General features: G+C 40.1%; 1 protein-coding gene across 1 annotated transcript; it reads right to left on the bottom strand.

Annotated features, from left to right (window-relative positions):
- Positions 1-26,527: 26,527 nt before the first annotated feature.
- fgf10a (fibroblast growth factor 10a) lies at positions 26,528-43,078 on the bottom strand. Its single transcript, XM_004538206.4, has 3 exons — positions 42,356-43,078; positions 29,639-29,742; positions 26,528-27,405 (listed from the first exon to the last, which is right to left on the bottom strand). Exons 1-3 carry the CDS (start codon positions 42,789-42,791, stop codon positions 27,205-27,207), a joined length of 741 nt encoding a protein of 246 aa, XP_004538263.4. The 5' UTR covers positions 42,792-43,078; the 3' UTR covers positions 26,528-27,204.
- Between the last annotated feature and the right edge of the window lie 29,011 nt (positions 43,079-72,089).

Here is a 72,089-nt window from a genome sequence, read left to right on the forward strand (position 1 = left end):
TAACCAGGCTAGACTGTGATGTAATACACCGCATGTGGTTAAGAAAGGAGTTTGAAGCTGGCTTTTCATGGTTTTATTCCACCAAATGTAAAGTGAACAGATCATGAAATGCTTGTGGCCAGACATCTGTTGTTGTAAACCCCACCCTGAACTTGTTAAGACCCAGTCCCTGCAGTTGCAGATTTGTATATTCTGTACCTGCTGAAAGCAGGTATCAGAAGACGCATATATTAATGTTCTCATAAAGCGATGGACACACTCAGGTAAGCTGTTCTGTTTCAGTGGTGCTCAGTTGGTACTAAAGTCTAAATGCAGTGTAAGGGGGCCCTTGTTGCAACTGCTGTTTATTAACGTGCGTTTCACGTGTTTTCGTGAGTTGCTGTTTCCTTCATGTCAGCTATGAGCAGTCTGGCCATTCTCCTCTGATCTCAAGGATCAACAACGTCATTTTTAAGCTGAGAGCTGCTGCTTTTCTACAGTTCATATCATTCTCTATAAATCCTAGAGATGGATGTGTAGGAAAATCCCAGTAGATGAACAGTTCCTGAAAAAGAGACAATCCCGTCTAGCCATGCCACATTCAGAATCACTGAAATCACCTTTCTTCCCCAATCGGATGCTTAGTTTGTACTTTGCGTGATCAAGATGAGCTACTATACATTCTTACATGTATTGCTTTAAGGTAAAATATTTTGTAACCCCTATAGACATGGTTACTAGTATTTTTTGTTTTTTTACCTTGTGTATTACTTCTGACACCCCTTGAACACACATTGATTTTCCGTAGTTCAGTGAATGCAACAAAAGCACGCTGCTGCATTAAGCTAGGCAAAACGGAGCAAGACACCCGAGAGCAATTAACAAGCTACACAGTGAGTCTTTCGGTATAAAATAAGTGTTATAAAGTATTTTAACAGTCTCTAACTTAAAGTTATGTACTTTTCAGAGGCCTTTATGTGTTTTACTCTCGACCAAAACCTGGCAGAGCGTGTGTTTGTTCTTGGGAACTCCAGTGAGTTACTAAAAATGATAAGTTAGCAGGAAAACTAGGGCTGAACGATTATGGAAAATAATCTAATTGCGATTTTTTGCCCCAATATTGCGATTGCGATGCGATATGTGATTATTTTTTAAGGTCTTTGTCTTCTGTATTATTAAACAAAGACAAGCAATACATCATATAGTATGGCCAATACTATATTACATTAATTTTAAACTGTTCTTTCCTGGAAGACAGACCTCTGTTATGATGACATGAGGTGATGCATGAATTGATGACTGACATTTTTATTTAACTTCTTCAATCACAACAGTATATTTGAACATACACAATAGTTTATTTTTAGCTTACAAACATCTGAGCATAAAGTGCTGACAAGGAACCCTGGTGTAAACATTAAAATGAAAGTCAGTACAATGTGCAGATTGCAGAAATATACATAAACAAAATCAGTGGCTTTACCACACTCAGTTTTTCGACATCTGTGAACTACTAGACAGTCATTCAATTAAAAAATAATATTAAATAAATAAAACTAATAAATAAAAAATACACACATCTTACTGATCTCTGCAGTCAGTAACATTACACATAAAGTGCAAACATAATAGCAATTGTATAAACACACACACAAACACGCCTTTAAAGTTTAAAGGCGTGAAATTGGACGGTCTAGCCTTCTGATTAGCGTCACCGCTGTCTCGGTGGAGTTTAATAAACTCGGCCGTCTGCTTCTTGCTATCTAAAATATAACCAGACACTGGTGTAAATTCTCGACTGTCTCATACTTCTGTTTAATAAGTTTTCTGTTTGACGTTTAGTCAGCTGTGTGAAAACCAAGGAGGAACCCACCCGGGGGATTAATAAAGTTTTATTTTATCTAATCTAATAACTTTAATCTCAGCCAAACCGATTTACTCACGAACAAACAAAACACTGAAAAAAGCCCAACAATAACATTTTTAGGTTGTCTAAGTGACTTATATATTATGTTTAACCCGAGCAGCGAAACTCCGCGGTGATCTGAAAATGATGTGCCGGGAGTTGTGCCGTTCTCGGCCGCATCAGTAACCCTCGAGCTCCCGGCTAGCTGTCGAGCTGGTGGGTAGCAGACGCCTCTGAATACGTCGAAGCACTTTTGCAAATATGGGATATCTTGATAAACCGAGCAGATATTTGATGTTTACACAACTACTTTCTCGCCTGAAAATATGTTAAAAGTTTATTTTGTGACCCAGAAAGATTAGTATGAGTAATTTTAAAACTTAGTAGCGGCCGCCATTGTTGGAAACTGGAGTTTGGCTGGGCCGCGCTATGAATTCTGGGATATGGTAGTAATTTGGACAGCCTTCGGCGCGTCGCTGTGACGTAATCGGTCTACAAATGCGGCCTCAGGAGGATGCAGCCCATGAATTTGGACATGTCCAGAGTATAATCGCAGCCTTTGCGGTTAGAAAATTGCACTTGATCATGTCGCGATATTATCGCAAATGCGATAAATCGTTCAGCCCTAAGGAAAACCTACGCTAATTTTACATGTGGTAACTACTGCAACAGTGAAAATTCTGTATTGTCTAAAAAAAGATAAAACCAAAACCTAAAACTTGAATTGTGTGTGAAATGGAGTGTCGTATTTTATTTTATTGTCTATTTGATTGGGCATCTTCACAAATGCGCAAAACTAATGCAGGATGCACTTTTCTTTTAGCCATAAATGTTGTTCAGTGCTTTTTCTGCACTTTGTCATTTCAGGTATGGGTTGATTCATGTAAATAAGTTATTTAAAACTAGTTACGTTACAAACATTTCATGATGTGATTACATATGCCTTAAAAAGGGGTATATAAATACAATTGATTGAAATGCTGTAAAGCAGTACAGATTGAATTCATGGAGACAGAACAATGTTAAAACAACAGTATACTTGATTTTGAAAACTTTATGAGATCTCATTTTATTTAGAAAAACTGTTAAGAACTATTCCGCTCATTGCTTTGTACTGTATGTGCAGACTGGTTTTTGTGATCCTGGACCTGATTCTGAAGTGGTTCTGGATAGGGATGGCGAGCCAGACCCTGTGAAAAGCAGTGTGCCAGCTGTTCTGGATGCAGGAGTAGAGCTACAGTCTGAATTACTTCAAATCGCAGGATTTCAGATAAGCAAGAGCAAAAACTGCTTACTCCATACGGAACGTTTCTCCGAGAAACTATTGAACTCCCAATATCCTGCTCATCAGGAGTCAGGTCTAAAGAGACTACTCATTTTATTTTATTTTATTTTGTTGTTATTTTCAAAAGAGCGCTCTTCTCTGTCGATCTTCGGTATAATTTTCTTGTTGTTTACATTAGTTTATTGCACCATTGTAACATTGTAATAAACCTGCCAGCTGTTCAACAGTCAATTCTCTCAAATTTATTTTACTCCTCTCGAATCTAGTCTATAAGCTTAACCTTACTATACTAAGCAGGTGTTACAATTTGGTAAGTGAACAGTAAATTAAATGGTTAAGCAGTTGCTAATAAATATTGAAAAGCATCAATAAAGACATCAGGAGTAGTTCTTTAATTAGATACTTAAAACAATGCATTGTAGCAAGGCAATAAAAGTATGGAAAGATTCTGTAGCCTGAAGCCACACTTAAAAAATGAACATATCATCCTTAGTCAGCTTTTGCCTTTTTCTTCTCTCCCCGAGGTGCCTCATCTTCTACTTTTGAAGTCTTTCCTCAGTTCCTGACTCATATAGAGGGCCAGATTTTTAAAGCCAAGGTAAGATAAACTCTGAATATAGAGTACATCTGGCTGGAAGAGCATGCTAGTAAAACAACAGGAGACAGAAAGGAGGAGAGAGCCAGTAAGATGTCAGGGCAAGGGTAACTGCCAGCAGAGCAGGATGAGCAGCACAGGAAGCTGATTAGAAAAGTATAGAGTATACAAAAGATGACTAGAACATCGGCCTACGTAGAAACGGGGAAATGGAAAGGTAGGTTTTTAAAACTTCCATCACATTTCTTTGAGATTGGATGCCTATTACAGTGGGGCAAAAAAGTATTTAGTCAGCCACCGATTGTGCAAGTTCCCCCACTTAAAATGATGACAGAGGTCAGTAATTTGCACCAGAGGTACACTTCAACTGTGAGAGACAGAATGTGAAAAAAAAAATCCATGAATTCACATGGTAGGATTTGTAAAGAATTTATTCGTAAATTAGGGTGGAAAATAAGTATTTGGTCACCTCAAACAAGGAAAATCTCTGGCTCTCACAGACCTGTAACGTCCTCTGTAAGAAGCTTTTCTGTCCCCCACTCGTTACCTGTATGAATGGCACCTGTTTGAACTCATCATCTGTATAAAAGACACCTGTCCACAGCCTCAAACAGTCAGACTCCAAACTCCGCCATGGCCAAGACCAAAGAGCTTTCGAAGGACACCAGGAAAAGTATTGTAGACCTGCACCAGACTGGGAAGAGTGAATCTACAATAGGCAAGCAGCTTGGTGTGAAAAAATCAACTGTGGGAGCAATCATCAGAAAATGGAAGACATACAAGACCACTGATAATCTCCCTCGATCTGGGGCTCCACGCAAGATCTCATCCCGTGGGGTCAAAATGATCATGAGAACGGTGAGCAAAGATCCCAGAACCACACGGGGGGACCTGGTGAATGACCTGCAGAGAGCTGGGACCAAAGTAACAAAGGTCACCATCAGTAACACACTACAACGGCAGGGAATCAAATCCCGCAGTGCCAGACGTGTTCCGCTGCTGAAGCCAGTGCATGTCCAGGCCCGTCTGAAGTTTGCCAGAGAGCACATGGATGATACAGCAGAGGATTGGGAGAATGTCATGTGGTCAGATGAAACCAAAGTAGAACTTTTTGGTATAAACTCAACTCGTCGTGTTTGGAGGAAGAAGAATACTGAGTTGCATCCCAAGAACACCATACCTACTGTGAAGCATGGGGGTGGAAACATCATGCTATGGGGCTGTTTTTCTGCCAAGGGGACAGGACGACTGATCCGTGTTAAGGACAGAATGAATGGGGCCATGTATCGTGAGATTTTGAGCCAAAACCTCCTTCCATCAGTGAGAACTTTGAAGATGAAACGAGGCTGGGTCTTCCAACATGACAATGATCCAAAACACACCGCCCGGGCAACAAAGGAGTGGCTCCGTAAGAAGCATTTGAAAGTCCTGGAGTGGCCTAGCCAGTCTCCAGACCTCAACCCCATAGAAAATCTGTGGCGGGAGTTGAAAGTCCGTGTTGCTCGGCGACAGCCCCAAAACATCACTGCTCTCGAGAAGATCTGCATGGAGGAATGGGCCAAAATACCAGCTACTGTGTGTGCAAACCTGGTAAAGACCTATAGTAAACATTTGACCTCTGTTATTGCCAACAAAGGTTATGTTACAAAGTATTGAGTTGTATTTTTGTTATTGACCAAATACTTATTTTCCACCCTGATTTACGAATAAATTCTTTACAAATCCTACCATGTGGACTCATGGATTTTTTTTTCACATTCTGTCTCTCACAGTTGAAGTGTACCTCTGGTGCAAATTACTGACCTCTGTCATCATTTTAGGTGGGGGAACTTGCACAATCGGTGGCTGACTAAATACTTTTTTGCCCCACTGTATGTGTCATGTTTTATGTACAATCTTAGTCATGGTGCCATATATGAGCTAAAATGAAACCCAGTAATGGGGATATCTCTCCGTATTCACGGACAGACAGGCATCTGGTACAGCATATGAAACTGAAGCTTCGAACAAGCTGAACAACAATTTCCTCTGCATAAACCTTGCCAGCACATTTTTATTCGTTTATTTATTTAACTTTCCAGCTGTACTTTCAAAACTTCAGTAGCTTCTACCTTGTCCGTTTTTCTCTGTAACGTCATCATTACATACATCTCTGTACTAACTGGGACATTTGAAATCCTTTAATTACCAAATAATAATTCAAATGTGGCTTAGTACTTTGTGCCATGCATAAAATGGCAGATTACTTTCATTATAACCTGACAGTCCCAACACAGGCACCCTTCTTTCCTCACATGTCTGCACTCCTGCGGTTATGCATTGCAATGCATGCAATTCAGCTTAAGTTAAAGTAATGTAAAACATTTTAGCCTGTGCGCAAAGGCTAAAATGTCATAATGAAAGTGCCAGCTGTTTCAAAAATGCCTTTCTTATTATGGAGTCGGCCCATGTGTAGGTTTTCCCGTGCTTTTAGGTGTCCTCCTCCTTCTTTAGCATTTTAGGATAGGTAACACTTGTAGGTGTATGCTGCCTCCAGAGGAATTTTTACCTTAGTTCCTACAGTCTGTACAGTACGAAATAAAATCACGTTTTCATCAAATCTTGATTTCAAAAGTATCATTAGCTCTGTTTTATGTCCCGATTTCAGTTAAGCTGTACAAAAGTTGCAGTGGAATAGTTTATTTAATCTGTTAGCACTTTGGCCATGGGTAATGACAGAATACAATCAAAAACAGATAACAAGAGTGACTCATAACTGTTGAGTTGGGACAGACCTGCTTCCTCAAAGGCACATGGAAGTGGAACCTGCAAGCACCGCTTGTTAAATGTGTTTTTTTGACTATGTGCGAATAACCATTGCATGTGTGTTTTGAATGTTAATTATGTGTGTCATTTTCTTTTAGTTTCTTGTACATATACAAATATTTGATGGGATATTCTGCATTACAGTAAGTGTGTGTGACCAATCCGATGCATGCATCATGCAACAAAAAGCCCAACACTGTAGCGCATGCCATATGGAGGTTGTTATGATGAATGACGTTTTGTGTTGTTTTGTTTATCTAATAATACGAGCGCAGCCATCTTAATTATTAATTATATGTTATTCATGCTGATGTTTAAAGTTCAATTTTGTTGCTTGTTCATTTAGTTTTTATTTATTCTCCCTTTTCTGCCAGAGGATCAAATAAAATCTTAGCGTAAAAGCCACATTTCTGGTACTCCTGCCACTTTGAATAGTTGCAGAAACAAAATGAACAAATCTCCTGGTTCACTTGAACAGGTTTTCCTTTCCAGTAAAGTTTCCAACCTTACTGAGACTTTCTGGTTAAATGTAGTTAAAATTACCAACAACAACTACAACAAAAAAACCTAAATAAAGATTCTGCAATAATGCATAACAATGAGTTTTAAGTATGTTCACGTTTTTGTTGTGGGTTTTTTTAAGAGATAAATTGTTTTTCTATGACATACCAGCTGTGACGTTAAAAACTCTTCTGTTTATCTCAGTTTACTGTAGAGCCTTGCAGATGAAAGTCATTTCATTATAAACAGTTAGGGTGGCTGGATTAGCAGGGATACATCTGACGTCTTGAAGACAAATGGAAGTGGAACCTGAAAGTGCTGCTTGTTAAATGTCTCTGTGACTGTGCGCGAATGTCCGTTGCGTGTGTTTTTGTGTTTTGATTGTTAATTATGTGTGTCGGTATCTGCTTGTAGTTTCTCGTACATTTTCCTGCGTTTGAGGGGATATAACTGTTTGTGATATAACAACTGTGTGTGATGTAAGGTCAGGATGTCATCATCATCAGCGGCTCTCTGATGCGTTTCATGCTAGAAAAGAGCCCAACACTGTACCGCCTGCCATATGGAGGTTGTTATAATCGAAAGCAAAAGAGTCTGCTTGTGAATGCAAGTTGCGCAGACCAGACTCTGCAGAAGTAGAAGAAGCACACACAGACACACACACTGAGATACTAAGGATATTGGACAGTTACCAGAGAGAATCAGAGATAAGGAAATTGAAGAGTCTCTTTCCTCTGTCCCATTCGGGTTGTTTTCTCTCTAAGCAAACAGCCGGCAGCACCGCAGTATTTAGGAGCCCTTTATGAAATAGTCCTGCATCCTTTACGGGACACACAGACAAACACGCACAGGTTTCTGATAAAATCGACTCTGACACATGTGCAACAGAGGTTAACTAATTCCAGCAAAATGACACTTCCCGCCAAATTCAGCAGCTGCATACTCAAAACACTTTAAGCTGCTGGCGGTCCCCAGCGGACGCCACCAGAGTCACAAGCTATCTAGCATCTGGATCTGAAAGTGACCAGAGGGGATAGGCAAGAATGGCAGTCTAAATCACCACTGTTATTGCACCATGAAGTGGCAACAAAAGGTGGGTGGTTAGTCGTCCCATTGCAACTTGAGGTGATAGATAGATAGAGAAAAATGCACACATGCTGTAAATGCACATGCAGGACACAATTTTACAACACATGGGAATGTCTTTTTTGCATGCGTTCCCTCTTGTACCCACACGGAGTCTGGGCACAGTGCTGTGAGTGACATTGTGGTTGCCCCTCCTAGTCTTGTTCTGTCATAACCACCGTTTTGGCCTCAGGAAAAAAGTCTGTGAGCCCGACTGCACCAGACTCAGGCTGCAAAAGCCTGCGGTTCCTATTAGCTGGTCATCATTTTTGACAGACTAATAAAGCCAAGCCTTTCCGGAAGGGTTTTTCTTTTTGTTTTAGGCTTTAGTTTTGAAGTTCCTATTGTCCACAGTTCCTAGACAAATATGGGCAAGAATGTAGCGTGGAAGGGTTTTATTTGTTAAAGCTGTGGGAATAATGATTTGTGAATGAGGGTGCGAGATGAACCGGGACACCCAGAGGGCATTAGCCAGCCTAGAACACAATATAGCTGTCAGTGAACACACCAGCTATGGTGAAGTCACCCGAATTGCCGGCCTTTAAAAAGGTTAAGGTCCGACTGCAGTTAATATAAGAAAAGTGTTGTGACGAGGCAAGAATGTTTAAAAAATGGTATAAAAACTTCACAATAGTCATATCAAAACCAAAAAACCAAAACACTGAACTCATTACTGATATTACACTAAACTGTTACACATGACTTTGGTTAGGATTTCAAAATGTGTGATTAGCAGTGAATGATTGTGTCTCGTATAACCTCAAGGGCTGGAAAGCACCATACTAAATAATTAAATATTATAAATGTTTGTTGGACACTCATCGTTGCACGCCCTGTATGATGGCTGGGATTGGGGACATGGGGCCAGAAGCTGTTTATTGCTTTCATATGGAGCCAACATGTGTTTCACATTTGCCACAGGATTTTTTTTTACTGTGTACACTCACGGTACCATTGAGACATCATCGCAGTACCTCTACTGCACTGCTATCATTTGTCAGGAAAACTAATCATCAGCTGCACTATATTGTTTTCTCCATGTGTTTCTCCAGTATAAATGGATTACAGAGTTTTGTAACAAATGGGTGCAAATCAGCTTTTGATGCGTACAAAGGAAAAGCTGCAGCGAAGCCAAAGTGTAGAGTTCCAATACGATGTGTGTATCACCTACTCAGAGATGGCTGTGGTTCCTCCATGATTCATCGGGCTTCTTTTGATTATCCTTTGCGATTTATAATGCGGACAGTCGGTGGGATCTCTGCAATGCTAGTGATACACTGGCACGGAGCATGTGCAAACTCTGACATCAATGAGACATCTTCTACAGTGTTGAAAGGCTAAGCGCATCGCTGAAAACCTCATCAAGGTTCCTGTGTGCTCTGCACTGGCAAGGCCACATCATTCATATGCGCACATGTGTGCACTCAAACACACCACAATCAAACCATCACAGGGCTCATCTTCTCCATGATGAGCCTTCTGTGAGGCCCAGCAGGAATATTTTTGGTTGGCATTGTTTTATTCTCAAGCTGGAGGGAGATAAATGGATGAAATTATTTTCTCAGGGCCATGTTCCACTTACCCATGTGAGATTAGTGGGTTTACAAGTTAACTCAAGGCTTAACCCTGGCCATTTGGTCTCTTGGTGGTGGTTTGTGCTGTTACAGATCATATAATTATGGTCACTGCATAACTAATCTGATTCCAAGGAAGTCGTGTCAAGACTCTGTTCCTAAGCCTAACTTTGAAGAATTTTTAAAAAGTTCAGCGTCAGATTGGAGCTGTGTCTGCAGTGATGCCGATTCTGTTCTGGTCTGTTGTGATGACGAGCGGAGCTAGCTCGATCTACGTCCCTCCCTGAGGCTCAGAAATAGGGTGAGGAGTCCAGTTTGGGATGGACTCTGAGTGAAGCCTTTACTCCTCCACAATGAAGGTGGCTGGGGAGAGGGAGGTCTCGACTTCTCTGCTTAGGCCTCTGTCGACGCAGCCTGAATAAGCAGAAGAGGATGGCTACACAGAGAGAAAATGTAATAATAATTTTAATATTAATTAAGATCTGAGTCTAATAAATTATAATTTGTCACAAAATCAAGATAAATGTTGGGTAAAGTTGTTCTTCAGTCTAGTTTAAAATGACAACAAACTGCCCTCACAAGTAATTTTACTGTATACACAGTTCATATAGTTCTGTTGATTATTCATGTTTGAGATGCAAAAGAGTAATGCCTTGCTTTCATTACAACCACTCTGTTTTTTCCCGATGGTTGACTTTTTTTGTTCCTGCTAGTTTTTTTTTTTTTATTATTTCTGTTACTTCTTTCTTTTCTAAAAGAGGAAAGTTGGACTGTTTCTTTTGAATTTCAACTTTAAAATTGACAAATAAAAGCTTTCCTCTCATCCTAGTGATTTAGTATAAACTATCTTTTCTGCCATCTGACTTATTGCTGCAGTCAACTGTAGTTCCGTTATTCAGATTGGCTTTTAATTAGATTTGTGCTGTATGTTTGATTTTTAATGTATTTTATGTATTTCTGTTTTTATATTACTGTGAAGCACTTTGTGGTTTTTATCCTGTGAAGAGTGCTATATAAATAAATTGAATTGAATTGAATTGAATAGTTTGAATAGTTTGTATGGAAAACAGCCACTTGTCTGCAAACACTCACTAACTGTTACATAAAGTAAATTTTGTGTCTTAGAGCTGCAACCAGTATGTTTAAAAAGGTGTAATCTGGCCTGAGTGACCAGGGCTTTAAATCTGGGGGGTCAGTTGGCAACTATCTTTAATTTGACATGAATTAACAACTGTTGGGGACATGTCTGTAAGTAAAGTTATCTTTGCTTCTGCCTTTCTCTAATATACTTATGCAATCCTTGCTCTACTCTGCCTCTTCTCACTAAGGACAGCAACACTGTGTTGACATGAGATGAGGACACTTAGATTAGAGAACCCCAAAAGGTTGATTCTCTTAATCTGAACGGAGCATTTTCAGTGGAGAAATTTTTTGTCACTCATCCAAGTAACTTCTTCAGTCTCAGCTGACTGCAGGTTTCCCCAAACTTATAAACAGTACATTTGCACAATGACAGAAACTAGCACCACTGAATGAACAATGGGCTGTAAGGTCAGTTCCTTGATCATTAATATGTTGTCATGACCACGGATCAACAACCACTGATCAAAGTCCAGCAAAATCAACGAAAACCCTTAGTGATCCCAATGTATCAGCAGCATCGGAACAGTTGAGACGCATTTTTTCTAAACACTGACTCTGTGGTTTTTAAACCCCAACACACGCTGTGCCAAAAAATGGTCTACCCCAGGTTTCCCGACACAAACAGAGTAATATAGTGTACGCAGTTAAGTGCCAGGCAGATTGCCTCGATTTATACATCATGATTTATACTCTGACGAAGCAGATGGCACAACACAGAAGAGCTACCTCGTCAGGCCTGGACTCTGCAGTCTACTCACACCTACAGGCCAGTGGACACTCTTTCAGTGATGAGGATGTACACATCGCTGGTTTGAGCGGGAAGTCAAGGAAGCCATTTACGTGAAAAGGGAAAAACCATCTCTGAATTGAGGAGGGGGCCTAAGGGTACATCACCATCTTACAATGCTGTGATTGCAGCCGTTCCCCAACTCTCTCTGAATGGTACTCATGGCCATTGATCAGTGGTTGTTGATCAATGGTCATGACAATTTGGATATTAATCATCAAGGAACTGACCTCACAGCCCATTGTTCCTTCAGTGGGCTGGTTTCAGTCATTATGCAAATGTACTGTTTATAAGATTGGGGAAACCTGCAGTCAGCTGAGACTGAGGAAGCCACTTGGATGAGTGACGAAACGTTTCTCCCACAAAACGGACCGGTACCGGTCCGTGAGTCGTTTGGTACCGGGCCGCGAGAGTTGAGGCTCGGGTGTGAAATGTATGGTGTTCAGGGTTTTTATCGGTTTTCAGCGTTATTTTGTTGTCGTTTTTATCGTTAACTCGGTTTTCCTGGGTCTTTTCACGTGTGTTATGAATAAATCTTATTTTTTTTCGGTACCGGTACTAGTTTTATTTTGTTGTATTTATCTGCGACACCTTAAAGGCCGGTCCGTGAAAATATTGTCAGGCATAAACCGGTCCGTGGCGCAAAAAAGGTTGGAGACCGCTGGATTAAAGAACTTTTTTATCTGTTCATTTTTCTGTAGGCTCAACAATCTGGCTTCACTATGCCATCCAAACACCTGAAACGGGGCATCCAAACATTCATATTAACAGTTCTTACTAATAAAGCATCCAACACTGTCACATCAAACTACTTTTATTCTCACTCTAAATCCAACTGAGGCAAACTATCAAACTTCATCCTGGTTCAAGGGGACACTTGGACCTAACAATATGTATAAATTATCACGCATGACAAGTTTCAAGAGTGTACCGGACTATCTCGGTTTTTTTTTTCCCCAAATGTGTTGATTTTCTTGGCTTGTGTGCCGTGAAATAGTTCAGGAGCCTCCAAGAATGAGCTCAATTGTAGCAACAGCCAAAGTGAGCTTAGCTAAGGGGGGAGTAATTGAGAACAAACTAAAAAAAGAAAGCACTTAACTCCCACTTTCACAGTCACAGAGATTTTCAAGTACATGATGTCATTTTAGCACAGTTTGTGAGGAATAATATATATTGTGGGATTATATTACACAGGTGCCATTAGGTGACCTTATATTCACAATTCAAGCTTTTTGACTAGTGATGTTTGTGGCCAATGGAGGAAAACCAATAACATTAAGACAGAAGCATTTGCTCAGGATGCTGAGTAAAGGGTAGATATTGAACAGAGAAATCTTAAACTCACATGGGAAAAGAAAAAAAATGCCCCAGGTATATTTATAGTCCATCAAAGTACAAAATAATGTTGGAAATATTGGAGTATTGTACAAGTTCAAATTATTCAGATTAAAAGAAATAGATTTATGGAAACTAACTGATGGACCTTTTTGCATTTTACAGTAGGTCTTTGCTCATTTCACCGTCCTGTGCCAGCTTTCTGTTTTTGCTACATGCATGTCTGTCCCTCTCTTCTGTTCTGCAAGTGAAAGCGCGCTCTAAGAGTGGTGCATGTTGTGGTGGGTAGACGTAAGAGACGTGCTGTCGCTTCTGGCTATTTCTGAGTGATCATTTTACATATGGTGATTTTTTTCAACAAGGTTGTGGTTAAATACCTGTAATACCTGGAAATGCCAGACCTCAGAAATGGGATAGCCTTAATTTCTCCTTCTCTTTTGATTAGTCTGATTAGTGCATTTGTTTTCTACAGTCATTGTTTACAACTGGGGGCTTTATGTTATATTAAAACATATAATGGCAAAATGGAAGAGGTTAGGGTTAGGGTTATGGTGGACTTAGTGTAAAATTATTTGTTCACTTAAATGACAATCAGTTTCATTACCAAGTGAGATCTGTTTAGTTGTTATTTAATGACAAATGTAGTAAACAAAATATCAGAATTTGCCTTTCAATGTGATTTTAAGTAAAAGGCCCAACGAGACATCAGCGCAAGTGAGGGAGGCCGTCTTTGGGTGAAAACTTTATTGTAATCTGCTACATTCTTCAAAAGACTGACTGCTCTGGCGAACTCAGCAGCACTATATCATCTATCAACCATGGTGACAGGTGATGCTACAGCCAGAGGTGGGACCAAGTCATTGTTTTGCAAGTCTCAAGTAAGTCTCAAGTCTTTATCCTCAAGTCTCAAGTCAAGTCTCAAGTAATGTCAGGCAAGTCAGAGTCGAGTCTCAAGTCACTGGTGTAAAAGTCCGAGTCAAGTCACAAGTCTGAAATTTTGAATTTCAAGTCCTTTCGAGTCTTTAAAAAAAAAAACAACGAAAAAATAATGTTGCAGTTATATGCTAAATGTAAATATTAGACCATGTAATTTTTAAATCTGTGTTTTTCTCAACACATGACAAAATAGTGAACTTAGAAAATATACACAAATTGTGAAATTGCACCTCTTTAAAATGCAGCTCAATTAAACCTAGCTCCAAGAATAATTTTCACCGACAGTTCTGAGATAAGCTGCATGTTATTCTTGGATGCGCTTGTAGGACCGGCTTTAAAATCGCATGACAAAAATATCATACATAAATAAATGATATATTTTTTTAAAATATCATTTAAAAAAAAAACTGCATCACCAACGTAGCCTGGACAACATTTGCTAGTTAGATGAAGTCAGCTATCTCATCGTAGCATATTTATATGCATATTTATAATCATACGCTTCTTGGAGTGAGCGCATACACTCATGAAGTTTAGTAATTTCAGGTCACTGCAACAAGCCCAGGTACAGTTTACCGACGGATGGGTGCAGGACCTTGAAATGCACCGTGTAGAACGAAAGACCATCGTACGTATCATAAGTTTACCAGTCTCACAAATCGTCGTCATGAATACACATTCGTTAACCGTTTATTAATAGGACCTTTGAGCTCAACGGTAATTAATTAGCAGTGGAAATAATTTCTGGTAGCATTACAGAAATGTAGCAGTGACAATAATATTGTATGCTGTAATCGTACTGGACAATTAGTGATACAAAACAACTGTTTTACCCTGTGAATAAAAGTATGTGTTTTTGTCAGTGTACCATAATAACAGAAGCGAAACGCAATATTGTGTCAGGACAATTCACTATTTATGCACAATAAATAAAGGAGCATAGTGCGACAATTTCTGTTCAGCGCCAGACTTGCTTGTAACCTATATCACCAATTATGTTATGAAAATGACGCATTAACTACTAAAAAACACTGACCTTCGTGTAAATGCTTGGAGCAGACTAACCTGTGAGCTGGAGTGTTCTGGGACGTTATATTTGGTCTTTGAATGGCTGCAATCCAGTCGCCTCTTTGTTACTTCGGAAACATGGCTCGAACAATTTCTCTTCAACGAGGTAATCCGATAACAACCAATCTCTTTACCCGTCGGCTTCCCGTGGCTGTCATGCGACCGGCTATTGCAGTTAATAATACAACAGCTTCTTGACATTTTTGTGTTTCTTTTTATCGCTGTGTAACTGATTTCAATTGAAAGCCTGCGTGCGCTAGTACCGCTTGCCACGAGTTCCCAGAATCCTTTGCGGTTCTACCCGTGAATGACGTCACATTTTCAATCTCTATATAATATGCATGTTAAATTTTATATTTGGGGTAAAATATCAAGTCTTTTCAAGTAAACCGGTTCAAGTCCAATTCAAGTCCCAAGTCATTGGTGTAAAAGTCCAAGTCAAGTCACAAGTCTTAGAACATTTTTTCAAGTCAAGTCTAAAGTCATAAAATTAATGACTCGAGTCTGACTCGAGTCCAAGTCATGTGACTCGAGTCCACACCTCTGGCTACAGCATTACCTGCCAGTGGAATCAGGTCCCTAGTGTCTATTGATGATGTCACAGCTGATAGAAGTAGCAGGATGAACTGTGAAGTGTTCAGGGCCGTACTCTCTGCTCAGATACAATCAAATGCTGCGAAACTGATCAGACAGTGCTTCGTTGTGAAAATGGATAAAGCATACTGCAAGAGCATCGCAAGACTTTCTCAAGGCAAAGAAATGTCTTCAATGATCAAGTCAGTCACCTGTCTCAACTAAATAGAGCATATGTTCTTTTAAAAAAATACAAAAATGAAGACAAGTAGGCTCAACAAAGGCCTGGTACAGCATCTGAAATAAGGAAACATCTGGTGATGTCCATGTTTACTAGAGTTCAGGCATATCAGTCACTGCAAAGGATTTTCATCCAAGTATAAAAAAAACAATTATGTTTACTTACTTTTGAACATTTGAAAATGTTCAGGAGCCTCCAAGAAATATTCATTTCACGCACATCTTGATTGTCTGATTTTAAAATCCATTGTAGTGGTGCACAGAGGCAAAACTACAAAAATGTTGTCTTTGTCCAACGAATTACTGGCCAGTATTATGTTTAATACTGTGGTCCTTGATTCATGTAGTACATGATGAGGAACAGAGACAGCGTTACAAATACAGTGACCTTGTATATGTTTGCCATTATCTCTTCGTGAGTGTCTGGTATTGTGGTGTCAGAATGGATTAAATACATCAGCCAAATACAAACGTCTCTGTTCGAACTCTACTTTGGAGATCTGTGTGGTTAAAAAACAAAGTGAGAGTGATATTGTGATTTTAATCCTTTTGATGACACTTTTCTACATGTGAGTCCACTTGAATCGATAGCAGATGTTAAAAGCATTCTCTATCATAACAGCTTCAGATTCTATGTACCGCAATCTTTTCCCTGCAATCTAAACATGACATTCAACTAAATCCTTTTTAAATTAGCAAATGCTTCGAAGTAGGGAAAAAAAGTTTGGCAGTATTGTTGCTTTTAAATGAAACCAATATGATATTCACATAAAACACTTATGTTTCAGGTGTCGTGTAAGAGTTCCCTAATAGGTCGATGAGTTCTTTCACTGTTTTCTCTGAAGAGCAGTAATAAAAAGGCACAAAACTAAAATCTATATTTGTAATTTCACCCCTTTTTCATTTAATCGTGTCACTTAATAATTTCAACATATTAAAATATCAAAAATCAAAGCCAGCAAAGGCAATGGTTAATGTGGTTTTACCATATACAACCAACCAATAAATTAGTCTTTATTTGATCCCATGTTGGGGCCTAATGCCCTGCATGTTGACTCGGCTGTCAAGCAGCCAGTGATCAAGGACTAATAGAGCCTTTCTGCTGTCATAGCCGCTTCCAGCGACCCTGGGTCTCAGGCTGAATCGCGCCAGTGGAGTTTGAGGAGACAAGGCCAACAAAAACAACAAATATATTTTCATTTGGCTGCAGGCATATTCCTCTGGAGAGCAGGGGATGGGGGAGGGAAGGTGAGGAAAAGGGAGGAGAGGTAAAGCAGAGCAGAGAAAGCAGAAATAAAATGGATTAAGTGAGACTGATCTAGAGGATGAAAGAAGAGGACAGGAGAATAATTAGGGGCCTGTTCTGGCTCTAGCTCTGGAAAATGTTTCATTGGTTTATCAAAGACTTGACTATTAATACAAAATACATGTTTACATTCTTGATTTTATCTTCGTGTAGCAAATGCATTAAGATGAAACGCACTCTGCTTCGCGTGACTCACATATTAGGACTCTTGTGTTAAGATGATTTTTCCTAAATGTTTCTTGCTTCTGCCGACAGGCTTTAGGTTTATTTTTTAATTTTGTTTTTTAAATGTCTGTCTTTCCCTTCGTCTGCCTCTCCTCACGCTTTCCGATTTGATATACAGAGGCCTCACCTCAGTGCAGGCCAAGGCAAATGTTTGAGCCACCTGTTGCAGGAAACTTGAAGCCCTCTGGAGATGTTAAGACGCTGGAGCAGAGGCTGCGATCCAGGTACAGGTCACCTCTGAACCTGTGAGCTGGTGTGAAGAAGCAAGACAGGGGTAAATGAATGATGTGATGATGCAGATGAATCAGATTTACAAATATGATGAAATTACACTAGTTTGTTTCTTCTATAATTTGTTGTTCATGCAGTTAGCTTAAAATTTTGACATAATTGTCAACACAATCAAGTATCAATCAACACAGTCTTCATCAAAAGACTAAAAAAAGTCTACAAATGTAGGCAAGGTGGAGTGTGGTGAAGGGTGACAGAAAGAGCAGTTGCTGCTGAGAGTATCCATAGCAGCACCTTTTTTTAAGTTTGTCTCTTGGTGCTTCTTTTTACTGTTGCCGTCTCCTGTAGGCAACACCCTAAGTGTGGATAAAAACCATACAGATCCCAGTTTCATAGAAAATCAGGAGTTTAAGGAAAACAGTTTTCTTTTAAACATCAAAAAGAAATTTGTAAAATGGTTGTGCCACAATTTTCTCCAGCTAAACAAAAACAAAACTGAGGTAATAGTCTTTGGCGCCAAAGAAAAACGATTACAGGTCACCAGAGAACTTCAATCTATACATCTAAAAACCACAAACCAGGCGAGAAATTTGGGTGTAGTGATGGATGCAGACCTAAACTTAGAAAAACACATTAAGACAATAACAAAGTCAGCTTACTATCACCTCAAGAATATATCAAGGATAAAAGATCTGATGTCTCAACAGGACCTGGAAAAACTAGTCCATGCATTCATCTTTAGTAGGCTTGATTACTGTAACAGCATCTTTACAGGTCTACCTAAAAAATCAGTCAGACAACTACAGCTCATTCAGAACTCTGCTGCTCGAGTCCTCACTAAGACCAAAAAAGTGGACCACATCAGTCCAGCTCTGAGGTCCTTACACTGGCTGCCTGTCCGTCAGAGGATAGACTTTAAAGTTCTGATGCTGGCCTATAAAGCTCTGAATGGTTTAGGACCAAAATACATCAATGACCTCCTGACCCAGTATGAACCATCCAGATCCCTCAGGTCATCTGGATCCGGTCTTTTATCAGTTCCCAGAGTCAGAACCAGACACGGAGAAGCTGCATTCAGCTTTTATGCTCCTTATATCTGGAACAAACTCCCAGAAAGCCTCAGATCAGCTGAAACACTCAGTTTATTTAAATCCAGGTTGAAGACTCACCTGTTCTCAGCTGCATTTGAATAAAGCACCAAATCCACACTTTAAGCTTAAATTTCAAAACTTACATTTAACTACTGATTTTATCTACTGTTCTGATTTTATCTGTTTTGATTTTATATACTGTTGTTTGTTTGTTTGTTTGTTTGTTAATTAGTTAGTTAGTTTATTTGCTTGTTTTAATCAATTTTAAATCATGCTTTTTATTTGTTCTTGTTTCTAATGTCTCTGTAAAGCACTTTGAATCACCTTGTTGTTGAATTGTGCTATACAAATAAACTTGCCTTGCCTTGCCTTGCCTAGAAATTTTTTTTGATGCTTCAGTTTTCCTGTGACTGCCAAACTTTGATAAATATTGCGCTTCTCCAGACTAAAAACATCAATGTGACCAAGATATGTAGTCACTGCCCAGCCGTACTAGACAAAACCAAACTATCCAATGATCGTGATTATAATGAACTTTGATCAACTGGTGTCTACTATGGACACATACTATAAGAGACACTTATCCTTCAATCAGAGTCCTGTGTCTGGCAACTGATGAATTCTGCTTCTTTCTTTTCTACTTTGTTTTGGTCCCTATCAAATACTTAGACATGGCAAAAAATAAGAACAAAGAAAGATGTAATGACTCAGTCACACTACAGTAAAAATGGGACAGCAACCTTTTTGTGACTAGGAAAGACCAGTGGTTGCCAGGTGATTGCATTAAATCTTATTCAGGAATTGACTGTAGGTAGTAACTGGTCACCCGAAAGTTGAGCATGCAACCTCGACCTCTTGGCAACCACTTCAGTTTGCAAGATGATTGTACAGGTAGCCAGGTGGAAGGCAACCTGCCTCCAAATAGTCATGGTCTGACTTGAACTGACTGTACACATGAACCCAACCGTACTCATCTGAGATGCATCTCTTTATGAATGGGGAGTTGATTCAACTGGTTGACAACTTGTTGGGGTTGCATGGTGCCTATGCTGTTTTGCAGTTAAATTGCTGTTCTGTGTCACTTTTTGTGGAAGAATGTTAAATCTCTGACGATGGACTTTATATATATATAGACAACTGTCTCAGTGATTTATTTGTTGCTTAATTTATTGGCTATTTGTTGGATCTGGCCGATAGAATGACCACAGCAAACACAAGAGACCATAAACCGGTTGTTTGTGACGCTGCTGTCAAAGTCAAACAGTCATTTAAAACAACAACCAATGACCAAGGTGCTGTACAATTAAGATAATTACAAGAAATAAAAACATAGGGAGACATGATAAGAGTTAACAAAAAGAATCATAAAATTCGAAGATTTGAGTAAGAAATTAGATAAATAAAAGTAATACAAACTCATTCTGATTAAAAGCCAAGGAATAAAGATGGGTTTTTAAAAGTGTCCAATGTTGGGGAGGTCCTGATGTGAAGGGGCAGTTTGTTCCACAGTTTAGGAGCAGTAACAGCAAAGGCCCGATCTCCTCTGTGCTTTAATCTGGACCTCGGGACAGTCAGGAGCCACTGATCCGCAGACCTCAGTGATCTTGCAGGAGTGTACCAATTTAAAAGATCAGAAAGGTATGAGGGTGCTAACCCATGCAATGCCTTAAAAACAAATAATAAAATCTTAAAATTAATTCTAAAACTAACTGGCAGCCAATGTAATGATGCCAGTAATGGGGATATGTGGTCTCGCTTGTGTGTGCCAATTAGTAACCGTGCTGCAGCATTTTGGACCAACTGTAGATGGCTAACTGATGACAGAGTACTACCAGAGTAAAGACTATTACAGTAGTCGAGGTGAGATGAAATGAAGGCATGGAAAGCTCTCTCAAAGTCTCTAAAACAGAGAAATGGCTGCTGTGACAGTAAAAAGCTAAAGCATGTAGACCAAAGCCAAAGGATTATCGCAGAAGCAGGCTGGAGCTCTGACTCCCTCCTATTATCATCTTCATGCACCAAAGTTGTTTCGAAGACTGCAAGTGGTCGCAGACCTGGCCCCCATTTCAGAGTCAACCCAAGTTTACTGCACACAACTGTAATAATTTTGGTCATGTCATGGTCTCCAACTGCTGTTTTCCCAAGGGTGACTGTAGCACAAAACAGTGTCTGCTATTTGCTGCCAAGCAGCTGGTGCACCGTTTACACTACGTTTCTCAGTTTCTTTTCTCTTGAATAACTGTTTGTCTCAAACTGTATTGGTGCGAGTGAGACTTTAATGCTGGGTAAATTCTCAGTCGAATTAAAAAGAGGCTACGCAGTCTGTAGTGTTTTGGTTTTGATTGTTTTTTGTAATTACACAATAAGTCATCCATTTCACACATTTACGAGTAATTTAATTAATTAATTTGCAAAATATTGCTTTGAATCAGCCTGGATGCTAAGGACTGAGTAGCTGAGCTTCAGAGGACTCAAAGGTCGAAAGAAAGAAATAAAGTCAAACGAGCTGAACATAAGAGGTGGAGAATGACTGGTTTATCTTCTGGGTTCTAGGAACTCCCTTGGACTGCTTCCAATGATTGCCCCTTTGCCCCCCTCTTGGTCCTATTCGTGCCTGCAAATACCCCTTCAAGTCACCCCCCACTACTGCCCTACAGTTCCAAATTTTTTTGCAGCTCCTTCCTCTCACCCACTCACCCCCTCTCCTCTCACCCTTTGGCATCCCGTTCAAACTGCTGCCCTCTCAGCAAACATCTCCCCTCCTCCCCACAACTGGGCTGCTGTAAATGCCCCCAGGACTGAGGTTCTTTCAGTTATTCACCTCTGCTCCAAACCCACGTCTTTCTCCGATTCCGAGCTTGCAACCCCTCTCTTCCTCCCTCTTTCTCTCTCGGTCTCACCAGGATGTAAAATATTCACAGCTGCTGCTGCGGTCAGGTAGCACAGCCACAAGACTCTCTGAGCAAACAGAGGAGCTGTGAACGTGTGAAGCCGATGGTGTACGTTTCATTTGAGGTTCGACACAGGTCCGATAGATCCCGATGTAGTCAAAACAGAAACCGCATACTGAGCCTCGCCACATGCCTCAACAAACCAAGCTCTAACCAAACATACCCAAGTACAACACTGAAAAAATGACACTGCAAACAGCTTTTAGAAACATGTCAGGCGCACTGCAGAAATAGGAGAAACGATACGTGGCTTGGTGCCGCTGAACACAGTAACTGAGATATCACTGAGGTTTATAATCAGTGTGAAACATCTGTCTTGAATAAATGCCTCGCTTTTAAAGTCTAGCCTCGTTATGCATTACGGGCAAAGGCAAGAGCGCATTAAGTCATGTTAGAGTTGCAATAAAAATACATCAAGCTCTCTTCCAAGAGGTCTACACATGTTATATATGCGGACTCGATTCCAGGTTCTCTGAATGAAGAAGTGTACAAATTTGTGTCAGATATCCAAGTTCCAGTCCAGGTTTCCTTGTTCAAATATGGACTTAAATGAGATGTTTTACATCTCTGAAGCTGTCCCACCAAATAATAAAGACATCTTGGCCTGGGAATGCCAGCCCTTGAACTTTATGAGGGAGGGCGAAAGGGGGAAAAGAGGAGGGGTATCGGTGTCTTGAACACATTTCAAAGTAATTGTACTTGATATGTCGTTTAGAGAACACCCAAGTAATCATATAAACAAAAGACTAGATGCCCTGGGAGGATGAAAGGAAATCTGAATCTCCCACTGATGTATCATACTTACTCATTTTTTGACATGAGTGTGAGACGGCGAGGGATTCCTGAGCACAATAAGAGGATCGGGGACCTTTTTAGTGATAAACACAGTGGGATGGACGGACTCCGGTGGATTCCTTCATACTCACAAATTAACTTACACACACACACAAAAACAGATGGCAGAGGGCTGAAAGTGATGGATGCAATGTACAAATTAGAACTGCTGCAGGCCCGGGGACAAGGAGACTGCATGTGTGCATGTGTGTGTGTTTGTTCTATGTTTGATCCTGCACCTCAGCCTTACCGAGGCATGACTTACGTTTAAAAAACTTTCCAAAAAATAAAAAGATGAATTTGAGGGAAAATCGCAGGACCCAGACAGCAACAACACGAGAGAACAAGTTAAAGAAAAAGTGAGGGAAAGCAAAAGAAGCATAAAGAAAACATGAGATCATAGTTAATTAGAATCAGGTGATAAACAATGGAGTGATATTTACGTTATACCATATGCCCCGCTACATGTGTCTTTCTGTCTCGAGGGATACAGTAACAGGTTTCAGACACGTAAGGTCAAGAGGAGGCTTTTCCCAGCTGCTAGACCACACTGATGCACACACACGCCCCTGCTCAGCCGCCCAAGTGTGTCGTCCATTTCTAAAGCCTGTTTTGTCTTTGTTGTTATTACATAAAAGACAGTGTTTATCCTCCAGGAAGCCATGTTTGCCATATGAACTTGTAAGGCAGAAGATTTTGCAGTGAGAAACGAAAACCCCTGAGCCAATCAGGCAGGTTGTCTCCTGGGCTTCACTTCAAAATCCTAATCTCTTACAGATTCCCGATTCACGCCTTGGATTTAAAAGCCCTCCAGTGGCTTACTCTTGTTTGTTACAAACCCTCATTATTTTGGCAGACTCCAGTCAAGTATTGTCTCACTTAGTCATGAAATGCTGCGCTTCTTGATCTCTGAAATATTGACTTCAAAAAGCATCTCATGATGGATTCGTCAGCTGTGAAGCTTTCGACATCAAACTGTTTAATCACTGAAAGCTCCAGCCATGTAAAGTCCACAGAGCACCATGTTTATCTTACTATGATACACCAAAACTCTCTGCCCAGAAACTCCTCCTACACTCACACAGGAAGCTCAGAAACCAACCCTGGCATAAACACTTTATTGCCAAAAGTACTCAATCACCCATCCAAATGATTGAATTCAGGTGTACCAATCACTTCCACAGAACAGGTGTATAAAATAAAGCACCTGGGCATGCTGACTGCTTCTACAGACATTTGTGAAAGACTGGGCCGCTCTAAGGAGCTCGGTGAATTCCAGTGTGACACCTGTGCAACAAGTCCTGTCATAAAGTTTCCTCACTACTAAATATTCCACAGTCAACTGTAAGTGGTGTTATAACAAAGAGTAAGCAGTTGGGAACAACAGCAACTCAGTCACAAAGCAGGGTCAGCACATAGCATGCAGAGGTCACACATTTCTGCAGAGTCAATCTCTAAAGACCTCCAAACTTCATGTGGCCTTCAGATTATCTTAAGAACAGTGCATAGAGAGCTTCATGGAATGGGTTATCATGGCAGAGGTGCTGCATCCAAGCCTAACATCACTAATCGTAATGGAAAGCATTGGATGTAGTGGTGTAAAGCACACCTCCACTGGAGTCTAGCGTGGTGGAGATGTGTTCTCTGGTGTGACAAATCACTTTTCTCTGTCAGGCAATCTGATGGAGGAGTCTGCGTTTGGCCATTGCCAGCAAAACAGTACTTGTCTGACTGCATTGTGCCAAGTGTCAAGTTTGGTGGAGGGGGGATTATGGTGGGGGGTTGGTTTTCAGGAGTTGGACTCGCCTCCTTAGATCCAGTAAAATGAATTCTTAATGCTTTTACATATCAAGATATTTTGGACATAAAAACATGCATGGGCAAGTTTGGTGTGGAAGGACTTGACTGGCCTGCACAGAGTCCTGAGCTCAACCTGATAGAACTACTTTGGGATGAATTAGAGCAGAGACTACGAGCCAGGCGTTCTCGTCCAAAATAGCTTTTGGAAGAATCAAAAGATCCCATAAATGCACTCCTGAACCTTTTGGAACAGCCCGTTCTCACTCCCGAGGCGTAACATGTCGACGTTTTGTCACGTCCCGCGGCGTTCCTGAGGAACGCGAAAGGAGACCTTCGGCGTTCTTATGGTACGCAGCGGGTTATGGCTGGAATCCAGTGCAATGACGCTCCTGCGGTAATAGACATTCCAGCCCTGTATTCCAGCCCTAAACCTAACCTTATTCCTGATCTTAACCAGGACTATAATGATGTTAAATAGCGTGTTTCTAAGCAATTTGAAGAAAAAGAGCGAACATGTGTAGATTCAGTCCAGACGGTTCTCATATTTCCTCTTTTTTCCGAGGTCGTCATTTAGGAACGTGGTGGGTAGCCGAAAACGTAATATGTTGACGATTTGTCGCCTAGCGTAAAATGTTACGCTTTGGGAGTGAGAACGTTGATTGGAAAGAATAGTTGAAATGATGCAATGTTCACATGTGTGAATAAAGACTTTCGCAAAATAACGTAGGTACTGAACACCTGAAAGCCATTATGTTGCCTGGTAATCACCTTGCAACAGCTGAAAATCCCAAGATTTTAGGATTTATGCACCTCAGAAAACATTATAGCATCTATTTAAATTACACAATAATATCTAATTTATATAAAAACTGTTGAATATTAAGATATCTGTGATATGACACCACCATGTGACTGACTGATTAAAATCCAATTATATAGTAGCTAGTATATGAGAAGCTTACTGTCTGATAAATAGCTGTGGAAATGAAAGTGGGATTTGTAGTTAATTAATTCAGCCTACAAAATCACCCTTTTCCCTAGCATATCATTATATAAACATTTTTTTAGGTACATGTTTTTAAAATATGCAGGTAGCCCATAAGGCACGTATGGAAACATAATATAATTAAAAAGTTATTACATCTTCTTGTGTTATATGGGTATAAAATTAATAGAACAATATCAAGCATACCAATTATTTTTTATTAATGAGAGTGGACAGTGAATGGTTTAATAATCCCTTAATTATATATAGAAGTAATTTGATTTTGCTGTATAGAAATATGCAAACAACAGCTACCCAATCTAGTTTTTGGAATTTTCTCAGTGTTATGAAGTATATCAGTTATCCAATAGCATGGGCAGGCCAAATAATACTCTAGCATGGGCGTGCACTGGTTTATAAAATGCATAATTTATTTGAACTCACTGACTTTCATCTATAAAATTTGTTTCAGTCTTGCAAAAGTACATAAAAGTCTCTGTCTGCAAACACAATCATGGGTTCAGAAAACATATTAGGCCCCAGAAGTGTCTTAATTGTATCAGCCATTATCATGTCTAAGAAACCTCCCACCAATGGGCTAAAATCACCTACTTGTACCCTTTATACACCTAGAACATTGTATCATTTTGATAACTATACAATTGAATTTATATTCCCACAACTTCAATTTTACGTTCTTATCTGTATCACAAACTGTATTGTGACGTCATCCTGTTGCCTATCAGCCACTTATTAACTCACTAAAATGACCTAATTGTAATGTTTATGTGCCTAGAATATCTTATAAAAGCATTGTACCATGTGTTTTTACAGCAATAACAATTTATAGAAACAAAACTTGATTATGATTTATGACTCCGTCATGTTGCCTGGCAAAAATCCAACTAAAGACATTTATGTGTTATTTATTGTGTTATATTAGAGCTGAACCTGAGCTTTGCAGACCTAAAAACTTATTATTTACTATTCAAACAGTGCCACTTAAACTTAAACACTCAAAGTGATTAATTATATAGGCTTGCTAACAACATGAACAGACCAAATGATATTGTAGCTTTCATGGTTAGTAATAATGAGCTAATATATATGTTACAGCAATGGGCTGCATCAGTCAAAATTCAATCATATCCTTTACGTTTGCATTTATTTTTATGTTTTGTTGTGTATTTTGCAAAAGAACAAACAATAATCACACGCTGAAAATAAAAATAACCAAAGTCAGTCAGACAGGTTAAAGACAAATATATTCTTTGTATTTATTCAGGTTTAAATGTATAGTATTCAAAGAGAAGCATACATGGTAAAAAAAAAAAAAAGACTTTCTTTTTTGTATTTTTGTAGGGTTTTTTTGTTAAATATTACACAAAATAAATAAATTCAAAGAAGAAACATGATAGTTTTAGACTTGCTGCTGTGTTGGTACTTGACTAAACACAACACAACCTTTTTTCATTTTCCTCCACCCATCTCATCTTTTCTTCTTCTTCTATCAGTCAGCTTTCTGCTAATACTTCCTCTGCCTTCCCCTGTTTTCCTCCATGTTTTCTCTTTTGCCATTTCTTCCCCAGTCACTGACTTCACACGTACACAAATCTAAAAATGTGAGTTACCGTTTCACATTTTGGCACAGAAGTCATTTCTTTTCATAATTTTACCGTGCCAGTGTACTTTATAACTTAAAACAGAAAATAATATGTACATTGTATAGCGATATATCTTATTTCTTTCTTTAAAAATAGAAATGTCTTTATCCAACTGTGATAAAATGTCTGTTTGTTTCCTTTCTTTTCCTCCTCAGTGCATCATACTGTTCAGACTTGAATCTGTCCAATGAAGCCATCACTTCAACTCCAAAAAACGTCCAATAGCCTTTAATCTGCAGAGCTCTCCCTTTGCTGATTTGTCCAGTCATCGCTGTTCTGACAAAATAGGCAGGAAGTGAGTGGCTGGGTTTTTCCTTCGTGTCTTCCTTCCTTTCATTGGCTTTCCCTTGGGGTTCAGTGCAACAAACATGCGCTTGTCCTTGTTGAGCCACTGAGCTGAAGCGTAGGTGTTATACTTGTTTTCCTCGATGCGTTCAATTAGACGGCAGTCTGGGCCGTACTCTCTCTGTGGAGGAGAAGCAAAGAGTTTAAAAGAGCTGAAGAAAAAGATAATAATTTATATTTAAAGTAAATTAGTACAGGTTGCCTTTTTAAGATTTTCTCCATTGATGAAAACCACCTCTAGCAGGTAGCCAGTGACTTGAAACTTCCCACTGTACCACATGTGTAAGTTCTCAGTCATGGTTAGTTTTTACTCAAAAATAGTAACTGTTTTTTTGTTACCTGGAGATAGTTCTTGTGACAACATCCAATAACAAATGGTCAGCCATTGCTTAAGAACAATCCCCAGCGTAATTTTAAAAAGTCAGACGTAAAACTTGAATAGTTGTCAGTGTTGTTTGTGTGTCAGTAGTTTGGATGGCTGTGTGGTGGTGGGATGAGGGCAGAGAAGTTATTGTGACTTCTCGATGGTTCGGGCTTAGTGCCGAGCAAAGAGCATTGTGACACAAAGTTTGTGGCTTACATTACCGCAATGGCCACCCACTGGTAAATGAAGAGAAAATGATCTGAGAGAGCTGCATTTGTCAGTTTACTGGAAGCTGCCCTTGTGCTTAAAGCTAACAGCGCTTAAACAGCCAGTTAAATGGATGCAATTGATATTCGCAAGCAAAAATGTACTTGCTACACACACACACACAAACACACTCTAATAGCCAATATCTCTCCTTCACGCGCTCTCTCTCTCTCCACCACAGCTGTTCAAATTGGTTCCAGAAGTAAAGCTGAGTGTTCCCAGAGCAAAATGAAAATATTTTACGAACGCTATGCAGCTTTTTAAATTACGCTGGTACAAGGTACAATTAAATATCGCGTGAGTGCATGATGTAGGAATATAAGCCTGTTCATGGTCAAATGGTTAAAAAACGTAAGTAGTAAATCGGTAAGCTTTAAGATGAAGACATGTTCAAAGGCTAAGGTTAGAGTTAGGCAAGTAGCAGCTATAGTTAAGGATCGATTGAGTCTCAAAATAATGGTGTTAATAGGCAAAAGAATCGTTATAGTAAGGACAGAAATGAACGTAAAAGTAGTAAAAGTTAAAGGTGATCATAACCTGCGGTGTCACCTATGTGCTTTAATCTGCCAATACAATGAAACAATGAATTCAATTGATTAGCACCAGATAAAGAAGTCACTGTGTAAAACCATCAAGTGTAATCGAATGCCGGCCCTTCGCCGCTCCGCTACTAGGGCTTGTGTTGTGCTGTGGAGAAGACGTCATGGGAATTCAGTTGGAGGCCATGCAACAAAATGCCTCTTTTTATTTTCTGTCTTTTCTACCGTGTGTCATTTCATCTGTTGTGTGGCTCCTCAGAGACATGCTGAAAATCAGGTCTTTCAAAGTAGGGAAAAGAGGGGGGTGGGGGAGGCAGAATCGAATGAAGGAAAGAAGGGTGAGTGAGAGAGGACAGATAAAACGAGGGCTGCTCTACCCAGAGAGACTGAAGCAGAACAGAGAAACTGAAGGATTGTGTTTCCTGTTTCTGAATGGAGTGGAGAGGAGAGGTAGGCAGAGGAGAGTAACTGTGGTTCCTATTTCTGGAACAGTGAGTCGTACAGCCTTGTCCATTGTTTTATAAAGAATTCAAGAAACTTCAAAGCCACAGAACCACCACTTTAGAGGGAAAACGTCCTTTTACCAATTTTTTTTTTCACTATCATCATCAGTCAAATTTAGCAATCGCAAAAGTGCAGAAGTGCGTTTGCAAAGAGTGGAGAAGATTTTGAACTAACAAGCTGCAAATCTCTTAAAGTGGACCTTATTTTCTGTCATAGACTAAGGGTGACCAAAAATTTCAATTAATAAATTTGATGTTTGTGCAAGTAATCTGTTCAACAAGTTTATTATTTAAGCTCTCAAGCTTAAATAGGTTAAAGTGATTGAGTTCTTGAGAAACTGTGGTTAAGAATTTAATCCAAACCAAGATATTAGCTTCATTATTCAAAGAAGAATGTGGAGCTTCTCTGAAAAGAGAGGCACCCACTGGACTACAGAGCTGCATAGGACTCTTTGTACAATACTCAGTTTCAGAGGGTATATTAAAAGGGTCTTCTCACCCATCTCCACCCACCTGCTGTTTAAACCCTCTGTTTGTTAGGAACAATCAATCACCAAGGCCTAGTATAAGATAAATAGGGATGTTTTTGGACTGAGAATAAAGCTATCCTCTTAGACTTAGAGAATAATGCATATTAAATAAAAATGACAGGTCAGAGAGTTAAACAGCGTTAAAACTTACCGCTCCATACAGAACGCCATTCTTCTTGATTGCCAGGTAGTGGTTACTTTTGAGGCCCTTGATGGCCACCACACCCACATCCACTGATTTGATCTCCAAAACACCTGGTGGAGCAGGGACAGGGAGACAAATAGGGAGTCAACTTTTGTGTGGGTCATTTACTCAGATAGAGTTACATTCTTACAACCACATATTTTTCTATTTATAGTCTGGAACAGGACCCTGAACAGGTTCCAGTTTCCTTTGATGATTTATTTACTTTTTATTCTGTCTGTCTCTAAAAGTAAAAGTTTTTCATTACATTACATTTACATGCATATGTATGTCTGACAACTTAAATGACTTTAATGATAAAGTAATTACTTTGGAATATAGCTCAAAGTTTCCCGTCACTCTTCATGCAAGTGTTAATGTTGTAATGGAGAGACTGCATCAAAAAGCAGAAAAATAGGTGTTTGACACGATTACTATCACTTTAAAGTGTGGGGAGATGCATTTTTATCTGCACGCCTCTTAATGCTGCTATAACATATCTATATTTTTGTTAATTTCAGGGTCTCCTGCACTGTTTTTTTTTTATTTCATATTTTCCCACAAGTGAACCCCAGTCTTGTCCCCCTCCCTTTCTTTTTCCTTCACTGTGTGACAGTCAGCCCGGCCTCTTACCCCTGGTTAGCTTGTGGGCTGTATGCTCTGGGACCAAGGTGTTAGCCAGGAAAAAACATTTCTGCGCTCTATGTTTGTTTTTCTGACCAGAGGAGCACAGGCAGGCTGGACGGAGCAAGGCTTTCTGCCTGCCAGACTGGCAAGAGGTCAACGCGTTTGTATCAGTTTTCAAGCCTGAACCAATTACTGATTTAAGCTGTGGTTACCAGCCCTTCCTTCTCTCATCCTAAAGCCAGTTACAGCGGGCCATAAAGTAATCAGGAGATGAGGTGATTAGCTGAGGGGGGTAGTAGGAAGTGGAGGCTGGTTGCAGGAATGCTTTAGACAGAAAAGAGACTTGGATATTCACCTGATCTTTAGTGGTAAATGAACAAAAAATTTAAATGCAAATTTTCACGTGTCCCCAAAATCTGGTTGTGAGACACTTAAAAAATATTCAGTGTATCTCAACTGCCTCGAACAGTAGCTGCCTTTTTACCAGACGACCCTCCACTGCCCTTAACCCTCTTCTCTTGTACTCAGACGGAGATTTGCAACTTCCTGCAGGCTTTTGAGTTTTATGAAGGTCAGGCCTGAGGAGATTAAGGGGATATGTGAGCCTCCAGCTCAGAATGATACAAAATCTATATAAAGAATATGTCTTTCACTGACTACGCTGCGTCGCCTAGTTTGTCTTTGTTGTCACTGGACAAGGATTTGGAGAATGTTTGTGATTTTTTTAATGACTTGTGGCCTCGTGTTAAATGTTGTGGCTGATGCATTTATCCCTCATGTGGTCGATTTCAAGAACTTTGAGAAGAGTTTCGCAGCTCCACGGTGCGTCATGCAGGCTTGCTGTGTGAAGTCCATTACTCACACAGGCATGTGCTGCAACACAGCGCTGATCTATCAGGTTCAAAATGTTCCAGCTGACATTTCTGAGCTGTGATCCATTAAAAAAAAAGGGATCTGTCTGTGCTGCGCTACAGGCTGGTCCACCTGTTCAAACCTTCCTCCTTCCATTTGATGTGGTTTGTCTAAACCAAAAGCACAGGGCTCTTTTATGGCCCCTGCGCCAGTTACCAGAAGTAGCCCGCCTGCCTGTGAGTGAAAAAGCCTGGCTGCAACAAAAGGCTTAAATTGCAGCAACAACAGTTGGCAGTAATGCAGGGAGATGGAGAAAAACAGGACCTGAGCTTGTGTCAGGCTAACGTTAACCTGCTGCCCTTAAAGCTGCATTTTATTATTTTACTCTCTCACTCAACACCTTGTCTTTTTTGGTGTCTTGTTAATGTGTAATTTTTATTTTTTTCTGCTTTTCCCCCCCTCTCTGCTGTTTCCCTCCCTGTGTCCCTTGGATTTCAGCCCAACATCTTTATGAATTATGTTTTAAGTGCAAAGGGGGAGTTTTATGATCTGGCACTGAAAGCAAAAAAAGAAGGGAAAAAAAGCACAAAGTTTACTTAATTTAAAAGGCATGGTCATTTGCTGCTATCAACATTATTTAAAGAACTACCAAAGGCAAACACGTGTGTGTAACAGGGCAACATTTCAACTTTCATAAGAGCGAGCCAAAATGGTCTCTGCTTGTCAAGCTGTAACTGACAGAGCTGGAAGTTCAAATAAACACAGCCCAGCCATCTAACAAGGAAGAAACTGTTCATTAACGACTCCATAATGACCTTAACGATATTTAATTATCAGATTTTTATTTTTTTTAAAGCCAAATCTGAGCTCACGAGAGCAGGTTTCGTGCATTTTAAGACTTAATGATTGCTATTCATAGTAGCGGTTTGGATCGTAACTGACTGAGATTTTTGGTGTAATCGATTGTTATACTTGTTGTTACAATGATCTACGCAGTCTCTCTGACTTACAGGCAAGAGAATTTCTCAACCAGATTTGTATTTAAATTTGGCACCAATTTCAACCGGATTTACAAAGCAAAAGAAAAACCCTAGTGGACCGGCTATAAATCAGCCACCAACCGACTGATGATAAAGGTGCTATGACATAATTAGAACAGGAACGAGCAAAGAATTAATTCAAAGCTTAATTTAGCTTTTGCATTATTTCACATACAGGTCAGCAGTCACACCGAGCTTGTCTGTTTGCCAGTTAAGCGAAAACTGTAATAACGTACTGACGTCACAGGATAAAGTCACTGGATGTATGACGGTGTTTACTTTTTAAGGCAAAATACTTTTGAAATCAACCAATTTAAAAACAACTTCTTTGCAGAGAGACCTATGAAACCTGAACTCTGCTAAATACTTAGTACTTATATGTTAATACTTACTTACTGACTAAGCAGCACAACAGGACTCACTCTTGCATTACAAAGTCAACATTCCAGTGAGCAGTGTAACCAAGTGCAATAAAACTCAGCTGTTTTATTTTATAATTGTACTGAATTATATCATAGTCATGTGTGTTAATTATGCAGGAACCACCAGGACTGCTACAAATTTCATTGTAATTTGTTCAACAGATGTGAAAATAAATGTACTCTAATGTAAAGATTAAGCATCAGCCTGGGATGTACACTCTTCTATGATCATTCTAGCTCATGCAAATCAGCACAGTCACACAAATATTAAAAAGACACACTCTCACACAGGAGCGCGCACATTCGCAGACCTCACACCGACCCCTGTTAGGCCCCTTTCTGGAAACGTGGTCAGTTAGACTCCAGCTGATCCCAAAGGTTAGAGGAGGTTGTGAAAATGTTTCCACTGTTTATCCAGGGGCTTTTTGAAGATTATACTGCAGTTGTTCACATTGTGACCTCGACACGGTGACCAGCTGTGAGCGGGTCTACTGCGTGTCTACAGCTCGGAGAGGTCTTGCTCCTCGTTGTGAAATATCATCACTTGCGGAGCAGTTTGTGTCGTGAACTCCACTCCGCGAGCAGAGTGAAAACGGTTTTTGTTCTTTTATTCTGCGTCCAGTGCTCTGCTATGAACCTCTGACTTCACTATTTTTATTTCAGCAGTGACTGATTTCTCTCACCCTTTTTGAGATAAATGTGACATCCAAGAAACAAAATTCTCATGAAGACAAAAAGGACCCTATTATGTATTTCTCTTAAAAAAATTTTAATAGGAACCTTTCATGCGTTGAGGTCTAAACAGTAAGATCATTTTTCTCTTTGAAACAAGCAGCATAGTGACTGACGACATTTCATATTCACAGTGACATGAGAGTTTATATCCAGGCAACCACCAAAGACTCCAAAGCAAAGAAAATCCAGTGGGAACGCATGCAAAGGAATAGAAGAATTCAACAAGGGGGGAAATGGACCACCAAATCAGATACGAATTGCTCTATCTGGTCACATAAATAGAGAAAATGTCTTTTTAATTTGTCTCGGCCTTTGAGGCCACAGTTTTATCAGGATTAAACAATTTTGTTAGCGTTATTTATTTCTCGGAGTTTGAGCGGACTATTTCCGTTTCTTTATGAAGTCCAAAAGAGAACAAACATCTCTCGGTTGTGCAGATTGCTTGGTGAGAGCTTGTGGAGATGTTGGGCTTGAACAGAAACTGCTGCATGCTGTGTATTTTGGGGAGCACTGAGGTATTTGTTTAGACTGATGTGGCTGACAGCAGTATCTTCTTGTGCTAAGTGGCCACATCAAAGCACGCCTAGCTGATGGATTACATGAAAGAGGGAACAGAGGGCTGTTTCTGATTTCCAATATGGCCAGAATTTTTCTACAAATACAAGTTTTTTTTGTAAATTGATTTCTTTTCATATTGTGTTCTGCACATATTTGATTTGCTGTGTAAAAATCATATTAAATAAATTGTGTTTGGCCTTTGTGAATTACATTTAATGTGTTTTTTCTCAGTTCATTTCATTTTCTTTTTAGCCCGCACTCACCATATCAGCTTACTCTTGCCCGGGCAATGGTTTTATGTCCTTTCCTGACTGATGCACTCACATCAAAATACAGAAATGAGCAAAACTGCACGCTGTTAAACCTTCATCTGATGTCATTGGCCTTGGGGTGATCGCGTGGGAGAAAAAAAATTAGAAAGCCAACAGTCTAGGTGAGAGATAACATGAAATTTGCAATCACTTGCAATCACTCACGCTTAAGAGCAGCCAGGAGGAATTTGCAGTGGTGTTAACTGGGATTTGATTGAGTGGAGAAACACCTGAGAAATTGTGATTCCTTAAACGTGGTTTACTTTGTAACATGATAGAGCGCGCGTGCTGCCAGCTTCTGTCAAAAACCATTCACAAGCCTGACACAGCAGGAGTCGTGTTTTCAGGCAGAGTGCTGTGATGGTCGTCTGCATTTCACACATTTTTCATTTACAGTTCAGCTGTCAGTGCGGTGTTGCCCAACTGTTGTGGCTAGAGTTGTTGCTGAGGGACTCTTAGCTTTTAGAGATCTTCTTATATTACACCACAAGTATTACCCACAATATCATTCAGCTTGTCACATCCTCTCTCTGCTTTGCTCTGTGTTGTGTTTGTTTGCACATGTATTAATTTTGTACGCATTCAACACGCACACACTTAACACACACAGAGTAATGAGCCGGCATTCCTGACGGCTCAGTTCAAACAGCCAGACTGTCCAGATGCCTCTCTGGTCTCAACTCACAGCACTACCTTTGATGACTCCATTAAGAGGCTCAATTTTATGCAGTGTGTGTGCAGCAGGGTTAGGGGTGAGGTGTGCGTGCATGTGTGTTTGGTTGGGGGCTTCTCCTAAAGCACGTGGTGTCTATATGGCAGCAGCCCTGGATGTTATCTGTCACAGATGCTATTCTCCATCTCCCACTGCTTTACTGGCCATGAATTCAGCCTGTTCACAGGCACCAAAATGACACTTTGTGCATTCGGCTTCATCTGGACATTTTACAGCAGCGCTGCAGGTAGAAAGAGTCTTGTAAAAAATACACTATAAGGCAGTTGTGGCATTTTACAATTTCTCAAAGAAGTTTTCAGAGGAAAGGAAACAAAATTTGCTTCACATCTTCAAATCTAAAACCCGATGATGTTCAAGGAGATACTGCATGACAAACAAAAGCCCCAAATCCTCATCTAACCCAAAACCTGGCACTAATTAACTCATTTTTTTTTTGTCAATTGATGACTCACATGTCTAACAGTTTGGCAGGGTTGCAAGTAATTGCCACGTCGCAACAAGTTTGAGTCATTCTGCAACAATGAACACAACTCCTCTGTTACGTGTCTTTGTGCAGGAGGGGACTCGAGTCAACTGGTTGGCATCTGGTTGTATTCTGGTTATATTCCTATATAAATACAAGATTGCTGAGCACCTGTGTCATTTTACAGTTAAATCCTTGTCCTGCAGCAACTGCATACGTCACTATTTGTGGCGGGATTTCAGAATTTATGTTTCAGATACATGAGGTTCTAACTGGACTCTGAATGAAAGAAGTTAATCTGAATTTCTGTGTATGGAGACGACAGCAGATTGGAAACAAACAGTAACAGATTGGCAGCAATTTTTGATTTTGATTTCATAACAGTTCAACAGTACCACACATGGCATAGTAGAATTGTCAACTTGACTTAATTGATATAATTGCAAACTGATGGCAGGCTGATTCAGACGGACTTATGTTCCAAAGGTGCTTTGAAGACCCCGAATAATTGTGTTCATGCCACGGTCTCCAACCACTGTTTTTACTAATATGACTGTTTGTGACTGAATTGATTCTGGGTTATCTTATAAAAAGAAATAATAATTTTCCTGCAGTTTTTGGGCATTTGTACAATTTTATGATGTTGTGCTCTCAGCATGAGTTTGTTGCTCTTACTTTTCTCCATAAATGGCATTAGCAACTTTTCCATTGTTGTGATTTGTTATTTAAACAACAATAAACTGTTTGCTGCTACAGCATCACTGAGATGACTTCTCAGATGCTGTCAGTTCTTCCATGTTAATAATATGAAACTCTGCATGCTGGTAAAACTTAATGACCCATGGATACTTCCAAAACTTCTACCTAATCATTAAATAAGTCCGCCTGCATCGCAGACTATCATTAGTTCAGCGTTTTTGTAAACCTTTTGTCAAATGCATGAAAATAAATAATTCACCCCGAAGCTTTTTATAGAAGTACAGAAGTATGAAAGGTTATCAGAGAATCTCCTCCTGCTTTTCTCTCTCCCAGTCTCAAGTATATGTCAGAGTATTCTTCAGCAATCGTTCACAAAATATACACAATGAAAAAGGTTTTGCGGATAGTAATGGACTCTCGATGTTTGGCCCTCTCTTCACTGAGCTGGAGTGCTCCAAAGGAGCGGAAGATCTTACAAAAACATAATTTGTTGCTGAAAGACTTTTGTTTAAGGTGGTGCCCAACTGGGTTTGTGGCGGGACTGCCTCAGTCTGCCTTCGGAAATCTGGCTCTTCCATCTTGTTGTAGCTGACACATTAATCGACAGGGGAGCAAATTTATGGGAAGATATCAAGTGGTGATGACAGGAAGTGTGTAAATAGTGATGGAAGACAGATCCTGTCATTGTCCTCAGCGACTTTTTGCAAAAAAAAAAAAAAAAAAGTTAAACAAAGACAGCACTGAAGTAAAAGGGCCATCTTAACGAGAAAATTATAATAAAAGTGGAGGTGTTACTGTCAGTATGCATGCGTTTCTATTCCTGAGGCATCCAAACATCAGTGAATGCGTTAAAGGACACTTGTAGGCTTATCCCTGTGTATGAGAGACCCCTGAAGAGTTTGCACGAAAGACTCAAACATTCAACTCTTAAATTTTAAGAGGTTTTAAATTCTCTAAATTCTCTAAATCAGTGGGTCTCAAAAGAGGGACCTGGAGCTCCCGGGGCGGGGGGCGTATTCTGCACCAAGGAGTCTAAATATTTTACTATAAGCTATAAAAAATGTGCTGATTTGGGACATGTATCCTATTAAAGACATCACTGTTACCCACATTGTCTCTGAGCAAACACAAACTCTGATATGACTGTGTCACATAAAACTGCTCTGAAAGGAACCCTTTGCTGTTGCTGTGGTGTGGCTTGGATTATTAGCGAGCTAGCTGGCAAGCTTAAAGAAGTATTAGAGCGAGTTTCCATCATCAAGTGACGATAAAAGGCTAAATGAGCTAAATTGATAAAATATGCAGATGGTTACATTCAGCTTGATTTTTTTTGATGACAGCAACAGAGAACCAAAATGCGTCATGTGTCTCCAGGTGCTGGCACATGATGCCAGGCCGCAAAGCAAGCACTGAGCGCGCAGATTGAAATACTTCTTTCAGTTACTATGAAACAGGTCTGAAGCCTTTAAGGTGAAAGGTTTTAGAATACAAACAGCTCTAATTGCATCTGAGAGTATGAATGGTAGTAAGGATATGCTTAATGAAGATTATCAGGGGGCCTTGGAAATGTCTCGCCCTTGTAAGAGATCCCAAAACGTTTATTTTATGGCCTCGCTTGCTCCGCAGATTAGAGTAAAATGAGTCATAATTCAAAAGTGACATGATTTGATCCAGACTCCCGCTGCAACAACATCACAGGGAAGATGTGCAGTATGAAACTAAAATAATTTATCGCAGTTACACACCCACAGGAAGACTCTAACTAATTTCACTGATTACCACGAATGGTTTTTCCATTATTTTTGTGTATAGCCAATCAGGGGCACCCTTAATGGCATCCTGCATGTAAACAACATGAAAGTTGTAGCTGAATTAAAGGTCAGAAAGAGGAAGGTGTGTTTATTGTATGTTTTCAGAGTACAGCCGAATGTAATTGTTGATGTTGGCTCTTAAGAGCACCCGTTTAGTTTTTCCTGAACGAGCTCCTTCAGTGATGTTTGCGTGCCCGTTTTATTTACAGCCGCTAGGGAGAAGAGTCCGTGCAGAGTAACTTTAAATGAAAACCAATGCTGACACTAACCTCTGGTACTTCCAGTACCTCCTCATAACTCTCTTTTATGGGCCACACTGTTACCTTTTCCCATGAGAACCCTAAATACGCTCATCGAGCATCCCATCGAAGGCAGCAACATAGAGGCGACCAAAAGTAGAAGAGCAGAAGACGGGGACTGATGTCAGGACTTGTTACTTTTGTTTTTGGCTCTCACCTTGCTGAGTCATTCAAGCTTTATGGATGCAAAGTACGGAGATGAAGAAGTGCATGTGGTTTTAAATATGTGCACATTTATTCCACAGCAACAATCTGCAATGTTGCATTTCTAATTGCATTTTTTTTCCTTTACAATACACAGTGCAGCCTACAGCGCTTTGATGGAGTTTCAGTAGTCTAGTTTTGCTAAAGTGTAGTAAAATATATTTTAACATTTTCCTGTAATTTCTTCTTAAAATTACCCTAAAATAATTCTAAAAGTTGAAGAGGACTCTGGATCCCAACGGCTAAACAAAGTTATTTTGGCTGAAAGAAGATTTTAGCTTTGGCACCGACTCCACAACATACACAAAAATAATATTTGGATACAAATGCATCATTCCAAATACAATTCTGTCTCTTGCAGACTTGTTAATATAAAATTTGGCTCTTTGAGTTGCAAAAAATCTGGCATTTGCAGAGTACAACCAAAAGTGATACAATACTTGTAGTGCTGACCTTTCCATTAGCAGTGCTTCCTGACTCAGGTCAATAGGTAGAGGTCAAACAAGAGGGGGCAGACCCGTGTAATTATCCAGGACAGGGAAATCCTGGTCTAAATCAGAATGATGTCCAGAGAATTAAGAGTCTAAAATTGTGGTTTGCTTGATTCTCCCATGACAGGTCAGTGATTAATGCATGATAAATGTTTGAAGTGTGTGTGTGGCAGCTTTTACAATGAGAATCAAACCTCCAACTGCTGTCACCTTGGCACCGTTTAGTAGTAACTGAGCTACTCACAAGCGCAAGTCTGCAGTCCAACTGCAAGCGCACGTCCATTTATTACACTGTGTTATTCGTTTGTTTGTAAACAAGATGTGACAGTCTGTGGACAAAATGGAGGGAAGGAAACAAGGACAGTCTTGTTTCTTACAGTCAGTGTGAGGATGGATGCTAATCACATGGCAGCCCCAAAAGATTTCCAAACTGAGACCAGAACCTCTCATTTCAAAAGGCCTTATGAGGTGAGATGGATAGATGGGCGTTTAGAACAAAACACATCAGAACGCACGATTCGCTAAAGCCTGAGTGATGTGCCGGCCTCGGCTCTGACAAGATCATTAGAAAGGTTCCGCTGCGGAGGAGAGCAGCGACCCCGGACCAGCAGCTAAAACTTCTCCGTCACCTCTGACACTGTCTAATGACACTCATTTGCAATCTGACTTCCTGAACATTAGCAGACGATTAGACTACGATAACCACTGCAATTAACCTCCGCGGTAGTTTTTCAATCTAATGCTTTCCTGAAGAACTGTCGCATCGGGTAGTTCCACACCTGAGTTTACACTCTGGAGAAACTTGAGTGCACTGTTTCTGTGCAGTTGTATTATATAAGATGCTGCATATAGAGAAAGTTTGCGACATTATTTCACATAGGCCATATGTTTCTAATAGCCAGAAACCAGCATCAGAGAAGTAATCTGTCTAAAAGTCTGTGTTTAGCTTCAAAAGTATACCAGTGTAAATGAGCAATGTTATAATCTGAGGTATAAAAATAAACAAAAAGTGTGTTCAAAACTTGTGCACAAACACACCAGAGCAGTTTTGAGTAGGACCAGTCATACGCTGTCTAGTATGTGAAAAACCACATCCATGATCACCATTAGGGGAACGGAATTGAAATATATTCTGTTTGGTTTAGTTTGAAGGGTACAATTTGTTCTTTGCTTATTTCAGAGTGCATAAAAAATGTCAGTAAGTGGGAGTGTTAGCATAAGCATAAACGCTGCTCTGCTCGCGAGCCTGTACGCAGTCATGCTATATGAGCACAAGCACCTGGACGTGGAGTATAGTTTGATGCTGGGCAGACACACGCATTATTTAATCACCAAACTTTCAGTCTGAAGCATGTCGAACATCTGCACTTACCATCAGGTGGATACAGATTGATGAAATGCTTTTTCTAAATATGCCGCCAAGACAAAATATGGCCTGAAAGGTTTAGCCTTCACGACCGAGTTCCCATATTAAGATTCGCTTTTCTCCCTGGAAGGTTCTTACCTATTTCCTAAAACAATCAAGTGGCAAGAGCTGCTGAAATTGATGGATTGTGCCTCTAATGCCATGACCTGATGCCATTATAGTTAGTGACACGTTGCAGCCTAATGGCTGAGCTCTTTCTGTGCATGTGAGTAAAAAAAAAGTGTGTACATGTGTGTGTGTGTGTGTCAAAGAGGACTGCAGGCGAGGGGAGGGAGGAAGAGACGCTAATTGAAATTCCTTCAGCCATGTCTGGCAGAGCCTTGGTGTCTGAGTGGCACACACACGCACACATATTCACACTGGCCCTAATAAAAGTGGGCTTTGCCATATGGAGGCCATGTGCAAGACTGGCCTCTCTGTGCTCAAGCGTGTGTCTGCATCTGTGTGTGTGTGTGCACATGTACTCAGCAGGCGAGCCTTGTACAGCACCAGAGCGTCGAGTACAGATGCATGCAACCCTATGACATGTGTATGAAGGTGTGCGAGTGATAAAGACCAGTTTAGAACAAGTACACAGACACTTGACATCATACATTTAGAAGAAAACTATTCAGTAATGCAGCGAACGCCTGTTTTCTAATAATAAAGATATTAGCTTGAGTTTTGAACATCACCCATCTAATTCAGTGAACTGGCAGGCAGACTGTGGGCAGGTAAATGTGGGAGCAATGTTCTGTTCTCACTCAACAACTACTGTCAGTATGTCCTTAGGCCATGCAGTTATTCTGTGCTGCTCACAGGCCAAAAGACTGTGGCAGACTTGGAGAACTTCCAGATGTGTTCAACTAGAAGATAAAGCCGCACACTACAAAATGATAACAGCTGATTTTCTGTTCTGAATCAGTCATAACTGATTATGATGAGCCTTGCAAGTCGTTAAAACTATTTAGATTTGCTGCAGTACAGATCTGATGCTTTGGTGAGATTTGCGTGATACCATCTGGCTATTTAGCATTTTTTTTAGAAACCAAAAATAATTTGTTTTTATTTTGGGGGGCAGGGTTTTTTTTCCTGCTGTAACTGTGGATTTTGAACTCATCCTTGCATTTGTACTATTTTCCTTCAGAAACTTAAGGTGCTTTTAATATACTGGCGGAGTTTCTGAGTTCCCAGCAGCAGAGGAACTGTGAGTGTGAAAGAGAAACTGTGTGAATGTGAGGCTGAGTGATGCTGACAAATAAGCATGTGTGCTCAGTGACCCTTCTCAGGATAAATAAAGGTTAAAATCATATTTCCCTGCCCGCAAAATGCACAACCAGGAAAACAAAAAAAGGGGGAGCAGGAAGCGTTTGGTTATTACTTTATATCTGAGTCAGTACAACCTCATAGTTAGCATATGCCCAACACTATTATAGCAAGAGCACAATAGCAGCAAGGAATAAGAGTACTTGTCATTCTCCCCTGGGGTTTGGTAATAGCTGTGTTTTAGATATTTCCTCAAACAGGAAGAACTTTCTCTGGGCAATTTCTAATTGGTTCCAGTGGATCATCGCTCTTTTTTTATCTGCCTGGTTTACTTTTTTTTTTCTTCTTCTCTCCTGCTCTTCTACTGTCATGCTTTTCTTTCCCAAACTCTTTGTAGTCAGGCAATATGCCTGCCTCTGCACATGGTGAAAAGGCTGCAGGCACACAGCTCTGTTACTTGTTCTATTGCCCAGCTACCTGTCTGGAAGTGCATGGGTGCTCACAGAACGGAAACAAGGAAACATCAGTGGCCACAGATAAACATGTGAGATGAAGTGGAGGACAAGCAGTGCTGCATTTGCCACAGTTGTGCCACTGACAGATACTAAGGTTGCGTTTGGCTCTCTTTAAAAAGTCTAAAAAGAAAGATCTCATATCAGGATCTTGAATATGAAATTGATTTCTGACTTTCATAAACTGCTGTGTGTGTGGTTAAAAGCTGTTTGCACCAGAAAGGATCAGCTGACACATTAAAGGCAGATGACTTACTGTATGGATCGTCCTTGTTTCCGGTGCCGTTAACCTTTCCCTCCTCGCCAATGCGAAGGTAGAATTTCTGGGAGGAGAACAGTTTCCGCCAGCGCACGTCCCCTTGTAGATGCTTGTAGCTGCTTCGCACGTGCCGGCCAACGACCGTCGCAGACGACGATGACACATTGGTCGCCCTTGGCAACCTTGCAGAGGATGCGTGAAGCGGTGTGGGTGATGAGGAGGGTGGTGGGTATGAGATGAGGAAGTGAGGAGAAGTCCCTGCTGGTGCATTGCGGCCGTGTTCGGACGAAGCGGACAGCGGGGAGGATGAGGACGGTCCGAGCAGGAGAAGCAAGAGCAGCAAGGTGAGGGAGAGGTGTGAAGGAGGTCTACGGCAGGGGCAGGAGGAGAACCAGGCGGCCGGTGCACCTTGTGTCACTGTCCATCTACACATGGTAGTGGAGCTGGGAGAGCTGTGGATGTGCTCAGGGGCTGGGGCATGCTGAGCTGGTGCAGGGAAAGGGAATGAGAGTGGGAGAAACTCCCCCCAACTAAACCTCCTCTGTTTGGGAAACCCCAGCCTCACTGGGACTGTAGGTGTTAAAACCTGTAGAACAGCTGGGATGAAGATGGTGCGACTTGCTGTGGCAGATGTAGGTTGATCAGGAATATAAACGTTGATGTAGCGGGGGGTAATGGTGAAGCCCGCAGCGCTGTGGCTGACGCCGCTGTAGTCCCCCGGTGCTGTTTATTCCTCACAATCGTCACAGGAATGCGTCAACAACCATAACTCAGATCACCTCACAATGAGAACTACTAGGCGCGCTCCTTGGGGACCTCTCGCCTCCTCCTCCTACCTCTCCTCCTGACACTGCCACTCTCTGCTCCTGGTTTCTCAAAATCACTCAAAATCCCATTTTAAAGTTCACATCCAAAGACAAAAACACACATCATCAGTTCATTCACACAAACACACACACGAACACACGCGTCCCAGACGATTTATCCCCCCTCAGTCCTGGTTGGAGGAGAAGCAGGTTAGGAAAAAAAGATGGCAAAGTGCTTAGTAAAAAAAAATAATAATAAAATAAATAAATAAAACAAGCAAGAAAAAAATAAAATAAAAATGCTGTTTCTTATGAAGTGTCCAGGCCACCAAAAAAAGGAAAAAAAGAAGGCGTCACAGAATCCAGACTTTCTTCTTTTCTTTCTTTGTTTCTCTTGTTTTGTCTGAGCTGGTTTGAAGTTACTTGAGTGTGTATCTGACCCCCGCGAGCTCTCGTCTTTCTCCCCTCTCTTGTAGTGCGTCTGTCAGTGGGCTGAGCTCCCTGTCTGTCCTCTGTCCTTGCCTCTCAGAGTCTGAATGCTGGAGCGGTGCGTTGCCTCTCTTCTTTCCTCCCGTGTGTGGCTCCCTCTCCTTTGGCCCCCTCCCTCTTTCCGTTGCCTCTCCCTCTCTCTCCTATCTGTCTATCAGTGGTTCGCTGGTTATTTGGAGTTTGTCTGAGGTGACTGAATCTTGTCTTTTCTTTCACCTTATTTATCTGCTGTAGTTCCCCAGATGTCATCTCTTAGTGTAATTGGACGTCTATTAAAACCACTCGGCTTTGAAGGGCTGTGTGCATTTATGTGTTTGTGCGGGAGAGGGGAGCAGGGGGTGGGGTGTTCTGTTCCACCCTGTTTTCGCCTTCCCTCCCTCTCCCCCATTTCTCTTTCTCCTCCCCTTCCCAGACCACTAGCTGAGCGGAGCAGGTCAGAAAGAAGGAAAGAGAGCCGTTCATCTCTCCCTCTCCCAGGTTTTTGGGAGTGTCATCCATCTTTCTGATCTTACTTTCCTCTTGATTAGAGGCACTTTTTTTTTATTTACCAAACCGTCTGAAATACTAAACGCTGGCCAAACTTCACTCCAGGTTTGCCTGAAAAGAGCCGTCAAATCTGTTTAACAATTCATTGATGTATTTCTGACTGACTTGAAGCCAAATAATGACATCCGTGTCTTCTTTTAAATCGGCTGAAAAACTTGTGATAAACAGCTAATTTTCCCTTATTGCATCTTCTTTACTGGCACTTAAAACCTCTCCTCCCTCTATGACACGTGATTTCCTGACAGTGTCACAGACTTTCTCTTTCTGATTTAAAAATGCAAAAAATAGTTATGAAATGAGTCATCGTTCCTCAGCTGTTTTGACTAGCATTTAGCAATTTCTCAGCCTCAGTCACTTAAGCCCCTGAACCTTCTGAACACCTCTCTGTGTTTGGGTAATCGCTGTACCTGACGTGTGTTGCTGCATTTCACCTTTCAAGAATCTAGGTCTGCTGTCTGGCTTCAGCACTGTTTAATTTCCTATTCACATTGTCAGACAACAACCATATCTCCTCCTCTTCTTCTCTTCTTCTTAGTTTATCTAGTATTATTGCTGTAACAGCTCACGCCTGTCAATGGTATGCTGCAGACATATTTGACTTTTAAACAATTCCATTTGGGGATGGATCAGTTGCACAGAAATAACCGTGTAAAGACAACCTGTACACTTTCAGTCAGCCAGTGTTTCCCTCTGCGGTGGTAACTCCAGCTAAGAATGGACAGATGTTGGGCGCTGCCAGCAATCTGTCGTTCATGTCAGCTTTACAGCCTTGTCTTTCCCGCTGAGGTCCCGACTTCACAGATGGTGAAGATTGATTTGATGAAGGCCAACCACTGTGCAGAATGTCATGATGAAATGACGATCAATCACTGCATAAGTTTAGTGTGTATTCTTAAGTGATAGGCAACAGAAAAAATCCTGCACGTGCCGATGTTGTTTCTACTTTTTTCTTTTATGGACTTTACAAAGTAAGAGCGCAACTAATTATTTTAATCCATGAGTTCGCGGGCTAATTGTTTTCTCAAATTAATAAATGATTTCATATATTAAATGGCAAAAAACGTTACTAATTGTTTTGAAGCTCAGTGCAGCTGCATGTGAACTCCAGACAATGTTGGGAAATTTCCTTAGGGACTAATAAAGTATTCTGATTCTGAAAATCAAATTGGGGTATTGTTCACAGTTGGTCGTCTGTCTGGACATACTTTGCTGAAGATGCTGGTTGGGTGAAATGTGCAGTAAGAAGCATTACATGCCCTCATGGTTGAAAACCTAGCAGACTACCCGCTGACCCCCTGACTGAATACAAAGTAATCAATAGCTGCAGCCCTAGTACACATCATTCTCTTGCAACTAGTTGTCAGATGGTCATCAACTGGTCTCTAGGCCTGTGTGACTGAGGCTTACGAGGGACCCTCCAGGGTCAGTTCTATCTAAAATAACAAAATCAACCAACTGTTAAACTCCTTACTTGGACTTTTTCCACATGTATGCTGTTGGCATCGTTCAGCACCGCGGACAGCACTTGACAGTGTGCTATTCCAATATGTTAATGCTTTAATTGAAGCATGTCACCTTTGAAATCACAACAGTTCTTGCCTCCGTTTAACTTTTTATTCTGTTCAGTAGAGATTGAGGTGACTCTCTTAGGAAGATGGAGAACAAAAAGATATCCCGCTGATGGAGAAAGCGGAAGAGTCCCAGAAATATGGTCTTAGTTGATGTGACGTAGCGTGCCAAGTTATATAACTTGTTCTTTCATTTAGGGTCTATAAGTCTCTAATGGTGATACAGTTATAAGTTATAAACAACACATATTTTAAAAAAAATGTAACTTGCACTAATAATGCTTAACTGCACGAAAATAGCCAAGTAATTAAGTGTAACTGAATCCTGTTAAATCAGTAATACAACTCTACTTTTATCTAGTTGTAAAAACAACACCATTAAAGTATTTTATGTCAGTAATAATCTTTTTACCTGGATGCCTTTTGTAAAGATTCTGTGCACTTGTAATTGGCTTTAGGTGCAGCTATGAACGCAGAAGACCTTACTGTAAGCTAAGCATGCTTGATGTGAGCCAAACTACTGCAAAAATAAATTAATTTGGACTTCTGCAGCAAGTGTGGGAAAACTCTGAGGGAAAATAATGAGGGAAAAGAGAGAAAGATGCCAAGAGATAGAGCAAGAGAGGGAGAAAAGGACAGAAAACATCTGGTCAGTGGCTCTGTGGTTTGATGTTGGGGTCTAGATTGACAACACACAATGCGCACATTCCACACACACACACACACACACACACACACACACACACACACACACACACACACACACAGAGTATGTTTCTGAACCCTCTGTCACTGCACTGATGTTTTTTAAGCTGTATAATCATTGGTCTGTGGTAACGGTATGCACATTGCACTAATGAACTAATAATGAGTTACCGATCAGTTTCCGACTGATCTCTTCATTGCATTGCCCTGCAGTCTCGTTGTTTTGTGTAACCGTCCTAACAAGACTCAGATGTTGGAAGTCAGTTGTCCGTGAGGGAAAAAAAAAAAGCTTCATCACACCAGAAAACAATTTTCTGGATTGAGTGAAGCACCACATATTGGATTTTTTTTTCTAAACTATTTAGGAAAGCTGCAGGGGTTTCCCTCTCTGGAGCTGCTGTCATTCAAATGTTGTTTACTCTACTTCAAGCGACATGTGATCCCAAGATTGTTTTCATTCAGCGCAATGAATTTTATAGTAACGGCAAATATATATTTCCAAATACTGCGCAATACATAGCATGATCCCGCTGAAAAAATAACTATCTGTCGTCACCACAGTTGCAGTAAGTCTTGTATATTTTAGTCATGTTGTAAAAGCAGTGCTGTGCTAATGATGAAGTGTTTTAGATGTGGCCACGTTTCTCAAAAATCTTTTTCTTCTCTTGTAGGAAAGGAATTAGTTTCATTGTCTCGTGGTTTTGGCTAAAATTTGCGTTGCAATCTGAGGCCAAGCTTCAAAGTCCCAGAGAGCTGAAGAGCAGATCTGGGATCAGCACCCAAAGCTAATGGCTGTAATCGTATTTATTCCCAAAGAGCTGTGTGGATTTTAGAACAGCTAATTTGAATGGCTTTGCAGACTCTCGCCCACATGAGCTGACGCTGGTCCCCTCCGGCTCCGTTGGTCATGCCTTGGATAAGTCCTGATTGCTCATGCCTAGGAGGAGAAAGCCATTACGGACCAGAAGTTTGGCGCGCTGATTCTAATTGTTTCATTGCGGTTGAGCTGGTGGCTTTGAACTCATTATGGTCTTCAAACTAACTCTGCAGAAATGACCCTGGCATTTAACTTTAATTACAAGAACATTAAAGCTGTTACAGATAAAAGGAGCTCCTGCGATAAGCTAACTTACAGATAAACTATGGTTGCGACCAAGCTGCGGAACAGATAATTCTCAGCGAATGCAAACCATCAGTGACAACTTTAATAATCCCAAGCACTTTGATTACAATCTGTTTCAAGCAATGGTTTGAATGGTTTAAGCAAATCGGAGTCCACTTTAAAGGTAGTTTTACTGCCCCTCCCACTGAGCGAATTATTTTTGCCATTTAGTTGCAATGAAATGCAAACAAACATGGATCAGCAGGTTAACTGCAGCAACGAGAAAAACATGAGTAAACACTTATTTGTCAGTCAGTTTGAGAAGGTATGCTAGACTCTTGAGCAAAGACACACGATGTTCAGATCGCATAAACAAAGAAGTTCTGAGACGGTGACCTGGAACAATAAGGGTGATTTATGGTTCACACACCACAGTATTTCCGATGGTCTCTTGATACTAAAAAAGCTAAAATAAAAAACAAAAAAAAAGCACATACAGACAACACTGTCTTCAAGTAATAATTCCCTTCAGATAACGACACACTTTAAAGTTCTGATGATCTGGTTTCTGTCATTGACTGGAATGTTTTATTGTTTAGAAATTAAAACATACAACATCATATGAGCCACACATGAGGCTTTTCTTGTGAAGGGAGAACCTTTGCCTTGGAGGCCTGATTCAGCTCACTATTGGATAACACTATTGGATTCTCTAAAGGATTCTTGAAAGAGATTCTACAGCCTATTTCACACTGGACTGAAAAGCTTTCGAACACCCATTAACATCTGGCTTTTGTCTTCTTTATGAACGAGAACAATTTGCAGTTAACAATCAGGTCAAATGGCTTTGCAGTATTTATTATCTTGCAAAAATAGAAACATATGATGATGCTGTCACCTCTACTGGTAACTTCAGCGACTCTGTGATTTCAGCCAAAAATGTCATAAAAAAGACAGAAAGGAGAAAACATACCCCAGAAACCTCGTGGTGGTGGGATGCACTACCATGAGGGTTAAGAATTTTTGAAAAAACTGACACTGATCAGACAAAAAGGGTAACAACACTAAGCTGTGAGGCTCTAACAGCAGAGCGAATGGTGGGACCCTGACACCTGCTCCAATCACATGGCAGCAGCTCAGTACATTTAGGCATGTACAGGTGGTAGAAAAGGACATGCTGAAATACAAACTGAGCATCAGAATTAGTGGCGTGCAGGTCGATACTAATACTGAAAAATCGATTCTTCCAATACCAGATAGTTATATTCTGCAATCGATTCTCATATTAAAATATCAATATTTTAGTAAATTGTGGTAAATTTGTAGGTTGTCTAACAGTAACACGGTGGACAGTAACATTCATATTGGGGTCGTCTAAATGGTGGTAGGAACTACTTCTTCTTCCGCCTGTCAAAGCCACATGCCAAATATGGCTTTAAAAATGCGTCATGGCTCACGTGTTCTCGGTCACACAGTTTACAATAATGGCTGATCACAAACGGAGCCAAGACGCGGTTTGTGACACGTGTCAAAACCACAAACCTCGTCAAACACAAACAAAAGTAAATCATAACACGGAATTTGATGATGAGATTATGATGAGGCAAACTGAAGGCGAGGAGAGCGAAGGTCAGGGACAGGGAAGGTCTTTAGTGGTGTAATTTTGAAAGGTGGCTTAGGCTTATGTTGATGTTTAAACAGCGGGTATTCCCTGCATCCTTAAAACTACAGAATGACATTTTTTTCAAAGTGACATTAATAAATATGGTTCCAAAATATGTAATGAAATAAATACATGCCACAAAAAATACCTGTGCGAGCTAGGTGTCATTAAAATATGCAGTAAAAACAGCTATTATTGGCTTTAAAAAATAAAAATACATATAAATATACACACAACTCAAAAACATTTCATACATATACAAATGTTTTCAGCCAGCTTAGATATTTTGTTAGCATTTCAGTCAAATTGTGTGGCAACTACTCAGTATTTTCCTTCTAAAAAACTAATCTGAAATGAGAGCCTTTATCGCCTTTTTTGACAAAAGAAATTGTTTTTGTAACCACCTATTCAATTTTACCATTTACTTTTGTTTTTAGGCTTCCAACTGGCTAACATTTCTGTCTGGCTCAGCAACTGTTTTCACATCACTTGACCTAATTTTCAGCATTTCCATGTGGACAGAAAGTGGAAAATCCCTGTTTTGCAAAATACCCATGCAGGTGTGGACATAAAACACCCACATTATAAAAGTGACAACGTCTTCAGGTGGCAGACTTATGATTCGTATAAACAACTGAGAAGTGATCTGACACAGGACTTCTGTTCTTCGTCCACAACTGTCCACTAATAGTAAAAAGGTGATATTTGATTTCTTAGGGGCAGAAAAGTATGACTCAATATGAAGTCAGCTAATTATAGAGCTAATTATATATTTGAAGGAAAGTGATGCCATATTTTAGTTTTCAGACACCAAACATCCCTTCTGTGAAACAGACATAGCCCTCTGACATCTGCCTTACAGATAATATCCATACACCAGCAGCACTGATGCCATAATGAGCCCCACAGTCAAAAGAAGAGCACTGACAAATATTAACTTCACAGAGCACGGAGCAAGTGTGCGCAGCAGGTGTTGGGTGTTCCTCCTCAATCGGAAGTATCTGTTGCTTCATTTGTGTGCTGGCTCGCTAATGTCAGTATAAACTTCATTATTTAGCATTGTCATTAATGTTTAATGAGGTTAATGTTTAATGAGCATGAAGAATTGCTGTCAGTGGAAATGAGTCAGTCGAACTTTAGACAGATGAAACTGGTCCTGGTTTGTTATGATACAACCTCTACGAGTGAAGAAGCATTAACAGTTTAGGAAAAAGCGGACTCCGCTTTGGAGCACTTTCAGGTTTTGAATGTGACATCACAAAATCTCATCAGATACGTCTGCAGCCAGTTTCACACTTAATTTATCACGTATTGGTTATATTATAAACTGTTATTCTGTATATCAGCTGGTGCCGGGTCTGGGATTAAGTTTACATTTTGAAATGTAAACCCAAAGTTTGAAATGCTGCCCAAAGCACTGCTGACAGCTTCTTCGTCTTGTGGGATGGCTTCCATATTTTAATAATGTTACCTACATGGAAGTAATTATTGTGTGGCCCACGCAGGAGACTGAAAGCAGGAATGTTAAACACAACTGCCACTGGAATTGTAAATCTCATGATGCATTTGCTTTGGTAGCGATGCTCATTTCCATGGCTTGACCGGCTGTTCACTTACTGGCAGCCAACTCAGTCGATGAAATGCATTTTGTGATATGACGCCTCATTTATAATTGTTGCACACGCACGAAAACACGGCTTGAAAGAAGTGTGTGCCATTTCCGATGGAAAAGAGAAGAATTGTAAAAACATACTTGATGGGGCCATATGCCCACCTTTGTGGAAACTTTGATCGATGTATACAGACAACACAGATGCTGAGGCAGTGAACGCGAGGCTGATATTTTCCTTTTTTTTAATTTCATTTCATTTCCAAGGGAGAATCCGTGAAGCTGGAACAGGGGAGCTTAATTTAAATATTTTAAAGAATGGCACTGAAAGATAAAAACTGACAAAGAAAACATCGGCATTCAAAAAAAATGCTGATTTTTGTTAAAAAGCAATTAAAACGAACTGTTCTTTTACATTTACAGGTTTGTCTGTTTGATTTTTACACTCAAAGTTTCTTTTTACATTTTTGCTATTCAGTTTCAATTCTGTGGCACTCTTTTAGCATGTGTGAGAGGAGCAGAGTGTTGTACATCTTGTATGCCATTTTCATATAATTTGCATCCTGCCTTTTACACTTAAGTTTTTGTCTTTCAATCCCATTTTTGTTTTGTTTTTTTGTTTTTGAAAGCATCCTATGGCACTGTTCTGGCTCCATAGAGCACCAGATGTTGGCACATCGTCTAATCCTGGAAATCCTGGAAAATGAATTCAATAGTTTATAGAAGAGAACTTTTCTAGGTGCCTCATAGAGACCGTGATTCATTTTACAGGTAACCAAGAACACTGAGCTTTATAACGCAGTATTTTAATGCAACAATAATCTTTTTGAAACCCAATCAATCAGCTGGTAGAAATGTAAATACAGAAGTAATATGGGAGAAAATGCAAAGATAATCAGCCTGCAGGGGATTTAAACTAAAAGTCCTCACTAGTTAGTTGGTCTTGGTCCATAGTGACATGGCAACACATTCAAAGTTGCTGCAGATTTTTCAGTTGCACATCCATGATCTGAATCTGCTGTTCCACCACAACCAAATGTGCTCTATTGGATTCAAATCTCTTGACTCTCGGGGTCATTTGAGTACAGTGAACTCATTGTCAAGTTCAAACATTACCCTGTTGGAAGCAGCCATCAGAAGATGGGTACACTGGGGTTATAATAGGACGGACATAGCTGTGGCATTTAAACAATGCTCAGTTGAACTAAGAGGCTTAAAGTATGCCAAGAATATATCCCCACACCATTACATTACCCCACAACATGCAGGGTGGATCCAAACTTTCTTGGTGTTCATGCCAAATTCCATCCCAACCATCTGAATGTCACAGCAGAAACTGAGACTCATCACACAAGGCAAGAACTGGTCTTTTTAAAATTTTCTGTTGTCTGATTTTGGTGAGCCCATGTGAATTTTAGCCTCTTTTTTCTGTTTTTAGCTGACATGACTGGCATGCAATACAGGTCTGCAGCTGTAGACCATCTGCTCCAAAGTCCAACGTGTAATGCATCCAGAGATGCTCTTCTGCATACCTTGGTTGTAAAGAGTTGCTGAGTTACTACTACTCAATGCAGTCTGGTTGTTTACTGCTGACCACTGGCATCTACAAAATACAATACAACATTTTAGACCATTCTCTGTAAACCCTAGAGATATTAACCTGTCAACCCTCAAACCTACCTGTCTACCACAACCCTGCCACATTCAAAGTTACTTCAGTCCCTTTTCTTCCCCACTCTGATGATGCACAGTTTGAACTTTAGCAAGTCAATTTGGGTTTTTTGTGGTAGAGGATTTTCAAGCAGTGCCTCTGATCTGATTAAAACAAATCTACCTGCCTCTCTTTTGGTCATTTTGGCAAGATTTGTCAAACATGCATCGTTTAACTTCATCTCTCCTGTTATGATGTTTGAGCTAAGTCCAGTGGCGGGTGATGGGTCTTCACTAAAATATTAATGCGGGGACAGGAAATGTTGGTTCTGGGTGAATAATGCAACAGGTGGATTAGTTCTGGTTTCAGAGAAAGCGAGTGGGGGGATAAATTAATAATTATAGATGCTTCCATCAAGGTTTTTAAAATTAAATGAATTCAATTCAATTCAATTCAATTATGATGGTAAAAAAGGTTTTTTACTCACCCCTTTAAGCATTTTAGTTGTAACTTTGAGGAAAGTAACTGGTTTTGTTGTTGTTATCCTGTTCCTCAATGTAAGCTATTCCTTTTAAACTTTAGGGATACGTTGTTTATTTGAAACAAGTTAACAGAGCACTTTTTATGTAACTGTAATGAAGTTTGACATTTAGCATAAACTAGCACATCTGTCACAGTCCAGACACGTATGTAGTTAAAGAGAAACGACAGGAAAGAGGCTTACAAGAGTGAGAAGGAGAGAAGGTTTAGGGACACTGGGAAGTGGAACGTGTAGTGGGGGGGGAGAGGGAGGTAATTGTCTTTGATGACTGATGATTCTCATGGCTTTTTGTTTATTTCACCAGCCAGGAAGTTCAAAACAGAGGAGCCCTGTGGCCAATCAGTGGTTATCATTAAAAGGCGTGATGAGTGCCAGAACCAATCAAATGCCGGATGAAGGAGAAACAAGTACAAGATAAAATCCAGTGTATCATTATTCATTACTGCTTAAAAGCTTGGGCTCCTTAAAAAATGTCATTCTTTCCAAGGAAACATTTTTTTTGTACTGCAAAGGAAAGTAAAACCGAGACATTAGTAAGGTTTAAGACAATTATTTTTCCTTAGAATAATTATTTTATTTTTTAAGCTTATTCATCACGTCCCTGCAGACCACAAATGACAGTACTGATACTGTTCACATATGGACACGACAGTCATGAAAATTACACTACACTACATTAGGGCAATTATTGTGACAGGTGGAATGTAGGTTTCCACCTAGAAACAATTTCTAAGCAGCAGCAGTTGAAAGGTCCTTGGTTACCACTTAAACGTTTTGGAAGGGCAACCGTCTATAGGGAGGATTCTGGTGGTTCCATTTAAGAATAATGGATGCTAACGTGGTCCTGGGCACTGTTTGCCTAGACAAACCTTAGGCTACAGTCCCACACATCAACACGAATCTGAATCGTAATGAGGACACATATACAGGATTTCTTCTAGTATTTATGTAGCAAAACAAAGCAAAGATAAAAACCAGCTCAAAGAGACTTCACAGTGATCACCAAGGCGATTTTAAGGTAGAAATATTAACGTAAAAAGGAAAAGACTATCTCTCAAGTGCAGAGTGTGTCCTTGGGCAAGACGCTTCACCCGTTGCCTACTGGTGGTGGTCAGAGGGCCAGGTGGCGCCAGTGTCCGGCAGCCTCGCCTCTGTCAGCGCGCCCCAGGGTGGCTGTGGCTACAATGTAGCTTACCATCACCAGTGTGTGAATGGGTGGATGACTGAATGTAGTGTAAAGCGCTTTGGGGTCCATATGGACTAAGTAAAGCGTTATACAAATACAGGCCATTTACCATTGATCGATGGTCTACTGACCTCACAGCCCATTGTTCGTCTGTGGTGCTAGTTTCATTCATTGTGCAAAGGTACTGTTTATAAGGTTGGGAAAACCTGCATCAACTGAGACTGAAGAAGTCACATGTATGAGTGACGAACCATCCAGATGAACAGAATCAACTTTTTGGGATTTCCGTATCTGGATGATTGAGCATGCATCAGACATACGTTATGTAACTTTTTCTTCCTTTTCTTTCTTTCTGATGATCAAATAGTTCCAAGTGAATATTGAGTAATATGTTTACTCGAAACGTCTGCCACTAAAACACACAGTCAAACACATCCAGTTCCACAAGCTTTTTTCCTTCTTGGCCACCACCAAAGTTCACACGAGAAATCCTCTGTAGGGGACATCTGAGTAACTCCCATGACATGCAGGACTGTATCAGGCAGGAGGTAAAATGGAGGCCAGGTGTGTGTGTGTGTGTGTGTGTGTGTGTGTGTGTGTGTGTGTGTGTGTGTGTGTGTGTGTGTGTGTGTGTGTGTGTGTGTGTGTGTGTGTGTGTGCATGAGCAAGCACTCAGGGTTTATTTGGCTAAAATGCTCCCAGACCTTTCAAACATGAACACTCCTGCTTTTGACAGAACAGCACAACACCTTTTCTTCATTTTAAGGAACACCCTCTGTGTTCTCTTGACCTTGTTGCTTCCGCAAATGCACCCACCTACAAGCTTGCACACTTACTGACACATAAACACACACACGGAAACGGTATTATATACACAAACTTTTGTATAAAGGTCAGATGAGGGTGAGTCATCAAGGGAAAAAGTTCATCATCTCTTTCCTAATGTTACACTGGATTTTTGTAACCTCCAACCACACAGTAACAAACACACACCAACACACTTGCCCATTACGTTGTTCATTTGGAAGAGGACACCTGTCTTGTTCCATGTACTAAGGTAGGGTTTCAGGTGTCGGTTTCAAGTGAGCCATCAGCACCTCCACCCACCTGCACACACTCAGTCAGCACACGACTAGCATACAACTTTATCTTTATCTTCTACATATATGAACGTATGGCAGGTGGAGACATCCCACCTCCCCCACAAAACATGCTAGTGAGGGGAGAAAGAGGGTGACACCAGTTGAAAGGATGAAATTATGTCTGGTCTCAGATGAGAGAACAAACTGAGGCAGACAAAGCGCTGTGATGTGGTGAAGCCATCCAGCCATCCCCGGGTACACAGGTAGACAAAAGAGAGTCAATTCAAAGCCCTGCAAACTGTATTCTGTCTAGACATGCGAAAAACCAAAGCAAAAAAGAAAAAAGTCCATACAGAGCAGAGGACATTCCTCTGTAGGTAAGACGAGAACAAAAAACTATAAAGCTCAAAATGTTTTAAAAGCACTTTGAGCACTTGAATTAACCTGTTAAGTATTTGTCTCTATAGTGGGCACTTTAAAGATCAAACATGTGGGATTGTTTTACAGTTTTTTCTATGATTTGAGGTATTTAAAAGTATAGCTCCTGTTTTTCTAAGACATCTTAAGGGTTTTTTTCTTTTCACTTAATTCGGCTAAGATATTGCATATGTGTAGGTCTTAAAAGTTCTTTCATAGGTCCTGAGAATATATTAAGGTCTAATTTATAATTGTTTGTGCCAGAGATAGTGATTGCCATCTGTCAAATTACAGTCACATATTGTTAGCTAGATTTACAAGTAAATCATGAACTGCTCTCTAGAATATGTTTTCAAGTATAATATAGCCATTTTCTTGCCTTTTTGTTATGTTAGTGTTGCTACTGTAAGCATTTTTTTCTTACATCCATCCATCCATTCGCTTCTGCTTATCCTTTTCAGGGTCACGGGGGGTGCTGGAGCCTATCCCAGTTGTCATAGGGCGAGAGGCGGGGTACACCCTGGACAGGTCACCAGTCAGGCTAACACACAGAGACATACAATCATTCGTACTCACACTCACTTCCGCATTCACACCTATGGGCAATTTAGAATAATCAATTAACCTATCCCCACAAACTGCATGTCTTTGGACAGTGGGAGGAAGCCAGAGTACCCAGAGGGAACCCACGCAAACATGGGGAGAATATGCAAACTCCACACAGAAAGACCCCGGCCTGATGGTTGAATTGAACTTTTTTTTGCTGTGCGGCAACAGTGCTAACCTGCGCCTTGATTTGTCACACCCTTTTGTAACCCCAACATATCTTATCACAGCAGTGCAAGAGTTTTGGGGTGTTGTCTGGGCTCAGTTTCTGATTGACTGAACCTGAAAAGGTTTGCATTTAAGCAAGCCTGAGGTTTGCCTTTAATGAGAACTACTACTTGCTTGACCTCATTACGCTCCCCTTGCTGTTGTTTTAGCTTAGGGTCGAGTGAAAAGGTCCAGAGTCCAATCAGCAACCCCCTGGCAACCAACAGTCACATTTCCCAGCCAGTTTGCAAGTGGTTGTTGGAGTTTGTGGGCATTTGTTAATCGGTCATAAAGAGGACGTTGCAGCAAAAAAACCCTTGCTTTGGCTACTAGCAGATGGCCATCATCGTCTGTATTTTGCATAGAAGATGCCACCTTGTCTGCAGACACTCACCAACTACTCACTGAGCTATAGTAAAATTATGAAACATGTGATGCAAACTAAGAAAAATTGGAAAATACACATTTTTCACTAGTGATCAGAGGTTGACAAGGGGTTGTCAAGTAATGTCTAGGTCTATGTAACTAAAATTGCTCAGTAATTTTTTAAAAAGCCTGAAGTCTTGGCATAACATAAATGGGGGGTTATCCGGGATCTTTTGGACTCTCTGGACTGTTTTTGATAGGGTAAACGATAGTTAACCTAAGATGTTCGCTATTATTGAGAAAACACTCTTAGCATTTACTTAGAAGTGATCACCTGGCCCGTGCTTCTCTGATACTCACTATTTTCTGCAAATTTTCCCAGCAAATTTCTGCTGAATATAGGCAGATGTTTCACAGGGCTGATTTCCAACCCTAGACACTATAAGTCTAGTTTAAAACATAATCTAATTAGCATCACTGCACTGAATTTAAATTCATGTCTTCTATTCTTGATATAACTTGACATTGTCAATGAACACCACAGTCTGCTTTGCACCAACATAATGCTAACAAATTTATCCTTCCAAGTTTTTTCATGCAATAATTTAAATGATAAAATACTTAAAGTTACTTAAAGAAATTACATAAAAAGCACGACTTCAGAAATCAAAGATCCAATAGTCTGTCTGATTAAAACTTAAATGAATTTATTACATATAAGCTTTCATTTTCAAGTATATTAAATGTCACCTAATGAAAAGTTTATCTTCCTCTCTTGTCTTGTCTTTGTTTAATCGTTCTCCATCACTATGTTGCACATTAATTTTTTTCCTCATCTCTCTGAAATCGGTGACTGTATGTTTAGCTAACTAGACACACTGATACAAACTATAGGATGAAGATGAAAGAGTTTTTGTTTGTTGCACTGTTTGAAAAGTTGTATTTGCAATTACCTACCACTTTAAAACGTGTTATTCCATTGATATTAACCCTTCTTTATTTACTTTATTTACTTTATTACTTTATTTACATCGCAACATGAACACTTTACAGAAATGAGAAGAAATAGCAGATGTTTAGAGGGCGCAAACAAGTCTGCGGAGTGTAATTATTTTCTTATCACTGAAAACTAATCTTCAACACCAGGCAACACTATTGCCTGGTGTTGCTTCCAACACCAGGCAATAGAGCACAAAAATTTAACTCATTCAGCAGTAATATGCATTAACCTGCCAATCAAATTAAATTCTCATTAAATAAAGATGCCAGAATGCTATTCTGGATCCAATCCAATTCCCTTTAATCTTGTTTGTTTGTTATTTGTCTTTGTTTTTTTAGTTTATGGTGTTTCATTGTTATTCTGTATGTTTCAAAGTTTGGCAATGTACTACATTTCTGGACTGCTGCCTGCTCACAAGTTTAGCCTTTAAAGCTGCCTTTGTGTTACAACCCGGCTTGTAAGTTTGAACAACGACTCACTCGAGAGTTTTTGGACACAAGTTTTAATTTTAAAAAAAGAAAAACACCAAAAAACCAAGACTAACAAAAGGAGTGTCCCTTGCACGCAAACCTCTGGTATGCTTTTATCCACACTTCATCAGGTGCAGAAAATAAGCAGTTAAGACCAGACAACACCCTAAAACACTAGCACTGCTACCCCAAGGCAACTAGGGCTTAGATGAATATGACAGCAGTCCGTTGTTGATCTAATAGGTAATTGTTAACATAGTACTCACACATGCAAACACTGGAAACCAGATCACAACAACATATAAACAAAAATAACTAAAAATAACCATCACAGAACTACTAAATTAACAATTTTAATGATTCCAAGGAGTCTTTAATATTTTATCCCTTTCTTTGTGCTTACTGCAAACTAAATGCTTTTTTAATCATAAAGATATCACCATTTACACTGTTCAGAAATCAATTGAACAGTGTAATTGTAGCTATAATTGAAGCACTGCCAATAGCCACAGCTGCTACTAATAGGAAGTTGATCTAATAAACACACATTGTACAGTGAAGTTGCAGAGCCATTTCTTTCCATACCATGAATCAAATCACAAAGTGAAAATACAGAGATTAGGGTGTCCTAGTAATCCTGTGGATTTGGATAGTGCCTCCCCCTTTTTTTTTCTTTTTTTTTTTTTGCTGCTTTCCTGAATGTTCTATACTGTCACTATCAAATACAGACTGAAAAAGCTCAACATGCTTCAAAAGGTAGAGAAACTCGATTCAGGGCTTCATACGTTGAGTGGTGGATACTGAAGATTCGCAGGAGTGTATTAATTCCAGTATTATGTTCTCACATTTTGAAGTTTTACAGCATGTTATAAACTTACAGAAGTTTGTAACACTAGTTACCGAACTGCTGTTGCGCTTGTGGCAGTGTGCAAAATGTCTACAACAAGCTCTACACTTTTCTCTCTTTTGTCGAGAAATGATGTTTTGACATTTATATGCACACATCATGCGGCATTCTCCTTCTAGTCCTAATTTGTTTGTGACGGTTGATTGATGATGTAAGTTGTCACTTTACAATAATAACAGACTTGCGAGCTTTTACAAGGCTAACACGAGCACCTTTGATCATGTTCTGTGAGCCACTTTGATTCCATGCTGGGCCTCACAACAACAAATGCATCTGCAGCATCAGAAGAAGCGCTGCTACCAGAGATAGCACACACTTCCAGACGCACGGGAACCTGCGGCTTTCAAAACCACAACAAACACTTGCTCCAGAACTAATCCCATGTCTGTATGCAGTGTTTTCTCCTGTTTACACTCAGTAATGATAGGGCCATTAGACATGAGACTTGGTCTCACATAAAAGGAGTCATCACGCTTCATCATCACAGTGGTCTGTTGCGTGTAATGAACACAGTGAGGCTGGGCTTCCCCTCCTCTGCTAACTTGAGTCATGGATTCCCTCCACTGTTGCTCCTCACGTATCCTGGTTGCAGGTGAATCCACATATGTAGATGCTTTAGTCCTCAGTGGACCACTGCAAAGAGGAAAATAATAAATTAAGTTTGCAAAACAGAAGAAACATGTTATGTAAACCATCAAGGATAGGCAGGCAGTCTATACAGACAGATAGATAAAACAACGTCAGTGCTGCCTTGTATTGATGATGATAGAGTTCATCTCCCAGAGCTACTCTATGTTGATTGGAGTGGGCAGGAAAAAGTGGAGTTTGGAAATCACAGGACTAAGCATTTGACTTGATTTCAACATCCAAAGAGATGTTTTACTAAGTAGAAAGTGGAATGTTACTGCGTTGTTTGCCAGAGTGGATTACATCAGTGCCCCACTCGTCATAGCAATGTAATTGCACTTCAATTTCCGTCTGTGTGCTGAAAAAGAAAAATAAGGAAACTCATCAGTCACAGAACACAACATATGCTTTGCAATCCATAGATGGTTGGCTAGGATTAGTTGCTCCTAACCCAGTCTGTCCCACAGGTAGGAAATGCCTGCTGGTTCGGGCATGACCACTTGTATGCTGCAGACCTCCATCTGCAGTACACAGACAGAAATTTAGAGGTATATCTTATAAAGTTTAACCAATATGCTCAGCCTTTTAGCACAGCGGGGACTCCTTTACACATTACTTTGCTACTGAGTGGGCATGCCCTTTTAGACTTAACAATACTCAAAGAGTAACATAACAGTACTATTCCCTCTTGTCAGGGGCCAAGAGGCCTGTACGTAGGAGTGGAGCCAAAAGCAGGCCCCATGGACAGTTAGATTGCAAATTTAAGAAAGCCGATTGAACACAGTGACATTAATTGTAGGCGTGGGAATGTAGCGAGAGTCTTTGGTGTGAAGGCAACTGAAACAGAGGGAGAGGGTAGTTAATTCCAGGTTGGTTTGAAGGATGAAGGCTTACTTGCAGGTGGAAGATGAAAAGCTCTGTGGACGGTGACTAAGTGAGCGTCCAGCTGAATGGTGAGGTGAGTGAGGTTCTCACCTTGTATTTCCAGAGTTCCAGAGGAGGAGTCAAGCAGGTGAGAGTGGTGAGTAGTTGAGTTTCTAATGAAGGAGCTTACAGGCATACACACAGACTTTAGCACGAGTGACCAGCATCTAGGGGATTGTACTGCAGGTATGTCCAATCTGAGTCTTGGAGAAAGGAAACTGGAGGCGCAAAGAGACATAAATAAGTAATTCAATTCAAATCAATTCAATTTTATTTATATAGCGCCAAATCACAACAATAGTTGCCTCAAGGCACTTTATATTGTAAGCTAGACCCTACAGTAATACATTCAGAGAAAAAAAACCAACAATCATAAGATCCCCTATGAGCAAACACTTTGGCGACAGTGGGAAGGAAACACTCCCTTTTAACAGGGAGAAACCTCCAGTGGAACCAGGCTCAGGGAGGGGCGGGGCCATCTGCTGCGACCGGTTGGGGTGAGAGAAGGAAGACAGGATGAAGTACATGCTGTGGAAGAGAGACAGAGGTTAATAACAGATATGATTCAATGCAGAGAGGTCTATTAACACATACTGAGTTATAGTTATAAAGGTGACTGGAAAGGAAATACTCAGTGCATCATGGGAATCCCTCAGCAGTCTACAGCTATTGCAGCATAACTAAGGGAGGATTCAGGGTCACCTGATCCAGCCCTAACTATATGCTTTAGCAAAAAGGCTAATCTTAAAAGTAGAGGGAGTGTCTGTCTCCCGAATCCAAACTGGAAGCTGGTTCCACAGAAGAGGGGCCTGAAAACTGAAGGCTCTCCCTCCCATTCTACTTTTAAATACTCTAGGAACAACAAGTAGGCCTGCAGAGTGAGAGCGAAGTGCTCTAATAGGGTGATATGGTACTACAAGGTCATTAAGATAAGATGGGGTCTGATTATTTAAGACCTTGTATGTGAGGAGCAGGATTTTGAATTCAATTCTGGATTTAATAGGAAGCCAATGAAGGGAAGCCAAAACAGGAGAAATATGCTCTCTTTCTAGTCCCTGTCAGCACTTTTGCTGCAGCATTTTGGATTAGCTGAAGGCTTTTCAGGGAGTTTTTAGGATATCCTGATAATAATGAATTATAGTAGTCCAGCCTGGAAGTAATAAATGCATGAACTAGTTTTTCAGCATCACTCTGAGACAGGATATGTCTAGTTTTAGAGATGTTGCGCAAATGGAAGAAAGCTGTTGTTTAATATGTACATTGAAGAGCATATCCTGGTCAAAACAACTCCAAGGTTCCTCACAGCGTTACTGGAGGCCAAGGTAATGCCATCCAGAGTAAGAATCTGGTTAGATACCATATTTCCAAGATTTTCAGGGCTGAGTACAATAACCTCAGTTTTATCTGAACTAAGAAGCAGAAAGTTAGCGGCCATCCAGGTCTTTATGTCTTTAAGACATTGCTGCAGTTTAACTAATTGGTGTGTGTTATCTGGCTTCATGGATATAGAGTTGGGTGTCATCTGCATAGGTGTGGAAATGTATGCTATGTCTTCTGATGATGCTGCCTAAGGGAAGCATGTATAATGTAAACAGAATTGGTCCTAGCACTCAACCCTGTGGATGCAGGTCTAGACTGCTGGGAAAATTCTCTTAAGTGTTTCTTGTTCAGTCACCTTTTTCACTCGATGTGTGTTTATACACCTCTCTGCATTTAACTATTAGTTATTATTAATCTCTGGCTCTCTTCCACAGCATGTCTTTGTTCTGTCTTCCTCCCCTTACCAATATCCATTTTTGGCTGATGGCCTCACCTCCCTGAGCCTGGTTCTGCTGGAGGTTTCTTCCTGTTATTAGGGAGTTTTTCCTTCCCACTGTCACCAAAGTGCTTGGCCATAGGGGGTCATATGATTGCTGGGGTTTCTTTGTGTTATTGTAGGGTCCTACAGTGTAAAGCACCTTGAGGCAACAGTTGTTCTTGTATACTGCTATATAAATAAAATCTAACTGAATATAACTTGAAAAATATTGTTTTTTCTGAGAGAATTTAGCATTACCAAATTATCAATAGTAGATTCAGTGACAGAGACACCAAGTCCCCTCACTGACTGGATCAAGGCTTTTGGGTTTTTATCATTTTAATCACTGGTCTGTACAGTACTTTGCAAAGTGGTTTATAGAAATGTGCAAACAAACATAGATATCAGCTTTAAACACACTGGTTCAGATTTCCAAGATAACTTTTCACCCATGAAAATGATAGTAGGCAACACCTACCTCCAGACATATGTTTTGTTTTTTGTTTTATAATCATTCATGATCAACAGTGTCAAAGGCCTTTTTTAAGACAATAGCCCCGTTGCTTAGCCTATATTACTGTTGTTTTTAATCAACAAACTATTAGTGCATATGCTGCAGTTCTGTTGGGTCTAAACTCATATTGCTGTTAGTGTAGCACATTATTTGTGACAAATACATTATACAGTCTCCTGCAGAATATTTTTTAATTTTCTGAGAGAGTAATGAAATAGATCTCTAGCCTTATAAATTGGTACAATCTGTGTAGCTGTTTTCATTTTTTTTTTAGCAAAAACACCACTATCTAAAAACGTGTTACAGATGTAAGTAGATTCAAACCAAGTCCAATTATTTCTTGGCCTTAAATAAGTTTACTCTATCAATGATTTTCTTTTCATCGGTATCCCTCATAAAAACAACCCAATTACTTGTTAGTGTTATTCCTTTTTTTTTTTTTCCTTTTTTGCTTCAGTGATCTTCCCTCAGTTTTGCAACTTCTCTGGCCAAACCGGGACCAACACTGACAATGGAGCCATTAAAACGATTTATAATTTCATGTGTCATTGGTAGCTGTGTCTTTTATTAGGAAATTATTTTCGCATTCTAGTTTTGTTTTTTTGGTTCTGTTGTTAAAAGTGTCAATTAATACTTCCCATGTGTTCATATTATTTTGTTATCCTTTAGTAGTAGTAAAATAAATTGATAGTAATCTATTTTAAAATTTCTCACAGTTTTTCAATTTACATTTTAATTTTTATTGGTTTGATCAGGTTTTTTTAATTCTTTACACAGCAGAATTGTTTTTCTTACATTCATGTTGCATTCTCTTAGTCAGCCATGGTTTCTTGACATTATCAGTATAAGTTGCATTGTTATCTGTAGACAATATCGACACCTATGTGTTTGCATAAACTGCAAAAGGCAACCTCCTTCTTCCGCAAGGTCTTTAACCTGGTCATACCTGGAGTATATAAAGAAATCTAACCAGTGAATGTAAAAGACAGTTAACCTGGAACATCAGCTAACAACAGCTAATGAGGGGGGGGGGGGGGGACTATCACTGTCACTGGTCAGTATCAGGCTCTTTTCAAAACGTTTTACAGCCTCTCCCAGAATAATGGATGCTTCTCATCGTGCATTGACAGCTGAGGTAAACAGTGAACTGACAGCCTTCAACAGATAGCGAAAAACTCTGGGACACATCCATTTATCTCCCATGGCTGACTAAAACACGACTAAACATGACTAAACATGACTAAACATGACTAAAAATTTGGAGGTCTAAGAAAGCAGATCTCAGCTGACTGCAATCTGCAATCTACATCTAACAGTGAAAATGTTACACTGTAACTTTAAATATTAAAAACATGCACTTCTTGAGTAAAAAGTTCATGGTTCTGTGTCACTTTGGTTCCAGTCCACATAAATGCACAGTGCTGCTGCTTTAAGTCTTACTAGAGTGACAGTTGTCAAAGTGTGGCCCACAGCTTTTTCATATCTACAGAACGGAAGGAATTGCATCTGCAAGACAACCATATTGTGTCGTTTACTGCAAATAATGTTATTTTGGGTCTGTGAGAAACTATTATTATAGCAGATCACACTGCAGTAATCTATTAGTACTATAAGGGGAACTTTTGTTCTCCCTAAAGCAGATTTGGGTAATTAATTTTCCCAAGGGGCTACATTAAAAACTAGTTCTGTTGTGGAGGACCTGCATATATTAATTGTATCACTTTATAAGCTTATTGGTGTGGCCCTTCACAACAGTCCCAGGTTCTTATGTGACACCCTTGGGAAAATTAATTGGCCACCCCCACTCTAAAGGATACACGGCTTTAAAAGGTTTAAACTCTTTCACAGGAGGATCAAATTGGGATTGTGCTGATTTGGTGTGTAGTCTTTCTGTTGACTTTACTTTATGTAGGCTTTAAATGGAGCTGACTATAGTTTATAGTTTTCTGCTTCACACTGTACAGCAGCTGTAATCTATTCTGCGCTATACAAGATAATGGTATAAAAAATATTTCTTGAATAATACTATCAGTATGCCATAAGCTGTTTCATGTCTGGATGCTCTTTTACAAATATGACAGTGACATACAGTATTTGGAGCTCTGACATATCTGTGTAAATATCAAAGGGGCTCTTCATATGGCGGCCAGTGCAACTGGCAAGTTGACTTCTCAGTCCTAAACATCAGTATGTGTCAAGTTTGTCCAAGTCACTCATATGGAGGCAACAAAATAGAAACGACGGCATGAGGTGGACTGCCAGTTTCTGTCCGTCTCTCATACACACTGAGTGAGTCGGCAATATCCTTTTGCAGCTTGTAAAAAAAGTGTCCAATGAAGCCAAATCCCTCATATGGAGGCAACGACAGAGAAGAGACGAGATCTTTGATGTCTTAGATGCAGACCCAACTGAGGCCACATGTTTCCCAAAGAGGTGATTAATGTCTGATAGAACCAAAGAAGGATTAACACAAATGACTGCAGTACTTGTCGTGAACTTTCTGCACAACAAACAAACATGTCGTGTGACATTTGTTTGCATAGTGGTTTGTTTGTCGGTCTCCTCTGAGCTGCTGATGAGTGATGAGGTAACAGGAGCATGTACAGGGAGAAATGTTGTAGTGATTGTCTGTGGTTGTGTGTTACTTCAGAATTAGCTAAGTAATGCACTACCTCTAGTCTAAAATACATACAGAAATCCTTGTTTGGTAAAAACCAGAGAGGTTATATAATAAATAATCAGGTTCAGGTTGTTTCCTTACCAGTTTTTTGGTTCTTTGTACTCAAAGTGCACTACAGTGGTGCCATTGCAAATAAAATATTTAAACTCCACCCATATTATTTTCTAGTTGCAGTTTTTACACCTAACAATGAGTAAATATGACTTAATTTTACACCAAGTCCATTGATGTTTGCAGATTTTGTCCATTTGTTTATAGCTTGATATTCTCTCTTTAGCTTTGTGTGTGAGCAGCAAAACACAAAGTACTTTCCAGACCTCACAAACACAGATAGTTTCCTACATCAGCTCAACACATTCTCTAAAAACGTGGCATGATGATAATAAAACAACAAAAAGACTGGATGCTGTCAGCACTGTCTTTGATGTGATCTGTCAAGCATCTGTAGTAAGTAAGGCATATCATCAGCAGACCAATAAGCCAGCGTTAGCATTGTGTGTTTTTTAGCCATGTGGGCTGAATGACTGAGACAGCTGAGTAAGCTACTAAGTTAAACCTCTCTTGTCATTAACCACCTGCTGCTCTTATGGACAGGGCTTTTCTTCAGAAACAATCTCTGCAGAGGTTGTATCCTTCATTTCATGCTGTAAGTGTTGTGTAATTTTCCCTCAGCTCAGTTGACTCACCGGGAACACGTGCATTACTGCTGCCTGGAGACATTTTCACACTTACAGCAGGCCTCGAGGGAAACAAGTGTATCCTGCAAATGTACAGGCAAGCTGTAGACTGGTGGAAAATGCTCATTGAGGGTAGAATGCTGTGTGCATTTTTAACAGTTTATTGACAGTATAAAAATGAAAAAATGACTAGTTTTCCCTTGTATGTTAAATATGGACCTGCGAGGCAAGACCACAGAGATTATTTACAGATGCAGTGAAAGAAGGGATGTAGAGGGTTGGTGAGACAGAGTAACCAAGGGATAGGGTAATGTGGTCCAAAAGAAGAAGGGGGAGATGTAATTGCCATTGTTCATTTTTAAATGATAGTTACATACAGAAGTTCAAACACTGATGTCAGCTGGGAAGATATTATGTAATTTGTCATAACTGTACACTCAAATTTCTAAAAATGACTGCACTAGTGTTAAGACAGTGTGAGCTTGTGTACTTAAAGCAATGAATTTAATTGTCGGTTAATCGACTCATCCAATGTCAAGTCAGCAATTTACATTGAATTAAGTAACATTGAAGACTTAATTTGGATTAGATGACTTAGCATGAATATACAGTTAGCAGACACTTCATTAGTTGCACCTTCATATGCCCAGTTGGACAGTTTTTTGCCTTCATGGCTGATTTAATTGTTCATGGCACAGATTCAATAAAGTGCTGGAAACATTCCTCTGAGATTTTGCTTCATATTGAGATAATATTCCAGCTGTTGTTGCAGCTTTGTGACATTCTGCATTCTCCTACTCAAAGCAACCAGTAGAAGATGGGTACACTGTGGTCATAAATGGTCACTAACAATAATCAGGTGTTCCCTGTTAGCTTGTAGCTGTCTGGCCATTCTCCTCTGACCTCTGACCAAGGCGTTACTGTGCAATTGAACACGTCCTGATGAATTTATGCCTCAAGTAACCTAAAGGCATTAGCTTTCAAGTCACGGGCATTGCAGACAATTCCCATGAGCCAACACTACTTCAGGATAATGGTCATCTGAAACAATCGTGTTTTTGCACATAGCACCTTGAACTGACAGCCTGACAACCACTCAGCCATTCTCCAATTGTGGACTTTATAGCTCTGTTGAATTTGTTCCAATATTTCATATATATTGGAACAAACAACCAATGTGACCGTTTACACAGAAATATCATATATATATATATATATATATATATATATATATATATATATATATATATATATATATATATATATATATATATATATATATATATACAGTGGGGCAAAAAAGTATTTAGTCAGCCACCGATTGTGCAAGTTCCCCCACCGAAAATGATGACAGAGGTCAGTAATTTGCACCAGAGGTACACTTCAACTGTGAGAGACAGAATGTGAAAAAAAAAAATCCATGAATCCACATGGTAGGATTTGTAAAGAATTTATTCGTAAATTAGGGTGGAAAATAAGTATTTGGTCAATAACAAAAATACAACTCAATACTTTGTAACATAACCTTTGTTGGCAATAACAGAGGTCAAACGTTTACTATAGGTCTTTATCAGGTTTGCACACACAGTAGCTGGTATTTTGGCCCATTCCTCCATGCAGATCTTCTCGAGAGCAGTGATGTTTTGGGGCTGTCGCCGAGCAACACGGACTTTCAACTCCCGCCACAGATTTTCTATGGGGTTGAGGTCTGGAGACTGGCTAGGCCACTCCAGGACTTTCAAATGCTTCTTACGGAGCCACTCCTTTGTTGCCCGGGCGGTGTGTTTTGGATCATTGTCATGTTGGAAGACCCAGCCTCGTTTCATCTTCAAAGTTCTCACTGATGGAAGGAGGTTTTGGCTCAAAATCTCACGATACATGGCCCCATTCATTCTGTCCTTAACACGGATCAGTCGTCCTGTCCCCTTGGCAGAAAAACAGCCCCATAGCATGATGTTTCCACCCCCATGCTTCACAGTAGGTATGGTGTTCTTGGGATGCAACTCAGTATTCTTCTTCCTCCAAACACGACGAGTTGAGTTTATACCAAAAAGTTCTACTTTGGTTTCATCTGACCACATGACATTCTCCCAATCCTCTGCTGTATCATCCATGTGCTCTCTGGCAAACTTCAGACGGGCCTGGACATGCACTGGCTTCAGCAGCGGAACACGTCTGGCACTGCGGGATTTGATTCCCTGCCGTTGTAGTGTGTTACTGATGGTGACCTTTGTTACTTTGGTCCCAGCTCTCTGCAGGTCATTCACCAGGTCCCCCGGTGTGGTTCTGGGATCTTTGCTCACCGTTCTCATGATCATTTTGACCCCACGGGATGAGATCTTGCGTGGAGCCCCAGATCGAGGGAGATTATCAGTGGTCTTGTATGTCTTCCATTTTCTGATGATTGCTCCCACAGTTGATTTTTTCACACCAAGCTGCTTGCCTATTGTAGATTCACTCTTCCCAGTCTGGTGCAGGTCTACAATACTTTTCCTGGTGTCCTTCGAAAGCTCTTTGGTCTTGGCCATGGCGGAGTTTGGAGTCTGACTGTTTGAGGCTGTGGACAGGTGTCTTTTATACAGATGATGAGTTCAAACAGGTGCCATTCATACAGGTAACAGAAAAGCTTCTTACAGAAGACGTTACAGGTCTGTGAGAGCCAGAGATTTTCCTTGTTTGAGGTGACCAAATACTTATTTTCCACCCTAATTTACGAATAAATTCTTTACAAATCCTACCATGTGAATTCATGGATTTTTTTTTCACATTCTGTCTCTCACAGTTGAAGTGTACCTCTGGTGCAAATTACTGACCTCTGTCATCATTTTAGGTGGGGGAACTTGCACAATCGGTGGCTGACTAAATACTTTTTTGCCCCACTGTATATCATTTCATATATATCATTTCATACTTTGGATTCTTTTTTACATATTTGATGTATACATGTGAGATTTACTTGTTTAAAGGGCAACAGGGTAATCATAGAAAGTACATTATTGGAGTCCTTAGTCGCTCTCCCACTGAGCCTAAAACAAACACACGTGATTTCATGACTACTCAACCTTTCAGTGGTGGAGACTACAGTGCGCTGTCCCAGTGGGCTGCTGGTTTGAAACCTCATTATATTGTGTCTGGTTATGGATTTAATCTCAGACCTGACATTGACTGGTCCACTGCACCGAGACAAGACTTCCGCTGTCTCAACAGGAGGGGCATGAATATTAGTCTCACATTCAGACATTTTTTCACCTCTTTCCACCAGATGATAGGCAGCTGTTCTTCTGATTTATTAAAGTAACACTTTTACCTAACAAGGACATGTAAAAAATTTTAATGGCATAGTTTAAAAAAAGAAAAAAGAAATTAAATTTATTATAAAAACGATGCCCATGTCTGTTTAGAAAGTCAAATGCCAAGGAGGTTTGCAGTGAACCCAAGTGTGACATTGGTAAATCAGGCATTCATGGAAGGAGGTTAAAGCAGAACAGTAGAGTCAGTGGAGGAGGAGAAAATGTTCAGAGCTTTTCCTCTGCAGAAAAAACTTTCACATAAACACAAAAAAGTAACAAAATGCATCTAAAAGCCTTGATGGGCATCTCTTGGTGTTTTAAAGAATATGGCCATCATATGTTTTCTCCTGAGTCTAAACTGTGCAATGCTCTTAAAGCAAGGATTGTTACTGAAAGTTTGATTGCTAATCCTGAAAAGTCACCTGAGCTCTCAATGGCAGCATCAGTTGTGAATTTTTTGTTTCCACCCAAAGGACTCAGCCTACTAATGCCTGCATCACATGTCATACATCATCTCTCTACTGAATAATTAGTAATCAGTGAAAAAAAGGAAAGACTGAGAAAATACTGTATTTTGCAAGAAAGATATGCAACACAATCAAAGTCATGGACAAATCATTTTGTCTTGCTTGTCTTGAACATGAAGTCATATGGGTCCTCTACACAAATAATGGAATTCTTTGGTTAACTAACAAACAGTGCAGGTGTTTCTTTGCTCAGATCGAATGCATACACACAATTTCACATTACCAAACTTGTATTGTGAGTCTGAGACTGAGCTTTTTTTCATCTTACTGTCACTCTCCAGTTTTCCATCCTCCCTAAAAGGGTCTGTTTTTCCACTCTTAAGAACTTTTTGTTTTCCTTGCTGGCAGTGAATTTTATCCATTTTTCTGTATTACTCTAGCAGACAGAATTGAAAATGCTTGTCAGGGGCAAGTCATGAATTATGTTCCCCTCTGGTGAGTGGTTGAGGTAAATTTCTGTCTATGTGCACGTGTTTACCAATCAGGATTGTTGTGGGTCTTCAGTGATTTGGTCACGTCTCTGCAACCTGCAGACAGAGGGAGCCCGGACCCTGTGTTTTGTGGACATCTGTGGCACAGGGCTGGAAATGCTCATTTGGAAAAATGCAAAATAAGTTAGATAACGCTTTTTGACTGAAATCAGACTTATCGCTCAGATGCATTGTTATACAGCTGCACCCCATTTATTTTGATACTAAAATGTAAAACAGCAAGTGCATATTTGAAATGAGCTTCAAAGTTATCTGGATTAATAATAGTTTAACAGCTTTGTTTGGCTGTGTGCAGCCTATTAAAGGCTTCTAAGAGCTGCTGTCACTTCAGCATGTGAGGACCAGCAGGTCATGCCAGTTAACTCGGTAAGAAAGAATGACCCAAATTCTTTTTACATTGCCTGGATTTCAGGCCCTCTCCAGCCTAATATGTTGCTTTTGTTTCTTTTCTATATACATATTTTTCATGTCCCTAAAAGGTTACAACAGCATTGTTTGGAAGTGGTGTCAAACTGCCAGCCTTAGTGAATTCAAAGATACTGGCGTACACACCTGTTCCACTGTAACCCCAGCAGATGCAGTGGCCAGTGTGGTGGTAAATCTGTCAGTGCGTCTGGCATCATATACGTCTGTCCGAAACTTCTAGCATATCCAGCCACTAGCGTGAAATCAAGAGGAGTCTGCTTGATTTGGGGAAGTGGGAAAATGATGCAGATGATAGAGAATTCGCAATCTTGTGAATTTTTATTTTAATCTACAAAGTTACCGTTAGTGAACTCAGATCCAAAAGTAGGAAGCAACTGTTTGATCTCAGGTGTAAGTGAATACAATGGGTTATTCATGCTGAAACATGGCATTATTATTATAATCATTACTATTATTTCTCATTTAATCACTTGATTGACACTGCAACTTTTATACAGTGTTTACAGATGCATCTATGAGCATATAAGGATCTACAGGCAATTTTTTATGGAGTTCCTCAGTTTCAGAGGTTGGAATTCACAATTGCCTGACAAACCAAATGCAGCCTGGTGAGGCTAGTTCCCCAATGACTGTGGGGAAATAATTATTTGATCCCATGCTGAATTTGTAAGTTTGCTGACTTGCAAAAAAATAAACTAGACTAAGTCTGTTGTTATAGGGTAGTTTCATTTTAATGGCAAGAGAGCAAAAAAAAAGATTACATAAAAGTTATAAATTGGTTCATTTCTTTGTAAGTGAGGAAACTTGGAAATTCAGTGGGAGATCAAATACTTTATCCGTCCACTGTATTCCATGA

Source organism: Maylandia zebra, linkage group LG7 (assembly GCF_041146795.1).
Source record: "Maylandia zebra isolate NMK-2024a linkage group LG7, Mzebra_GT3a, whole genome shotgun sequence".
Lineage (NCBI taxonomy): Eukaryota > Metazoa > Chordata > Actinopteri > Cichliformes > Cichlidae > Maylandia > Maylandia zebra.

Coding starts and splice junctions, on each gene's coding strand:
- fgf10a (XM_004538206.4), bottom strand. CDS start 42,791: ATGTGTAGATGGACAGTGACACAAGGTGCACCGGCCGCCTGGTTCTCC. Junction 29,743..42,355: donor AAACAAGGACGATCCATACA/GTAAGTCATCTG, acceptor CTGCTCCACCAG/GTGTTTTGGAGATCAAATCA. Junction 27,406..29,638: donor ATGGCGTTCTGTATGGAGCG/GTAAGTTTTAAC, acceptor TCTCCTCCACAG/AGAGAGTACGGCCCAGACTG.